We start from the raw sequence: 72,089 nt of genomic DNA on the forward strand, positions 1-72,089 counted from the left end.
TCCAAACTAGACATGTTTCAAGTGTCACTAGCCAGCTTGGTAAGTTCATGCTTTCCATGTTGCCACATGTGCAAAATGCAAGATAGAGATATTCAGGCAAGTATCCTAAGGTTCCTTAGGTCCCAAGCCAGCCAAAATTAAACCCTAATTCGGTTATTAAGCCTTGGTGACTCAAGAAACAAGTTAAAAAGCTAAAATATCACACTTGTGAGACACTTCTTGATTTAATCGATTATGTTATTGTTTTAATAGATTAAATTGAGGTTGTCACACTAAAATGGCCAAAATACACAACCCAAAAGAACAATATGCTTGGCCAAAATACAAGGCATAGAGAAATGACTTATTTACAATTTTACAAAGAAAAAAAATAACATTTGAGTTATTATTTTTTTAACTTAAACGCTTGGTTTATAGACTATGAGGCTAATGTTCATGTGTATGCTAATAAAAAATATTTTTATTTATAAAAGAAATAAAACAAAGAGTAGTTTGTTTTTAGTATAATAGGGTTGTTATTCCTAGACATGGTGTTTTTGTTGTTAAAGGATATATTTGTGATGATTTTGTTTAAGATAAAGTTTACGCTTTATCTTCAAATAAAATATTTAGTAGTTCTTTTTTGAATAATATAAACGTTGTTAGTTGTGATATATGATATGCTATTATACAATTGTTGAGAATTTTTGTTAGAGATCATTCAAATTATAAAATTTGAAGGTACCAAATTAATTAAAAAGTGAAGTAATGAATATATGTCTTCATAAATGAGTGTTTTTTGTGAAACTCAATGTATTATTCATTAAGTAACATCTTCATATAGTGTCAATCTAAAGGTGTAGTGAAAGGAATAATAAAATGCATTTGTTTGATATAGTAAATGTTATGTTACAAGTTCTAGCTTACCTAAAATTATGAGTTGAAACTTTATATTATGCTTTCCATATTCTAAATAGAATTTCTTATCAAGGTTTTGATAAAATTCCTTGAGTTATGAAAAAATCAAGGAGAACCACATTTAAAATATTTCAAAGTGAAGGTGTCTTGCAATTGTCAATATACCTCTGAATAAGAAAATAAAATTTCTTCGTTAAGTATTCTAATGTGAGTATAATTTCTTACAATAAAATTAAATTTTTTTGCCATACCTCTAGTACTGTTTCACCTTTTAGTGATAATATTATTTGTGATGCTTCTAGTTATGATGTTCATTACATTAAATTTCTTAAGATTATTGAAGGATATATTAAAACAAGTTGAATTTTGATTTTGGTGATGCAAAATCAATTATTGGTTGTGTTTTAACTTTGGGTGGGGTGAAATATCATGAAAATCTACTAAACCGAATGTTTTTTCATGGAAGCAAAGATTCTTATTGTAAATAGTATTGTTGTTGAAGTAAATTTTTATTATCTATTTGTTCTACCATTATTAAATAAACTTATACCTCTTATTTCAGTGCATTGTGACAGTCAAGTTTCTATATATAAAGTCTCTTGCAAAACTTTTAATGAAAAAAAAGGCATATATGGGTGAGACATAAATTTATTAGAAACTTATAATTACTCGTGGTATTAATTTTCTTCACTTTGTCAAGTTAGAAAAAAAATTACGGATTCAAATACCAAAGGTTGATGCATCAACAAATTTTTGAGTCTTCAAGGGAAATGAGACTCAAGCCCATAAATTAGTTGCAATAGTAGACACCCATCTATACATGAGTGGTGATCCCATGAAATGGAGTTTAATGTATAACAATGAAGTTGTTGTTGACTAAAGTACACCAACATATTTTAATAAATATTATGTCTCATTCCTTTGGCAAGGTGTATTATAAATTGTGGCAATAATGAGGTTGAGGTATATGCATTATTATGCTTATTTTTTAAAATACATATGAATAAACCCAATGAAAATTATTGTAGGGCTGTGAGTCACAAACAACCCTTTGAAGGTTTACCTACTAAGTGTGATGGTGGGGCCACCATTACGAGACACAGGCAAATCTTTAAGCGACACTCATGAAACAACGTAACGTGCAACCACTAATTAGAATCCAAAATGAACACCAATATCATATGTGTTATTTACTAAATCTCGGGTACCAGGGATGTAAGTAAAGACAATGAAGTCTCTACATTTTCTCGAGTGAAGTTTGTAACATCCCAGATGGATATTACTAGATAAAACTGATTTTTCACGAAATATACTTTAAGAAAATCAAACATTGCAATAAATTCCCAAACGCGGAAAATTTCAAACTTGTCTCGCTATAATCCATTCGTACTGTCTCATCTTTATTACAAGTTCATAATGGATAAAACATCATAATGTCTATTACAAAAGGTAGGAAAGCATAGCATAAAGAAAATCCCCCATCGGTAGCCCCGCTCTGTTGCTAAGCATCAGCATGATCACCTGAATTCACGTCTGCTCCCACGTAACAAGTCACGTGATCATCGCCAAACACAAACACACAAACAAGCAAGGGTGAGCTGAGAAAGAAAAATTATACAAATAATAAGATAATAAGAATTGACCCTCACCCAATCTAACTTAGTCAATTTTAGTTTATTGACCTTTTTATAACATTATACCCCAATCTCATAACCTATATGAGAAAGATCCATTCACAACCTTGGTCCTTAGGGATTATCATGCTCCCACGAACCTACCCGCTCGTGGTCCAACTCTACGGACCTCCCCGCCCGTAGTCCAACTCTACGAACCTGCCCGCTCGTAGTCCAACATGCGTGAACACCTACTATGAACCTCCCCGCTCATAGTAGCCTCAAGTGTGAGCACGGAACATACGAACCTCCCCGCTCGTATCCCCACACAAGAGTACAACAGATACAGACCTTCTCGCCCGCATCAATCACGCATCTCAAATCTCCGTTACGAACCTCCCCGCTCGTAACTAATCCAGCATATCCCTGACCAAGTCATCAAACCCATCCATGCAAATCTATCTGCAATGGATCCCTGCCCTGCACTATCGCCTGACACTTGCCTAAGCACTACCAGGCAAAATTGGATTACAAACCGCCTAGCCCACAATATCTAAATCACTTTATATTATTATATATTATCTTAAAATAATATAATAATTCAATATTTTATATTATATTATCTTTAATATAATAATCCTAGAATACGTAAACTATCAAAAGTTTACCAAAAGTCCATTCAAGTTGTTATCTAATATATATATAATATTGCTAACAAAAATATAATTAAAACTATACTCCAATTTCTCCTTTTGTTTTTGTAATTTTTTGTGTTTGTAAAAAAACCATAACTTGACCTTCCATTGCCATTTAGTAAAGAAGTTACTAACACACGCATTGGTTGTCAAACCAAAATAAAACTCCAACCTTTTATAGGTATAAAGGTGATGAAAGCTGCCATGATAAAACATCTATACCAAAATTCAGCCAAGCAAATGCCAAACAACCCTAACTTCATCTGATTAAACTTTTCCCTCACAAAAAAAACTAAATATATGTCAAGTAACTAAAAGACGCTACATGCACCGAAAATAATAATAATAATATACTCCACGTTTACCATATACCGAATTATAAAACAACGACTAGAAGTACGAAACCCCCAAAATTATCCTCATTATATAAATGAAGCAAATTAACCAGTATTAGTTCCAATGTATATAAAAAAAAAAGAACTCTGCATATAGTCATCCATGAAAAATGCATTTAGCCCAAGGCACCAATAACCACCAGACCTTAAATTCTTTAATTTACTTTCCCATCACCAAACACAACAATTCCAAACTGTAAAAGTTCCCAGAGCCTTACAAATTATAACTATAAATTTATTAAACTACCCAAACATAATAATTTAAAAAAATACCAAACCTCCAACTTCGATCACCAAAACCCTTTTTATCTTTATCTCAATGCACTAATTCCTAAATAAATAAAAAATATTGGACCTGTAACTAACAAGAACATCACGTAATGATTATTTCCACACCGCAAAACTCTTAATCTAACTTTTTATACCTTATAAAATTACCAACGCAATGAAAATGTCGTAATGCTTATAATGTATCTTAAACCTTATATAATATAAAAAAAATATTGTAGCCATATATACGTATAACAAGACCAAACAATCACCTTGGCAACTTTTTATGGAAACTATAAAGATATATAAACCCCTATTGCCATTTTTTTTTCTTAACATAATATACGAATCCATCACCAAAAATGATTGCCTTTAATAAAATAAAGAAACCCAAATATCAGTGAAATCAGTTTGAATTATAACAAATAAAAGGGACTTAGCTCCCAGTACACAAAAAACGTAATCCAAAATGGTATTTCACAATTTCACCATGGATTCATCCTTGAAGAACCTAGAGATCATATTAAAATCATCCATAAAACTCACTTTATCCTTCTATAATTCAACTTACAATTATTGTTCTGCACATAATCAAACAATACTAAGGAAAAGAAGAAAAAAAGGTTAGCTCTCTAGATTTTTCCATCACTTAGCAAAAATATAAAAATATAAGGTTAATTCACCCTTTAAGTTTTGAACCCACCACCTCTCAATCCATCAAACACATGCACACCAACAAATCATCCCATTATTCTTGTTAATTCACACATTCATATAAGGTTAAACCATGTTTCCACATTCATAATATTTTGGTAATATAAAACACAATTAAAATCACACTAATAGCACACACTAGACTTGAACCCAAGTCCTCTCAACATAACCAAGTACTCTAAACCCTTTAAGTTATCATTGTTTCTTGTCTAAGGTTTATCAAAGAACTCCCTTAACGTATTCTCAACCCCTCATTTCTTTATTCCATTACTTATTAATTTTCATAAATTTCTTGGATCTCACATTTTCTCGAGTAAAGACAATGAAGTCTCTACATTTTCTCGAGTGAAGTTGATAAGCACTAGGTGTCAAGCTCAAACCTAGAAGGTTCCTTACGCTGAAAAATAATATTTTTTTAAATGTGATATATTTTGTTTTAGTTTATTTTTTAAATTATGTGGGACACTATTAAAAATATTTAATATAATTTAAAAAATAAATAAAATAAAATCCTATTGTTATTGATGATATTATGCAATATTAATTTTAGAGGTAAATGTTATTTATAGATAAAGAATTTTTTACAATTATTTTATTGATTACAAATTATTTTATTTTAAAATTAGATTTATTACTATTGACTCTTAAGTTTCTGTCTTCTACCTATAAATACTACTTATTTGAAAGGGGGAAAATAACAACAAATACAACAAACATATTAACTCATAAAAAGTGTTATTAATATTCTGCTCTATATTGAATTTTAAGACATTAGTGTACATAAGGTTTAGAGATCCTTTGCTACACTCAATCTATCTGACGGGTTGTTGTAACTTGAGAGATGAACGCATATAATTTTTTTTTAACTAGTGCACTGGTGTTTTCTTTCTAAGGACAACATTTTACGTGTCTCAACACAGACTATTTCTATTATTTTCTTCAATTATAATTGTATCATATTTTTGTTATCATTTGTTTGACTTGATGAATCTTCTATTATCTATATTTTTTTCTTATTTGTATATAATTTTTATTATTTATTTTTATTATTTTCCTAACAAGAAGTAAATTAAAACATATGAAAATAATTAAAACCCATACAAATTTTTAATATTACATTAAATACAAAGAAGAATCCAACAACATACTCAAAGTTGACAAATAGTACATTCATCTAAAATAATTAACTCAATAATATGGCGCCTTAAGTAAGATTCACATAGATAAAATCAAATATGTTCTCTATCTAGAGGTTGCTTTCACCAATGTCTAATTTGAAAGTCCTCTTCTAGAATGAAGTGATAAGAAGCTCATGCTTGTAATAAGACATGATGTACAAAAATTATAATCATTTAACTTTAACAAATAATTTCAAATTGGAATTATGCATAAGCTTTCAGTAGTATAGATAAAAGAATATACACAGTAAAATAAATTCGAAGAACATTCGTATAAACTAATAATACAAGTGCGAATATAATTTTTTTATATGTTGTGGTGATGTTGATAAAAAATAATAATTTTAAAAAAATTATAAAAGCTAAAGAAGATTAAAAGGCTAAGACCAAAATAATATTCTCATATATAAACTTATAACATATCAAATATAAAATGTATATTTTTTTTATAAGATGAATTATAAGCATACCTATCCATGAATCATTTTTTGAAGTTGTCATCTTGATCAGTGTCTCTATTAGCTTCATGCAAAGATCTAGTCTCCATGCTTAAACATCTTGGGATATATACATTATGATAGTAATTTACCAAGCATTTCAAAGATTTGGATGGAAAGTGCTTCATGGCAAGTTTCCAAAATCTTCTGGCCTTTGAAGATGTATATGATTTCAGTAGAGATTCAAATTTCTTGTCCTCTTCTAATGTCCATGACTCTGAAACTTCTTCTCCCATTTCATCAAACCTGCAACTTGAAAATGTTGCACCAATCTCCAATTTCAAAACTTCTCTTGCTTCCCTAAGGTGTAGTTTAACACATTCAACTGATCCTGAATTTTTATAGTAGTATGAGTCAGGCCTACCTTCCCTAATACCTTCTGTGTTGTTTTCCCTAATATTAGGCATTGGCCAAACTTGAACACCTAGCCACTTTAAATCATCATTATTATGGCATTTTACATTTCTTGTGTCTTCCCATTTAGGAATTTGAGCTTGAAAACGAGGTCCAATGGGAATGACTGACCTTAGAATTTCATTATCCTCTGATAATGACTTATTTTGTGTTTGATTTAGCTCCATATCTTCGTTTTCTAAGTTTGAAGAATGTGAAGTCTCACTTGAATTGTCAAAATCCCTGTTCAGCAATGGTTTTACTACTTTTGAATATTTAAAAGTGCATTTCTCCTTCATTGATGTCTCGGTACTTGTGGTATACTTAGTAGTAGTCACAAAACATTTACGATAGTTTTTTGAAGATTGCTCTTTCACTGGGCTTGACCCTTCAATAAAGGCATTAAACTGAGGATAACATCGACTACAATTAGTGCATTGTTGTCCTTGGACAACACTTTTTTCACAATTCATATATTGGTCAAATTTCCTCTTCTGATAATACGAGAACAAAGTTTCAATAAGATGAAAAAAACTATAAGGGGATCACAACTTTTTAACAAATTAGTTGTATTTTACATTTCCAAATAAAAATTCAATATAAAAATTTATGAGAAAGAATTAATATCCCAAAACACTAATTTCTAATGAACTAAAACACCATACAATCGAATAAATAGTGAGACAATACATACCACACATTTTGTATTATGATTCAAAATTACGTCAATCTTGTCCATTAGATTTTGAAATCTTTGATAGAAGACTCACTTTCAAAGCAAATTCTTCCAACCCAAAATCTTATTTCTTATATCTACAATATGAAGGAAAACTTCACTCATGGGTAACTAAAAGAGAAAAACAATACAATAATAAGCAAACAAAATCAAAATAAAAATATTATTAAAGTATGTATATGAAAAACATTATTCTCATTACATTTGTATAGATATGAAAATCACTATATCACAACTAAATGTTACTATGATGAGAAATGCCATGACAAAAACTATTCGTATAGAAAAATAATTGTAACACCCCAATTTTTCACTTCCTAAAATCTATAACTAACACAAATTACATAATTAAAATGAAACTTTATTCATCTCTTATTTGAAATCTCAATAAAAAAGTTTGTTTAACAAACATAGACTTATTTAAAAGAAAAAACCTAAGACTAAAAGATTGTCCCAAATATCTCTTGACATTAACCACTCTCTGTAGTGTTATCATTTTCCTCAACACTTGTATGATCATATGCTACCGCACAAAACACAATCATCACGGGTGAAAACCACAACAACCAAAATAGAAGGGTGGGCTAGCATAGAAACATAAAAACATCATAACCAAAATACACATCAATAATGATATAACAACACATCCAAACCATACATAGTCTTGTGTCTCACATAACCATACAAAACATGTTATCACCGCAAATCATACAACCACTAGTGAACTCAACTTCATGAGTTGATTTGTACTCTCCAGCACAACTTGCCAATATTGGTGTCACCTCCCATTACTCTCCTTCGAAGCCCCAACGAAATATACATATGTCACTTCCCATTACTCTGCTCGAGAGTCCCGATGAAGTATATATGTGTCACTTCTCATTACTCTCCTTGAGAGTCTTGACAAAGTACACATCTGGTACAATTACACGGAGTTACCCTTCACAACCTTTCTTCGAGTCACCACACACAAGCATATATTTGTCTATCCATATAAGCACATATTGACATGTCATCACAATCATACTAAATAACATCTACGCCATAGTTTAGACTCATAAAATAATACATCACATATAAACAAGAAGGCAAGAAACAAAACAAGAAAACAAGAATGTAAGCTCTCACTACCTCTTAGTCTTCATTCTTTGACTTGTCATTATTCCTATTAAAATTCGCTCCCTAAACCTTGTCCTTCCTTATATTTATAAGCCTAATATCTCTAAAGAAAATACTATATTTTATTATTTTTATCTAACAATATATCTAGTATATAACAATATCTTCAGATATCTTTTAATTTGTAACAATATAATAATATCCAAGAATATCAAATAATATCTAACAATATTTTCTTCTAAATCAATAATTATTTGCCAAATCTTAATTCCTAGAATATCTTTTAAAATAAATTAAATCTTTAAATAATAACTAACTAATTGTGTTATCTTTTTCTTAAAATATTTAACCATATTTATATATTTTTCTAATTATCAAAATTTCTAAGATCTCACAATTATACTATTGCTAGTATAAGAAACTCTAAGAACACCTTTTTTATTATAATTGTATTCAAATCCTTTAATATTTTTTATTATTTTTCTTATTATAATGCAAATACCATTTTTTATAATGATTTTAGAGGTGGAAACCACAACCACCAAAATAGAACGATGAACTAGCATAGAAAAATCAAAACACCATAACCAAATACACATCAATAATTATAAAACAACACATCCAAACCATACATAGCCTCGTGTCTCACATAACCACACAAAACATGTTATCACCGCAAACCATACAACCACTAGTGAACTCAACTTCATGAGATGATTTGTAACTCTCCCACACAACTTGTCAATATTAGTGTCACCTCCCATTACTCTCCTCTAAAGCCCCAATGAAATATACATATGTCACTTCTCATTACTCTCCTCAAGAGCCTAGACGAAGTGTACATGTGTCACTTCTCATTACTCTACTTGAGAGTCCCAACAAAGTACACATCTGGTACAACTACGCGGAGTTACCCTTCACAGCCTTTTGTCGAGTCCCCACACACAAGCATATATTTATGTTTCCAAATAAGCACATATTAACATGCCATCACAATCATACTAAATAACATCATACACCACAATTTAGACTCATATAAAAAAATACATCACATACAAACAAGAAGGCAAGAAACAAAACAAGAAAACAAGAATGTAAGCTCCCCTTACCTCTTAGTCTTCGCTTCTTCTTTGACGTGTCATTGTTTCTATTAAAATTCTCTCACTAAACATTGTCCTTCCATATATTTATAAGCCTAATATCTCTAAAGAAAATTTTGTATTTTGTTATTTTTATCCAACAATATATCTAGCATATAACAATATCTCAAGCTATCTTTTAATTTGTAACAATACAATAATATCCAAGAATATCAACTAATATCTAACAATATCTAATAATATTTTCTTCTAAATCAATAATTATTCACCAAATCTTATTTCTTAGAATATCTTTTAAAATAAAAAAAAATCTTTAAATTATGACTAATAAATTGTGTTATCTTTTACTTAAAATGTTTATTCATATTTATATATTTTTCTAATTACTAAAATTTCTAAAATTGGACAATTACACTATTTCTAGTATACGAAACTCTAAGAACAACTTTTTTATTATAATTTTATCCATTAATATTTTTTATTATTTATTCTTATTATATTGCAGACAGAGGCGGACCAACGAAGGGATAGGGGGAGTCGTGCCCCCCAACTTTTTTTGAAATTTTTTTATTTATGTTATATGAAAATTGTTTTGTTTTTAATTTTTTAAATTATGTACAAGAAATTTAATTTTTTAGAATTTTTTAAATAATAAAAGTATATATTGGGAATTGATAAGAATTAAAATAGGTATCTTTTTATTTATTTTATAAAATATAACATTTAATACTAATAAATAATAAAGCATAAAATTAAATTTAATAAAAAATAAATAAATTTATTAAGATATTTTTTATTTTCTTTCTCTGTTTTTTGAGTTTTTCACATATTGTATCCACTTTAGATTTTTACTTGTTTTGTTTTCTTTTGTTTATGAAGAAAAAAAGAAAGTTGAACACAAATTCATCATTTTGTGCTCTCATTTTTGTATGCTTTCTTCTATTATTGAAGAAAAAAGTAATTCTTTTTTTCTCAATTAATAGTGAAATATTAGTTTAATAATTAATATTATTTTTTATCTCACGAGCATTTGGTATATTCATTTTTATAAATATAGAAGAAAAAGCAATGCACTAAGTGTTTTTTAATAACTGGTTTTTAATTGTGACTTGATTATCATATATTTTCCTTTTATTAATTACGTATCACAATTTTTATTTTGATTATGATAAATTATCTTTTAGTATTTTTTTTAAAACATAAGTATATTGATAAAAAAAATAAAAGAATAAATTAATTATTTAAAAGTGATAAAATGGAAGCTACTATGAGGAAGAAAATAGAAAAGATCAATCTTTGACAAAAATAGGAAGTCAATTACATCTACTTGATTAATTTTTTAATCTGTCTCGTCTTATTTTAACTCTTCTTGTTTTTTACAACTATATCAGAAAGATAATTTTCTACAAAGAAAATTATCAAAATAAGATTGCAAAATAAAACGGAAGATGAATTGTTTTGCTGACGATATGATTATTTACATTAAAAACAAAATATAACTAAAAATTTTAGTATTGATTCAATTATTATTGAGTTCAATAATCTTACGGATCCATAATTAAATATATAAATTTTAAGTGTATTTTGGCACCCCCAAATATCGAGCAAGATCCGCCACGGATTGCAGATAACATTTTGTTATAAAGTTTTTAGTTTAAATTTGAAATTTTTATTACAGTATTTTACTTAACTTTTATATTGATTTTTATATTTGAATAAGATTTTATATTTAATTATTTTTATTATAGAAAATTAAGATGAATTTAGTTAAGAAATAAGAAGATAAAGGAAGACTGATATGGAGATATTTTTCAAAGTTAAGAAAGATTTTTGGCGGTAGAAATGTTATAATTATAGTTTGTGAGATTTGTCTTTTAATGGATCTTATACTAAAGTAGGGGTCATTTTCCAAACTTTTATGGAGTTGGCAATAAAATTCTTCCAAATGTCACTTTGACATAGAAAATAGAAAATATAATTTGTTCAATGAATCAACATTGAAAATAGAAATTCAAAGAAAAACAAAGACTTTCTAGCACATGACGAAAAGAAATCAAATAAAAAATAGTTTATTACCTCAAAAAGTCAAAAGTTTTTTACAAGTTTCTTTCAATATTCAAGCTACATATACTTTTTTAATTCTTCAGGATTATCATTGTATTTTGCAAGAAGTCCTTATGTAGAAGAGCATTTTTTTTCCTTGTTCATTTAGTATTTCTAATCTTAGTAGATGTCTATCGTCAACATAAAATAAATTGAGATATCTTTTACTTTGAAAAGAAAGAAGTCATGGAAAAAGGGGGCATTATTTATGAGATTTTAATAAATTCAACTCATTGAAGTTGCTTTCTATTGCTCTGATAAGATTTGCATCAACCATAGTCATGCTTAAGAGGTTTAGAAGTTTGAAAAATTGAATCCAAGAGATGTTTATTAGTGATGAATGCTCTTAATTCAAAGAGGATAATGTTGATTGTGCTTAACTTGTGAAAGAAACTCTATTGGCTAATGGTTGGCGAATGAGAGTTGATTGTATACTTGCTTTTACTCCTCCTATTTATGATGTTCTTGAATAAATACACGAATACAAATAATCTTCACTTATTATATGAAATGAGGGATTCAATGATTGATGTCAACACCCAATTTTGTCCGGGTTATAATGTATTTTGTTTTTTCTTTTCATCTTATTTTACTTTTATTTTATTTTTTTATTATTATTATTATTTTTTATTATTTTATTATTATTATTATTTGTTTTATATTTTTATTTTATTTTGTTTTATATTTATATTTTATTTTATTTTGTTTTTTTATTTTATTTTATTTTATTTTTTATTAATTTTTTTTTCGTTTTAATCTTATTTTATTTATTTTTATTTTATTTACAGTTTTCTTTATTTTCCTTTTTTTACTTTTTATTATTTAAGAAAAAAAATGAAATGAAAAAAAAAAGAGAAGACCAAGAGGTTAACGTTAAGGTCTCTGATGGCTAGCTGGTCATGGTCATGATGACTGAAGAAGGAGGGAGCAGGAAGCAACATCTGCTTTCAGCCTTATCCCACGTCTCGAGGTGGGAAAGGAAGAGAGCAGAGGCACAACAAATATCACCAGAGTCCCTTCATTCATGGATTCGCCTTCTTCACTCAAGGGGGCTCTTTCTCATATGTTCTCTGCAAAACAAAAAACAACACCTTCATCCTCAAGATTCCAACAAAAACACCATAATCCATTGACGCCCCTTTGATTCACTCAACAGATTCTCCTCCTCCCATTCCCTCCATTTATCCCTGCCTTCTCCATCCCAATCTCGCAGCATTCCCATTCACCTCAACATCACAATACCATCTCAACCTGCAAACAAAATACACAAGCAAAAAATCAGAATCACAACTCCATCCCCGCAATACATCATCACATTGGGTCAGAATCCCATTCCTGCACAAAGCTCTCACGTTTCATCTTTCCCAATCGTTTACACCCAGCGCAGAACAGTGAAACAGAGGAAAGGATAAAGACTTTCGCCGGCGATTTGGGGTTTAGGACACGAACCTGTGCACGAATCGGGTTTATGTTTGAGTGACTGGCGTCTCTGGCAGCGTTCTCGGCAACCAGTGATGGCGTCGCTACGGTAGTCCTGATCGTGACTGTCTAGGTTGGCAAACGCGAACGCGAGGCTGGAGCGGTGACAGGAGCGGCGGCAACTCCGTCGACGATGGTCGTCGTCGTCGCTGGTGTTTAAAGTGGAGTATACGCGTGTCCCAGGGGCTAGAGCGACGTGGTGAGCGACAACGGGGCTCGGAGATTTGGCCTATCCCACGCGCGTTGGAGAAAAAGGGAGAAAGAGATGCGCCGCCGATTAAGCTCCTAGTGGTGGTCTACGTTGTCGCTAGGGCCCCTCGTCGGCCGAAACGGGTGCAGCGTAGGTGGGTTCATTTTGTTGGTGCTGTGAGGCAGTGACGTTGTCTGGCCGTGAGTGAGGGTTGGTGTGAAGGAGAAGAAACTCTCTTTAGGGTTTTGCTTTCTATGTTTAAGAGTTATTTTTGGGTTTCGGTTTAAATATGCTCCCATTAACTTCCTGCACCACCACTTTTAATATTCTCACCCTTCTGTGTATTGTTTCAGGTCTTACTATGTGCACCCCCTTTTCCTTTATTTTGCACCCATGTTTTAATTTTTGCTGCGAGTACCCCTAATATTTACTAACCTCGCACCCTTGCCACACTTGTTTCATACTTTACTCTGCGCACCCCCTTTTTCCTTTACCTCGCACCCCTGTTTTAATTTTATCTGCGAGTACCCCCTGATATTTACTAACCTCGCACCCCTGCCACCCTTGTTTCATGTTTTACTTCGTACACCACCATAATTGATAACCTTGCACTCTTGTTTATGTTTATCTGGTTTTGGGCCTATGTTTTATGTTTACTTCATGCACCTCACGTGTTACTCATGCACTCTATTATTATTATTATTATTGTTTTCTCACTTTTGTCCTTTTTGTAATTAAATTTTCTTTTATCCTTTTTTTGTTATTTATCTATTATTTTTTTTCCTTTAAAAAAAAGAGAAAACAAAAACGTTTCAAATTATAAAAATTACAAAAAAATAGAAAAAAATCTAAAAAATAAAAATATTCTCTTTTGTTTTATTGTGTCTGTCAGGTCGCCCGCACCGTGTGACATTCATTTTCAAAAAACCAAAAAATAGTTTTCTTTTTCTTTTAGTGTTTCTCCGGTCGCCCGCATTGTGTGACACTTATTTTCTAAAAAATACCAAAAATAATTTTCTTTCCCTTTTAGTGTCTGTCCGACCGCTCGCGTCGTGTGACACATATTTTCAAGTAATTCAAAAATACCAAAAAAAAAATACAAAATTTTCAAAATACAAAAATATCAACATTTTCAAGCAAAAAGTATTTTTTAGAACTACGTGATCCTTGATTCTCCACCGTGAGATACGTAGGAGCAAGGTCTATCCTTGTTAGGTTCACCTCCAAAAATATCAAATCATTTTCTCAATTGTTCTCCAAATATCTTTTAAAGAACTACGTAACCCTGATTTCTCACTTTAAATGAGAAATGTAGGACCAAGGTCAATCCTTGTCGGGCCCAAAAAATTAAAAAAAATATTTTGTTTCTTTTAGCATTTTTGTCTTATTATTTTTGGGGAAAATTAGTATTTTGAAAATCACATCAGCTTTGCATTTTTAATTAAAGGTACCGCCCTCGGGCGGGCGCGGTAGGGTGCTAACACCTTCCCTACGCGTAACCGACTCCCGGATCTAAAATCTGGTTTTTTGCAGACTTGTTTTATTTTTATGGTTTTCCATAGTTTTCCAGAATAACTATGTTGGCGACTCCAAATCTCTTTTTAAACCCATTTTTCTTTTTCGGTTTGCCTTCCCGTCGCGATTCTGGTTGCGACAATTGAAAATGTGAGAAAATACATATTCGAACATGAAAGAAAGATAGAAATTAAACATTCATCCTTTTTTGAGGTGGTAAACTCAATATTAATTGATCATAGGACTAAGAGTAGCATATGTTATCATTGTTTTGTTCATTCTTTAAACCTAAGGTATTGTATTGATGATTTATTTTATGATTATATTTTTTTTTGTAATATGATATTATGTTAATTTATGTTTAAACATTCTTAATGATATAGATACTTGAAAGATGGCATATCATGTTTTCATTTTCATTTATTTTGATATTTTATTGTTATTTTAGTTTTGAGCTTTTGGATATTTCAGGTTTTATTTTATAGAAGTTGAAAAGATAAATATTTAGGTTCTATTTTGCAAATAAGTGGAAATCTAAAATATTTAGGAAGATTTTCAACAGAATTAGTGGAATACTAAATATTCAAAGTTTATCAACAACATCAGTTATCCATAAAGTTGGTTACTCCATTTACAAGTAACAATATTTGAAGAATATTTCAAAGATATTGACTTTTAGAAGAATTAAAAGATATATATATATATATATATATATATATATATATATATATATATATGTATATATATATCCATGATATTCCCGTACAACATCAAGTACAAGTTGCAGGTACGAGTGTCAAAGTGAGTGTGGCCCGGCCTGCCAACTGGCCAAGAAAATGGTGGGCTGGTTTGGAATTTTCAACCCACTAGGCCATTTTGGCCTGGCCCGCCCAAACTGCCAAACTGGTGGGCCAAAGGCGGGCAAGCTCGCCCCTTGCCCGCTAGCCCGATTTTATTTTATTATTATTATTATTTTAATTTTAAAAATTAAAAATAAGTAAAAAAATAAATCATTGACACTTATGAATTAAGTTCCAATTATTAGTTATAATAGAGTAATTTACATGCAAATATAATAATTATTTTAATTTATCTAATTAAAGATATTAATTGATAAATTAATAGCTTAAAAAATACTTATATGATTAAATATGTCCTAAATACTTATTTATAAGTATATGTATAAAAAAAATTTATAAATAAAAATAAAAAAAATAAAATATTTAAAAATATTTAAAAAAACAGTGGTAGCCTGGCCGCCAACTCGTCGGCATGCCATATGGCGGGGTGGGTTGAAACTTCTAACCCGTTTATCAATTGCGGACCAAAGGTAGGGTGGCCCAAAACTAGCCAGGTTGGCCTGTTTTGCCACCCCTAGGTCTAGTCCCAATTTTGTTCGAGACACTTGCCTAGTAAATCATGTTTTACTCGCCCAACAAGTTAGTTTGCCGAGCAAGTCAATTCACCCAGCAAGTTGCGTATTGTAGAAAATATATAAGTAAAGGGCCTGACAGAGGTCAAAAAACACTCTTGGAGTGAAAGAAACTTGATCTATATACACTTGATGGTAGAAGTGCATTTTGAAGGCTGGAGGCATCATTATTCTATTATTTAGTATGTGTAGGAGTAACTTACTCCCTCATTCATGAGAGTTGGGTATAATGTATTTTTAATTATTTGTGGATTCGTCATTCAACATAATTATTTTCCATCATCTCTTGTGTTTATTCTTGTTTTATGTCGATAGTCTAGAAATTTTGCACATGCGGGAGTACTTACTGATCCAAAAGTTAGGAAACCTGATTATTATCTTCAATTGCATATTCTAGATATAGTGCATATGTGGGAGTACTGACTAATTTAAAAGAGTTTTGGAAACCTGATTAGGATAGAACAACTAATTGATTTCACATGTTAGACATAGATGTGGTCAGTGCTCATTCTAACATCAACATATTGTTCCAGTAATGCGAACTTAATATCAAAATCTAAAAATTGCTTTACATCAAAGTCTAAAAAGTCTATGTCTAGCAATTTTTATTATTCAAGTTCAAGCTTGTCTACGACAATATTGAGGCTTGTTACAAAAGGTTTGAATGTGAGATTAGAAAGTAAAAATATGTTTTTTTGTTGTTTTTACTTTGAGTGGAATCATGAAATCCAATCCCGATGATGCTTTTACCATATAATTTCTTAAGTTCATTGTTTCCACTACGTAAATTTTTGTTATTTCTTTATTTTTGATTTATATACATCAAAATGTTTTATTACTCTTACTCTTTATTAGTAAACAAATAATTATCTTAAATCACATTAGTTTAGGTGGGAAACGATATCTAGACTTGTCCACTATATTATTTGTGCAATCTGGTGCACTTGCCAATTCCGAAACAAGTTTTTGAAGTCGTTGTCGGAGACTAAAGTTTGGTTTAGTTTAATTGTGTTTGTTTACCGATTTAGGTTTGTTATCTTTAATTTGATATTTCAAAAAAGAGAATATATATATATATATATATATATATATATATCTTTATTATTTTACATTGTTTAACTTGTCCTTTCTAGTTTTTTTTTATTGTGCATGAGACACAAGATTTCGACTAATCAATTACTTTACAATCCGAAAATTGAAATAATATCTCAGAGGATCAACAATATAAGTAGAAAACATTTCAAGGAAACAGGTGAAGTTTCCTCCACTATAGCAGGAAGCACAACAAATTTCTTAGATTACTCATATATCCAACCATCATATCAGGAAGAAGAGGTGGATATGGCTGGAATAGGTGAAGGACTGCGACTTTTAGGGATTATTCAACTTTCACAAGGTCGTTGAATTTCAATAGCATGGCTAGGCCAACAATAACTACAACAAATATGAAGATAAATCCTGCTTTTATACATTTGGTGGAAAACAATCAATTTCATGGCTTATCTCATGAGAATCCATACAATCATGGAAATATGCAATATAGTGAAAATTATCTAGGTATTTGATGAAGTCATTCGGCTAAGTTTGTTCCCTTTTTCTTTAGTAGATAATGCAAATGCATGGTTGAATTCTTTTTTTGAGAATAGTTTGATTAGGTGGGATGATCTTGTTTAAATGTTTCTTCACAAATTTTCCCCAGACAAAAGTAAACCAGGGGAAGCAGGAAATTTAATCATTACAATAAGATTATGATGAATCACTGAGGCAGGCATGGGAACGATTTAAGGGGTTTGTTGAGAAAGACTCTTATGCATGGATTCAATGAGCTAACTCAAATCACCATATTTTTGGGAGACCTACAGCATAAACAAAGTTCATGGTAGATGCCTCAACTAGAGAAATGATCAAATTTAAAAAGACCAATTAAAGCCAAGGCACTGATAGAAAACATGGTTTCAAATGACTACAAAGTGCAGAATGGGTGGACTCAAATTCAGAAGAAGGGGGTATTAGAACTTCAAACTCACGATGCATTGTTAGCTCAAAATAAGCTAATGACACAACAAATGGAGGCACTCTTGAAAAAACTCTCTTCATTGTCGTAGGAGATCCAGAAGGCTTCTCAAATTCAACACCAACAAGTGCAAAGATTATATGTTGTATTGAGGAGGTCGTATCAATGGGCAATGTTTGTGCAAAGTCAATCACAAGAGGTTGCCAAGGCAACTATGTGAATTTCAATCAAGGATGGAAGTCTCATCCAAGCATGGAACAAACTAGACCATCAAATAGGCCACTACAACAACCTTCCGATGTATGAGAGGCCGTCAAAAGTTGAAGAGACATTTCAACAATTCAAGCAAACATCTATTTCCAACCATAAAAGAAGCCTTTATTCGCAATTTGGAAACCTAACTAGGTCAATTGGCAAAGAAAAGTAGAGGAGAAATTTGATAAGAACTTTACAACAAATATTGCAGTCAACCAAAAAGAACACTATAAAGCCATAACAACTTGGAGCAAAAAAGTGTATTAGGAAGGAGTGGAAAAAAGAGAGGAAGAGAAAGACATTGAATCAAGTGAGGATAGAGAGAATAAAAATGATAGAAAATGAAAAAAAAAATATGAAAAGAGAGCAAGAAAAAAGTACAGAGAAAATTCTTCTATATCCTCTAGTACCATACAAGAAAGATAAGGAGAAACAATTTACTTAATTTATGGAGATAAAAAATTGGAAATCAATATTTCTTTCTCTAAAGCAATACAACAAATGGCTACATACGTAAGATTCTTGAAAGAGTTGTTTACAAAGAAAAGAAAGTACACAGAGGATGAGACTATTGAAATCCAAGGTAATTGCAGTGCGATGATTCAAAAGTTGCGGCCTCTAAAACTCAAAGATCCTGATAGTTTCACTGTGCAAAAGTTGAAAAGTGAATAGTAAAAATGAATGAAAAAAACTTAAGTGATAAATGTGCTAACTTATAGTAGCTTCAACTCGGAATGGCATGCAGGTTTGTCATAATTTTCTTTATATACTGTACTAAGCTCTACAAAATTTATTCTGCACTTCTGTTAAATATAATAAAACCACAGACCATTGGCTCATGGGGCAAAGCACTTGATAAGTGAAGTGAAACTAGACCTGCAGAGTACAATTTACATGGATTTGGCAATTCCAACTAGTCAAAAACATCAGATAAACTGCTTCAAAAATTCTGTAGCAACAAGCCTCCCCCGTGTGTTCACCGACATTTTGAGCTCACTTATCTCTTTATCAATGTCCTGTAATTTGAAGGCCATTATTATACTAAATTTCAAACAATTAACCATAACTAAAGTAGAAGAAACATTTATTTAATATTGACAATATCCTATATAAAAGCACAAAAGATCGATGAAAGTAGTCACTTTAAATGTCGGGAAGGTAATAGAAAGCAAGCAAAAACATCATCTTGCAGTTTCAAATTATCACTAAATCTTTTTAAGTCCACTATACCAAATACGAATCTGCCAGGAAAAGTCTGTAAGCAAATCATTTATACCTCGTTCGAAAGTTGATGTATAAGGTCTAGTATCTAATATTCAATAAAGAATATAAAAATGTTATTCTATTTATTATTTTTATTTTATTTCTGCATGTTATACTGTTCTTAGCACCAATTACCCTGGAGAATAATGTTCCGTAGAACCTTTGCAATGTTTTCATGGGTCATACGGTATCCCTAATTTAGATAATTGTTACAAGTCTTGTAAAAGAAATGCAAATCTAAATTATAGGGTCAACAAAATTCTTGCCTCCATAAATTGCACTATAAAATCAATGAGTTTGTGCTTTTGCATATCCTCACAGTGGTAATTTGTTATAAGGAAGCTAATGTCATATCCCTGCCAAGAGAAACAACAAGATGCATCAATGATCACTTACAAGTTACCAAGAAAAACGGAAGTATGTTAAAAAGAAATTGCCTTCTACCTAGTGAAAGGAAAAAATATTTAGTTAGAATCACTACCAGCATGAACAGAGTAAGCTGCCCCAACAATGCTGTGATTCTCAGAAATAATTATTCATACGAGGATTAAAATTTCTTTGGAGGGTAAATAATCCACCATACAATTTAAAAATCACTAATAAATAGACACTATGTATGCGGTATTTTTCAATACATAAATCAGTGCCAAAATATGAGAAGAAAAATTAAATGCAAGGATAGTTTTGCAAGTCCCGTTTTATGTCTGTAGAGGATTTCTTTCACCCTTTAAACCAAGCACTACCTTCGAAATGAATAACAAGTAACAGAATGTGGTATGCCTATTGCTTATGTCAAACTTTAGTAATAATGACAAGTCATCAATCAAAGCACAACCTTAGCATCATGCTGTTAAAATGTAATGTTCTTTTATTATTATTTGTTCCGTATGTACCCAACTTTAGGGTTGGGGTGGTATGTGCCTTGCCTTATTTTGTAACTGCTCTGTGTATATATACATATCAATAAAAAAGCACAACAGTGTAGGTTGAACACACTGCTCTGCTCCATCTCATTTATTAAAGTCATGCAATACACTATCTAGGAAACAACCTCAACAAATACTTCATTTCAAACATTCAATGAAACTCCACGCAACTAGACACTACATTATTCAATACGAAAATTTATCACCAGACACCATTGTCACCATTGTCAATTTAAAAGAAAATGAAAAGGAAAAGAAAACTAGCTTAATGCTAGTAGATACAAACCTGAACAGGCTTTCTCCTGAGTACTTGGAAAGCCTCAGCTCTCATTGATAAAAATCTAAGAAATTTCTTGGTCAGTATGTTTTCAAGTTCATCCGCCTGCTTAACCTGCAAAGGATGAGAAAGAATAAACTAGAACATGGAATTGGGGACAAATGATAATGAACATTGGTATATCCATGCGAATTTGATGCGTGAAAGCAAAATCTCAATATTAATTAAGAGAATCCAAGAAAGTTCAGATAACTAGGAAGACTGCACTATCTCAATATTAATTAATATTATTCATATATCCAATAAAAAATTATCTTTAAGACTCTTATTAGAGAACAATTGACCCTATTATGTGAATTTATTTCAGTGCAAAAATTTAGTGATAGCCTTTAAAATTCCTATTATTCACACACGCACACAAGGACTTCTAAATTATATGGTAGATACAACTAACAATATGAGGAAACAAATCACACCCATAACCTATCAAATATTATCAAAGTAAAGATGACAAGTCTACTCAGAAAAATATGACTGTAAGTTATAAAATAAAGTGGTATAACTTTTCTCAAAACATACACAACTTGTTCTGGCAAAACCCTATAACACAAGTTTGCATTGCTCATCATATATGGACCTCACAAATTGATATTTCTAAGATAGGCAGTCCTGACTCTAGAAGTAAAGGTATTGTTTTGAAATTTATGACATTTTTGGACTGGTGACAGTACAATAAAGTTTACGGCACAATTGTGCCGCACATCAATTTGTGCCACCATATCAGTGGTCCATCCAACCTCAGTGAAACCATTTTTTCTGTTATTATTCTCAAATTCTACTTACCTTCTCTATTTCCCATTTTAGTTATACCAAATTTCCAACACACTAATTAGAACATGTTTCAATATTCATTAGAGATACAGATTAGACAGTACATGAGTCTGAAGTTTTACACATTGTTGATTTGTTACATCAACAGCTAACCATGATAAGGAAAGCTTTAAAGAAGGAAGAAGCATAAAGAAAAATCACTAAGTTAATGAAAGATGTTTTGAGCACGAATGGACAGTCCATGTCTTAAAGAAACATCACAAATTTAGCAGACTTCAGTAAGGTAACTAAGCATTACGTCATCATTTTTAGGAATACGAGGCACAAGTTTACTGCACGATCGTTTACAACACAAACAATCAACTGATAACAAAGATAATTGCAAACGAATAAGAAAGAAAGAAATGACAGCATGAAGGAGACAAAAGATTACACCCTAAAAGCAATTGAAGTGTTAATGAACTTTAGTTTACATCCACAACAGAATTCACTATGAACAAATAGATTACAACTTTAGGTTTCTCTCACAGTGAACTCTCACTTTTACTTAATTGTTGTAACAACTTTAACTAACTGAACGAACTCTTTCATAAGTGACAGTATAAGTTCTCTATTTATAAGCAAAGTCAACTGCAATAACATTGTACACGTAACTCAATTGAAGTGTTAATAAGCTTCAATTTACATCCACGACATAATTCATTATAAACACAAAAATTACAATTCTTGGTTTCTCTCTCAGTCAACTTGTTAGGACACATGGAGAAGAGAAATTAGTTAAGATAGTTAGAATCAGTTACTTGAGGTGTTAGTTAGATATAAATAGGAAAGAAGGAGAGGAGAGGGGAAGGAAGTGAATTTTGTACATTGAGCTTTAGCTCTTTGTGAAGGGGAAACCCTTGGAGGAGAGAGTGCTCTCCTATTTTTTGTTCTTTTCGGTCTTTCAATAAAAAACCTTTATTTTCTTTCTCTTTTCAATTCTTGGTTCCTAATAAATTGATCTGGTGGATACATTGAAGGTGAGTCATGTGATATAAATCGCATCATGGCCCAAATGAAGAAAGACTAATGCACTACTTTGCGGCATTTTTTTTTTCTTTTAACTTATTAGTTTGTTTAAATAATGGCTCAATTCTTTGTAAAATTGGCTGACCAAATTATGTTTTGGTTTAATCAATGAATGGGCTTTAGTTTTGCTTTATTTTCAAGTTGTAATAAGGGCCTATTTGCCAACTTAAAAAACAACCTTTGGGAGACCAAGAGGATGCATAGCTAAATGTTTTTGGGTAACTTTTGGGCTGCCAAATTTGTAGTTACAATGAATCATTCAGTAGTGGGATCATTAATAGCTAAAGTGGGATGTAATTGCAATTTATGGGTCTTTTTGTAATTCCAGTGGTTAAAGCTTCTATTGAACTATTTTATCAATGAACACAAGTTGAGTTTTATTCAAAAAAATTAGAGTTGATCTCTTTTATTTTAGTGAAAGTGATCCTCCTATGTTCTTAAGTGATTCAATAACCTTTGGCTGTCTCAAAGGACTTTCCCCTCCTTTGTGTGTTGCCTCCCTTGGAAAGTGTGATTCTTTCCTTCCACCTTCCATATTCACATCTTCTTCTTTCACCCGAAATCAAATACTCACTTCTGTCCAGATTTATCTTATAGTCATAACTCTCGTTCCAATCGTCCAAAATTAGTGTTTCTTAAACCAAAATTGTATTTCAAAACGGAACATTTTACCCCGTTTTGGAATCATGCCAATTGGAGTTCTACAACCCAAGATATTGACGTTTTTACAATACTGGTCAGATTGGAACTTCCACCTCTTTCTAATCCACCTTTTCACTAAGTTTCCAAGTTTCCATAAGGTTCTAAACCTAAAGATCCTAATGCAGCCCTTGTGCAAATGGGGAACACATCATCATGGAAAGCAGAATCAGTGCTTGGGAGAAATGGTACAACGATCAAGAAAAAGTGAATGCAGAAGTGAAGATGGATTTGGCTATTATAAAAGATAAGCTGCAAGACATAAAGGAGATTAAAGAACTGCAGCAAGAAATCAAGAAAAGCAGTAAACTCTATGAAGGAAGAAAATATCTACATACTAGTAGATCAGATGAGGAGGGAGAAGAATTGTTGAGGTCTTAGGTTAAAACAATGGGTTAAAACAGTGGAGTTGGTGTCACAAGCAAATCAAACACCAGAAGATCAACTGCAGGGATATTTCTTTGCAGGGCTGCAATCTAACATTCAAAATCGGATGCCACAACAGGATCCAAAGGACTTGATTAGAGATATGCAAATTGCTCTAGATGTGGAAGAAGGGTCAGCAATGAAGAATCACACCCTCTGGAGTGAAGAAAAAACCAAAACATAAGTGAGATTTGTAACACAAAAAAATATTATGATGGAGGAAGAAGGGGATGCAACAATATAGAGAGTTGAAGGTGGAGATGCAGCCAAGCAAGATTTTTTCCCAAAATCAGATTTACGTAATATGAATAAAAATTCATTGTTGAACTTAGACTTTATAATGATTGGAACATCAATGAAATTGAAATTTTGGAATTCCAACTTACTGGGTTCAGAGTCTGTTATACAAAAACCACTCTCTTCACCACCACTAAAGCCTCCAGACCAGAATTTCCAGGCATTAGCCAGTGGGTTCCCTTCCTATGATAAGACAGTATGACAATACTATCAGGAAGGGTAGATAACACCTTGATAAAGATGAGCCATGGCATGGGATTAAGCTGCCACTGTTCCAACCTTGAGGACAAGGTTGATTTATGGAGAAGTGTATTGTTAGGACAAATGGAGAAGAGAAATTAGTTAAGATAGTTAGAATCAGTTACTTGAGGTGTTAGTTAGATATAAATAGGAAAGGAGAGGAGAGGGGAAGGAAGTGAATTTTGTACATTGAGCTTTAGTTCTTTGTGAAGGGGAAACCATTGAGGAGGGAGTGCTCTCCTATTTTTTCTTCTTTTCAGTCTTTTAATAGAAAACCTTTTTTTCTTTCTCTTTCCAATTCTTGGTTCCTAACAACTCTCGCTCTTAGTTAACAATTGTAACAACTTTAACAAACTAAATGAACTCTTATATAAGTGGCATTACAAGGTCCCTAATTATGAGAAAAACCAACCAGCCTAACATTGTACACGTGGTATAACTGAAGAAATAGGACTCGTCGACAATATGACACATTTGTTCATAAGCACCACCGACATAAGAAGCTCCAGTCTCATAGACACTATAGTAGACTAGATGTGAAACTAAGACTAGACAATGTTAGACAGTCTGTAAACCTTTTCACAGATTTTACTGAATCAATCTTCACAATCATGGGACAAGATTGAATTTTAACCATTTTACCAAAACATTAGTCTCACAAACAAGAAAAAATATACCTTGAGACTTATCCGCAATGAATTGATAGATGTTTCTATTAAGCACTTTTCAGCCTCATTTCGACATATCAAAACCTGTTACAACAAATGCACATATTTTTCCAATGAAGCATTGAAGCAAGAGTGATTATATTATTTAGGAACATATACTAAAACAAAAACCACTGAGCAAAAATTATCATCTACAAGATTCAATTTCATCCAAGTGAAGTATAGAATAACTTAGAAAGATATGGTAAAAGAAAACACTAAGATTAAGGCACCATTATCACGATAAGAGTCCGCTTAATTCTAACAAAGACAACTTGAAGCCACTTCCTATTTGTGTTGCTGATGAACATAATAAGAAAAGCAAATAACAGAAGACTTTAGATTCCAGAAATCTTAATATTAGTCTAGAAGAAAACTTGTTTTCATGCCCTTCCTTTCCACCAAAAATAGCGAAATCCTATAGAAGCAATCCTTGGTAATTCTCTTGTCCCCACTAATAGAAACCTCCTGAAAATTGCTTTTACTACTCATCTGCACTCTCATTTTCTTTACCACAAATGTATTTCCCTTATCTAAGTTATTGTCTAAATACTCAGTACCCTTTCCTTTCTCATCCCTCATCTCACACACGTCAGACTTTTGGCCCACTTGTATTTTCCTTTTATTATTTTTCCACGGATTGTGTATCCATCCTATCATAAAGATATTTTTTTGGACTTAATCTTCAAGTCTATAGGAATTTGAATATCAAAACTAGCCAATGTATCTTCCTCTGTTACATTTAAGAACAAGAAAGATAATAAAAGCCTATTTGTAAATGTAGCAACCTTGTCACCATCAGATCTTATATTGTTTGCGCTCAAAGAATGTTTCCTCCAATTTTTTCCATTATCAATAAAACAATAATTTCACTGTATGTTGTAGATCTTGGTGGTGTATTGAATATTTTCTAAGGTAGAAGGTATGGTTATAGATGTCTAAGAAGAAGATAGTCTGGTTATAGATGCCACAATAAATTATTTTGTGTACTGAACTCTTCTCTAAGGTAGAACGTTCCATGAGTAGACGGTCTGATGATGGAGATATAGACTGTCTAGTGACCAACAACCATTGCATATGTTTTAGTTAGGTATGTAGGATTTTGATTGTAGTTCTAAATAATTTGTAACTATTTTGTGTCCCCTTTGTAAAGGTGGATTGTATGTATCTGCAAGTGATGCAAACTAAACACTTATCTTGCATAATACATGAGACAATTTATTATTTTTCTAGATTTGTGTTTGTTCTTCTTTTCATCTTCCTTTGGTGTGATTCGCTATTCACATTGCAAAGTTCTTTCATTGATCTTAGACTCAATCCAGCACTTGATGCAAAACATGTACAATAGAATGCTAGACAATATTTCTAAATTTTAACTAAACCATTTGAGCTATCTTAAATCTAGTATCTACATGATACATCTCAACAATTTGTTTTCATCACCAAAAAAAAAAAAATTAATTAACCCACTTTCCCTTGGTGTTTTCATCTCATTTTCTTTAAATATAAAAAGGATCTCTAGCCATGCCCAACACAGCACAGAAAAAATATAAACTATTATCCCACAATATAAAGTAAAACATTTATTTCTTTTTAGTATGATTTAATCTTTTCTTTCTAAAAATAATTCTTTCATCCCACATCCTCCCCACCAAACAACCTTCTTTATGTTCATCTCTCTCTGTCCTTTGACTGCAAGTATTCATTTATGTTGCAGTTCCTTTTCCTGATTTTAGACAAGTCTTGTTTCATGTTATTTCTCTTTTAGATTAAATGTGCTTCAGAAACAAATCATAATATCTTCGTAATCTATTATAAATTAAATTAAGCCTCCATCTCAAGGAAAATGTTGAAATAGCGTATGTCTTGAAGTCGAGCACTCCATTCAATAAAGAAACACTTGGGTTCAGAGAATATAAAGCATGGTGCGTACATACTCTAGCATTCCTTCTAATAGGAATCTTAAAACAGTTCATCACAACACCATGAACTCATGTGTTGAAGCACAAACACAATCCTTCCAACTTGAGCCGACCTATCTGCACCAAATTTCTCAAACTACTTACTACCTCTGCAGAAACAGATGGTTCAGCCTCTCCAACCTATTGGTGGATGTGAATAAGAAATAAAGAAAAGGCATTTATAAGATCTTCCAACTTGTAAAAATCTATTAGCAACAAGTAACAAACTGATTGTGAAAATCACAAGGACCTTATAATTGCAAGGAAAAATCATAAGAAATGAATAAATTCCATAAAACACGAGTAAGAGCAGCAATGTTATCAAACAAAAGTTGATTTATGAAGTATTTGAAATTCCTCAAAAGCTAGACCCAACAATCCTAGATACCGTCCAATTTGAACTTTGAAAAAGGAATAGATTTCAGGACACAGATATAGAATACCGGTCTCACTCTAAACCGAAAGACCCAACCATGCATGAATTACCACTAGCCTAAGACCAAACCTCCTATGAACCTAACTTCTCTTTTCATCAACTTATCTGCTACAACAAAAAAGAAAAAGAAAGGCCATATATCATTTCGGCAATTCAACAACATAGTTAAATACCTCAAATCACGCCAATTACAGAGGAAACAAAACTTAAAACAGAAATTACTGCAGAATGATACGAAACGAGATGGAAATTACGGGATTGAGGAGGAGTTCGGGACTGGTCCTGCAAGTAAAACAACAAAATTCACAATCTAATCGCTTTGATTTTTATTTTTATTTTTTTGTCTTCTATATAAACATCGTGAAATCGTCGTATTATATTTCGAAAACAAAAATTATAATCTCAATTACATAATTATTTGTTTCGTTCGTTTTCTCTTACCGCTATCAATTAGATCAAGAGAGAGAGAGAGAGAGAGAGAGAGAGAGAGAGAACGTACTTGAGTTCAACCTCGGGCTTGTTATGCCTTTCGACTTCTTGACAGGGAAAGTTCTAGAAGCGTAGCGAAGAAGAAGAAGAAGAGAAGAAAAAACGTGATTGAAAAGAAAATGGATATACACATATACAGAGGGAGAGAGAAAGTGGCATTGAAGAGTGAGAGAAGGTACCTGGAGGCACATTGCGGCCTCTAGCGTGTTCCGAATGCAGATCAAGTATAGCCGTAACGTGCTCGCCTGAAACGCAAAACGGTGTGTTTAATTGAACTGGTATGAATTATACGATGATTGAAGGATTGTAAGAAGAAAAAAGTACCATGAATTGGGGTTTGGGTCTGAATCTGAGTTTGGAAATGAGTGATTATGGAAGAGTTGTAGTGGTGCGTGGAGTGTAAGAGAGGATTAAGAAAGTGATTGAATTGAAAGAAAGAAAAAGTGGGTAAATCAAAGCAACAAATGATAGTCCCTGCAGTGGGATCCCAGGAATTTCACCAACCACGCTTTTTCCCTTTACCGGATTCGCTTCAGTATGGTTTGGTGCCTTTGACGGATTGTGATTGACCCCAATACTAATAGAACATAGATTCATTCTCCTGCTTCCTCTGTAGCATTTTTAATTCTTTTCTTCTTCTTTTAATTTATTTTCCTTTAATTTCCATCTCCATGTTTAGTATTATATACACTTTTCTTTTTTTTTTACTTTATCTTTATTTCTCTTTTCACGTCTAAAAATGTAAAAAGTGAAATTTATATTTACCCTTTTTTTTAAGTAAACAAGCCAACTTTCAATTAAATTAAATGTGTGTTTGGTTTCATGTCAGATGGATCAGAATTAAATTGACTTTAGTGTATATGAAATCATTAAAATCAAATTCATAATTCTTTTTTAAAATTAATTTGTAATTAAAAATTTACATTCAAAGATAAGTCCTTGTTCGTAATCAATTTATTCATGTCAATTAATATTGATTTTGCCACGCTTATCCGAACATTCTCTGATCCTAAGTTTATCTTGCAATAAAGTCATTATTTTTAAACGTTTTTCAGAATAATATTTTTAATTTATGCAAGTGTTGAAGTAAAGTTAAAATAAATTACTTTTTAATAAACATCTGTCTTACTCCTTGTCAATCATTAAAAGGATTATTTTTAAAAGAATTCAATTTAAAAAAAAAAAAAAAAACATCCCCTTAAAATGGAAAATAAATATTTTTGTAAAGAAACAAAACCAGACATAAATTAAAGAAAAAAAAAACTTATCAGCTATAATATTTATAAATGGAAAACAACAACTATTTTAAAATAGTTTTCTCACTTTTCAGTGAGTGTATGGACAGAGAGTGATGAGTCTACGTCAATAATTTTTACAATTTTTTTAATTTAAATTCAAAATTTTATAATGATTATTTAGATGTATTTTGGTTTAATTACTTAGATGATACCCACTTTAGTAGAGGTATGTCAATCTCAGTGGCGGATCTTGAGCTAAAATTTTGGGATGCCAAAATTTTGGTTGAATTATTCTTTTGGATTATTTTTTTGTCCAAAAATATGATATTGATCCTCTAGATTTTTTAACCTCAAATTGGTCCTAAATTTTTAAAAATTGATACAATTTGTTCATTTTTGTTAAATTTTTTGAAGCGAAGTAAAGAGTTTTCATCAAAATTGACAATGAGATTGTGTTAGTCACATTAACAAAGAAAACAATCATTATTTATAACTTCAATTTTGATGAAAAAATCTTGATCCAATTCAAGAAATTTAACAAAAATAAGACCAAATTGCATTATTTTTTAAAAAATTGGAACCAAATTGAAACTAAAAAAACTAGATGATAAACTTGATATTTTTGAACTGAAATAAAAACCAAAAGAATAATCTCAAATCTTTTATATAAACTAGTAAAATATTGATTTATTTATTTATATGGCCCCCTATGTCATAACATAGGTTCGCTAACGGTTAAAAAAGTGTCAATTGCATCCCAACTTTTAACTTTTAAAAAAGTGTTTCAATTAGATCCCTTTCAGACGAAGTTGACTAATGCTGGTAATGACGTGCCACGTGTCAGTGTCAGGTCTCTATGTGTGACATGTGGCATTGTTCGTGTCGCGTGGCATTGCAATGCCTCGTGTCAGTGTCACTATTAGATGACATTGTGTTAATTTCGATTTAGTCCTCATATATGTCTTTTTGTTTTAATTTAGTATCTACTTATGTATATCTGATTCAATTTTGTCCCAATTTTTTTTAATAATTAAAATATTTTTATAATCCATTTTTTATAAGATTAAAACTAAATAAGTATACATATATTTACAAAATTAAGTACTAATATTTATATTGTTTCTCTCAATTTCATTCCAAATTTATTATTTGTATAAATGTTATAGTAATATTTTTTACTAAAAATAATTTTTTAACATATTACTTTATTAATTATTTTTTTATTAAATACTCATATTTTGTTAATTTTTTTTCTAAAATAGAACAATATTGTCTCTTCCTAATTTTAAACCAAAATTTCTACTTTAATAAATGTTATATATAGTTGTGATTATAACCATTTTAGAAATTTTGTATAAAAAAACTTATTTGGTGGGCTATTGAGTGATTGAATTATTGAGTATTAGATTTATATTATATTATATTATATTATATTATATTATATATATATATATATATATATATATATATATATATATATATTAAAACGGTTGTGTTTATTGTATATCTTTTTGAAATTTGAAACTTTAGTTTTGGAAGAGAAATTATCTTAGTTCTTAAATAAACTTTTAGTTCTTACATTTTGAATTTAGATCTGAAGTAATAATTTTTTATCGATTTTTTAATCTGATGAACTATTTCTACTCGTTAATAATAAATAATCACCATTTTTGTTTTTTTAATCTTTTCTAATTTCTTAATCTATTAGTAGAAAATTATCAACATGCATCTTACTAAAGTTAGATTTTTATCATTTTGTTATAATTTAAATTTGAAACTTTTATAATAAATAATTATATATATATATATTGCGATAATAAAATGTAAAAATTACCAATATAATAATGATAAAAGTAAAATATTATTAAATTATAAAAAGTAATTATGAAAATAAATATAAATAAATTTGCCAAAATTGTAGGTTTTTTTTTTTATTGTAAGTACTTATTTTAATATAAGAAAACAAATACATGAATCACCATGAATTCACTTTTGGTGCATTAGTTTGTCAAGTGATAGAAAATCACTAAATTATGAATTTGAGAATTGAATCACTGACATGAGTTCATTATTATCACTCGGATATTTACTCCAAAACTATGTAGACAAGTGCTTATGGATTCTCAAGATGTAGTTTAGATCTAATTTAGATATAATAAAATCAATTCAATTTATAATTTAGATCTATTTTAACTAGATCAATTAAATTTGATTTTTTTTTCAATTTAATGTAATGAGAGAATGGTCATCGAGGGATGTGAAAGGAGAAGTTGATAGTATTGTTATAATTTAGATTTTACAATATATTGTTATAAAAAATTGGATCTTCTGACTTATAAAGAAAATACTAAGAAAGTGTTAGAAAAATTCAAGATGTTGTTTGGAGAATATGCAAAGAACTTGTCTATCTCTTGTGGTTCTCTTTCCCGATCTCTTAAGGAATTCATCCTCATGTCTCAATCCAATATTGAAGAGAGTAAGACCAAAAGATAAAGGATTATTTTGATTTAGATTTTACAATGTATTGTTATAAAAAAATTGGATCTTCTAACTTATAAAGAAAATACTAAGAAAGTGTTAGAAAAGTTCAAGATGTTGTTTGGAGAATATGCAAAGAACTTGTCTTTCTCCTGTGGTTCTCTTTCCCGGTCTCTTAAGGAATTCATCTTCATGTCTTAATCCAATATTGAAGAAAGTAAGACCAAAAGATAAAGGATTATTTTGATTTAGATTTTACAATGTATTGTTATAAAAAATTGGATCTTCTAGCTTATAAAGAAAATACTAAGAAAGTGTTAGAAAAGTTCAAGATGTTGTTTGGAGAATATGCAAAGAACTTGTCTATCTCTTATGGTTCTCTTTCCTGATCTCTTAAGGAATTCATCTTCATGTCTCAATCCAATATTGAAGAGAGTAAGACCAAAAGATAAAGGATTATTTCAGTAAGTATTCATTATTTTCATTTTATCTTGTTTTGTTTTGATAATTAATATGTAATACATTGTAGGATTTTAAAATGTATCAAAATGAATCAAAATCTATAATTGGCAAGAGCCGTGTAGATGTTTACCTAGATGAACCAACAATAGATGATGAAGAAAGTGAATATTTTTATGTACTCAAATATTGGAAGACTAATGAGAAAAACTTCCTTTTGTTGTCTATAATGGCTTGAGATGTGCTTAGTATTCCCATTACTATTTTGCCATCAGAGTAAGTTTTTAGTAAAGGTGGACGTGTGCTTTCCAAATATAGAAGCTCTATTCTTTCTGATCATGTGCAAATGTTGATTTGTCCCCATTTAAAGTTTTTATACATGGATAAGAGGTTGTAAAAAGTTCATTTGACTTTCTATTCTTTCACTGAATAAATGTTTTTTGTTTTGTCCCTAGAAAATGAGATGTGGAAGCTAATTGAGTGAAAGAAGGGGAAAGGGAAAAAATATTTTGTTGGATTGGTGAGTATAAAATTGTAGCATGATTTTGCGTGGACAAAATTTCTAATATTTTTGTTGTGTTTTTTTGGTATAAGCTTTGTAACTTCAACTTTTAGGTAAGGGTCCAACCAATTCATTTACATTGTGGATGCCAATGATTAAACTTTAGACTGCTTGTAGCAATATCTAAACTTGATTCAAGCACTATAAGAAATATGTAGATTAGTGAAGGAGTCATCCCTAGCTAATCCATCACTGATCCCATGCAAACCCATTTAACGAAGGACTAGCGAGGAAATAACAAGGATACTTAAGTGTAGCTAAATTATAGGTAGCTAAGTAGTTAGGGAACTACTTTGTAGCTAATCCCTATCAAACTAGTTGTAACAAATCCCTAACTAATCCCTAGCAAAATGTTTGTAGCAAATCCCTAATTAATCCCTAACAAACTAGTTGTAGCAAATCCCTTGCTAATCCCTAGCAAAATTTTTGTAGCAAATCCCTAACAAAGTTTTTCTAGCAAATCCCTAGCAAAATGTTTGTAGCAAATCCTTAGCAAACTACTTGTAGCAAAACCCTAACTTATCCCTAACAAATTAGTTGTAGCAAATCCCTCACTAATCCCTGGCAAAATGTTTGTAGAAAATCCCTAGCTAAACCCTCGTTAATCCCTCACCAATTATAATACAAGCCAAAATATTTCACGCTCTTATTATTTTTGTACCTTATAAAATGAATTTAATTATCAATATTACGTAAAAGTATAATAAATCTTGTCAACTAATTTATATGATACATGTCAAATTTTACCACATTTAAAATAGTGAAAGTCAAGAACATAATGAAAGTTTTTAAGCATCACAAATAGAACAATTGCTAACATACATGATTAAAATTAAAACAAAACAAAAAATCATCTTCATATTTTGTTCTCCTCGTGTTTCTTAACTGATGGTGGTGATGATATCTTTAATGCAGGAAATATTTTTCTTGAAAAACTCTATATGTATTTCCATTTGTGTATGCATTTGTTGTTGTAAAAGTGTTTGCATTTTCACTTGTGATAGCATTGTGCCTACATTTGTGCTTGGAATTGAGCTTGAAATTGTGCATGCATATCTGCTTGTGCTTTTAGTTGAGCTTGCATATGTTGTGCATGTGCCTGTATTTGTGCTTGTGATGTGATCCCATTAAGGCTCATAGCCTGGGTCATTGGCTAGGCCCATTCTTTTTAATTTCTTTTATTTTCTTTATTTTTAATTAAATAAAACTTGTTCTAATTGGGTTTGTTTGCTAAATGCAGCCTTTTGTTTCGAAGTTGCCCATTGATATCGGGCCTGCGGCCCAATTCAACACACCAACGCGAACAACATTTTTCTTGAAAGTGGCATCTTGAAGCCACGCTGCGTTGGGCCACTCCAGAATTGCAGCCAACATCTTTCTTTCCAAATTGAAGCCACGCGTGCATCTTTGTTTCCGCTGAAGCACGATCTCGGCCTACGCCTCCACATCACTCACAAATGCTGCTATCCTACCAGCACGTATTGGGCTTCCAGCCCAATTCCTTCAGCAATTCCTTCAACGTCTGCAGCGAAGCCCATAACATTTCACGCGTGGAGAGCTGTTGCTAGGGTTTCTTCGCACACCTCCAATGATTCCGCATGACCAACAACACCAACACGCGTAACCCATTCTTTCTTCAAGCTTTCCGCTAGGGTTCTCCCACTCTTTGCCTCAAGCCTTGATCACGTCGCTGTTAGGGTTAGGCTCACGCAAACTCTTCCTTCACGCGAGTTCGCTCGCTTCATGCATCCACCTTAGGGTTAGTGCGGGTTCATGTTTTCCCATTTTCTGGCCGTTAGGATATGTGTTAGACGACATCCATTTTGCTTCTCTTCCATTTTCTTTCTGGTTGCCATTCGTTCTATAAAATGGCAAGCCATCTTAATGTAAAAGCTAGCTTTGATGAATGATATTTTCAGTAGAGATCACTCCCCCATTCATCAGCTCACCCTAAACCCTAGGTTAGGTCCTTACCTACTCGGGTTGCCCCAAACTAGTGAGAAACCAGAGCGAACCGAGCGTAATCTTCATCTTCTAGTATTTCCACTGTGTTTCCCTTGCCTTCCGCGAGGTTCAATCGGTAGAACACCGATTGGAAGAGGTTTTCCGGCAAGTACCGCGACAGAGGAGCCTCACCAGCTTGTAACTCTATTTGTAGTTGCTTTTGAGATTATGTCTATAGATGTAACTATTGCTGCATTTGAGACATTTGTGTAGCTATTGTAGTGATTTTTTCTGTTGGAGGTGCATGATTTGAGTTTGTGGAAGGACCTACAACTGATGAAGATTAATCATTCACATTAAAGAGGGCAAGATCCAAGTTATGACCAATACCGTGAATTCTACCTTTCTTATTTTCACCTCCCACCTTCACCCATACTTTAGAATCAACTTTAGGATGCTTTCATACATCTTCTCCATACTTTTCTACCATAGCACTTTCATATGATTCCTATATAATAAATTAATCACTTTGTAAGATAAGATTAAATAACTAAATAAATATTATCTTTAAAACATGTATTCTTACAATGAAATTTGTTGCTTTATTGGAGACATATTGACCATTTTTTCTTTTATGAACTTTTGTACAGTTCACCATAAGAAACAGAATCATTGTGCTTCGTCTCTTGTAAAATAATATATAATTCTATAGAATCAATGCTATCAAAATCCAAATGTATATCAAAATTTACAATAAGTATGTTAATGTATATGATTAATGCACTAATGATATCCACCAAGTATTATTATAGAGTTATAAATATTACTAAAAAATGAGAAAATGAATACCATCTTTTTCAAGTGTTGTCCAAAGTTTATTGACCATCTAGTGTGCACCATAACTTCTGGTTTTGCTGCCCTATTGTTTTTACTAGAGATGCCAAAATGAGTTTCAACCCGTGAGCCAACCCAGCTCACCACGGGTTCGAGCCGGGTTGGGTTGAGAAAAATTCAACTTTTTCAAAAGTGGGTTGAACTCAACCCGGCTCACTTAACCCACGGGTTAAACGGGTTCGAGCCGGTTGAAGGTGGGTTGGCCCACTTAACCCACCAACAATTTTTTACGATTTTTTTTAATTTTTTTAAATTTTCTTTTAATTTTTTTTAATAATTATTTACTATTCCTATTATATTTGTTCACAATTTCATATTTTTAAATGCTAGAATGTTGCTTAATTATATTTGAATAGTTTAAATGTTTAATTAATTTGATTGTCAAGTTATATATATGTTGATACTTTAATCTTTAACTATAATCTTTATAGTAAATTACTCAAGTAACCGTCTTATAAACATTTTTTTCTAAATTAGCATGAAAAAAATATATAGATTTTTTATTTATATTTTGTTGAATAGCATGACAGAAAATTTGTAATATTAGCCATGCTTCCTCAGACTAATGGATACTTTCTTGGAAATAATTCTTCATATATTGGTGGTGAGCATGATCAAAATATTGGTTCTTGATTTTATTATGATTGTCATTTCATGGGTTACTTAAAAATTTATTTAAATATTTGAATACTAAAAAAAATAAATAAATAATTTTTTTAGGTGGGTTGGTGAGCCAACCCACTTAACCCACCAACCCGTGGTGGGTTGAGCCGGGTTACAGAATTTCTGGCTCACCAGAAAGTGAGCCGGGTTGGATTCACTCATTTTCAACCCGGCTCGTGGTGAGCCAACCCATGTGAGCTTGGTTGGCCCACTTTGACATGTCTAGTTTTTACTAATAGTAGATTTCTTTTCCCACTATCTTGTCTTCCATATGTCAATTAAAGCGTCCCACATCTCAATCCTTATTGAGGTGACCCCAACAAGCCCAAGCTCAAGTGCATCAACAAGCCCAAGCCCATATCAAGGCCCAATCACTAGAAGCATGATGAGAAAGATTCACATGGGTCTTTCACAAGATGATCAAGTCAATTATGGACTTTTTACATTATTCACATGGGCTAAAGAAATCTCTAAAATATGAGTTGATACATGAAGGAAGTAGTTTAGATTTAAATTAGGCCATTGTTTAGGCTTTGCTTTCAATAAAAAGCTAGAACACTGTTGGATCAATTAGGCCGAGCCCAATTTACTATCTTTGGCCGAGAATGGATTTCTCTACACTTGGAGGCAAGCAAGCTAAGCATGAGCAAAGCAAGGAGAATGTGATGGTAGCATAGAGCGTGTGACTTTGGCAAGGAGAGTGTGACATGCCACTTGGCATCATCAAGGCTCATCTCCTACATCACATGGTCTCCAATCAAGCTTCTCCTCCAAGCTACATTTGCATTACATCTTTGTTGTATTTTCTTCTCATTTAGTCGGCTATGTTGCCTATAAATAGAGCCATTCAACTATTGTAATGGTTACTCTTGAATTACTAATAGATGTTAGTGTTGAGATCACTCCACACTTCTATTAATTTGAGAGCATACATGATTATCCTTCTCCTTTATCTCCTCTAGCCACCTTCCATACCATCGCACCACTTCTACTCTTCATCTTCACCAAAAACCTCCATTGCCGAGAGTACTCATAGTTTTATTGTCATTTTTGCTGCACTTAATCTTCTTCTTGCTGTCTTCCATGGATTTCCTTTCACTTCTCCATCAAGGACGTCCATCACTTATTCCATGTAAGCTATTGGCACATTTAATTTTTTTAAATAAATAATCAAACTAAAAGTATTAATAAAAAACATAACATTAAAGAATAGTTTAAAATTTAGTTTAACATATTTATATTTTTATTTAAACTTTTAAAATTAAATTAAAATTTAAAAAAGTAAGTTTTCAAAGTAGGCAATGGTAATGACTAATAAATGAAGAAGACGAGGAATGCATAATTATTAATAAAATACATGTAAAATATAAGATATTAAAGAGAATAGGAGCATATAACTTAATTTAATTTAATTTTCACAATGCGAAGTATAGAAGAAGTGAGAATGTTCCTTGTAATACTACATGGCCATTTTCCGCGTCGCAAAAGAGATATTTATAGAGATAACCACTTTGGCTTTGGCGCCTATCTTTTTCTCTTCTAAGAAATAACACTTAAACCACCTCTTTCTCTCTTTAGGTTACTCTCATACTTTTTCACCAATCACACACATGAACTATTTTAAATTATAAGATGATATCATAGTCTATTGTATGTTTAGGTTACGTTATTTTGGTAGTACCTTGGTTTTAGGTTTTTATCTTCATCAATTTGAATGGCTCACATTTGATAACAATGCCATTTTTATTATAAATAAGCTTCAGTTCCTATAATAATGTAGGTTGTAGAATCTAATGTGAGAAGAAACTAAAGGTGCTTAAAGATGAGGTTCATGCAGTTGAGTTAGAGCTGAAGAGGTTGTGATTTTACTTGTATGGTTTCTCAAATTTGTGTTTTACTTGAGATTTGGGGTTCTAGTTCTTAAGTATCCTCTGTCATTTCAGATTGAAAAAATAATATGCTTCTTTAATGGAGAGCATACGTAGGCTAAATGATGAAATCCAAAAGATTGTGTTTCTTTTAGATTATCTTTTATGGTTGTTGGTTGATCTTGTTTGTAGTCATTCTGATTATTTTTAGTTATTATTAATTTTGTAAATATGTTTTTCCTCTCATAAAAATGAATGGCCAGATTACTTGATGTTTCTTACATTTTAGTTTTTAGTTGCATTTCATAGTTTTGGCTGAAGCTATTGTTTTCTTAGTCCCTCCATTCATATTGTTGTGGTATCTTCTAGTTGTGTATATGTGGAAACTCTAGCATAAATATGTATTTGTATGAAGACAATATTGTGTCTAATGATTCTCTAATGCCTATGTTTGATGGCTATCTAACTTAAAGAATGTGCAGGTCTTCATAACAAAGATCAAGTTTTATTGAAAGTTGTGCTGGTAATCAACTTGGAGGTAAAAGATAACTATAAAGAAGCAACTATGGGAGCTAAGCATACTTTGGATCTTTGTCAGGAGGTTTGTATCTCATGCAACCCATCCACATTCTCTATTGATGGCAAAATTCAAGTTTTGTATATGAATTTATATGTTTTAAAATGGAGATGACTTTTTCTTGTTCAGTTTCTTTTCAATGTTTCATTGCTTACTGTGTACGTATTTTGTGCAAAGATTGAAAAAGCTTAATCATGGAAGGAATCAATTGATGAAATTATTACTATTTTTGAGGATAAGCATCAGAGGAAGCTTTTGTACAGTGTCTCCTTCTACTAGAATATTGTAGGCTCCCTAGAAAAAGAAGTGTTACTCATTGATTTCAGAATACCACTAGTGCAAAACCTCATGAAAATAATGAATCATGCTAAGAACATTAACTTCTCTATTTCTCAGAATCAAGTATAGGAACCAATCTCTTTGTTTTTCAATCATGTTACTCTCATTGTGATATATAAATCAAAATATGGTAAGAGTAATTTGAAAACAACAAACATAAAAAACACAATTAAGAAGACCAAGTCACATTTTAGGCAAATTCTATATTTGCATATTGATAAAATAAGTAGTATTTTGTTTTGTCTGCAACAAATAATAATCTCATGGTTTAAAATGAATAATTTTCTTTTATATCTTAGTATTTGACCAAGTTGCTAAATGACATTTAGATGTTTAAAAATCCACTATTATTAGAGATAAATTTTTCGTAACATGAGATATAAAGCTAATCAAAACAAAAATCTATTTTCAACATTGAACATTTAGTTAGACTCTAACCTCTAACAAGTGATGAAAAGATGAGTTGGCAGAGCAACTAATTGATCAATCAATCACTCCAAACAATCGTTTCGATAAAACTAAACTTGAACTCGATGATGTCGCTGCAACCTCCCCAACCCGGTTCTCTTCAAAATAGTTAATACATTAGGAAACTTCATTCTCCAAACCAACTTTGAAGAAGGTGAACTAGAAATAACAAAGACCGAGGTAATCAACCTGGTTTAGGAACTAAACTTGACGTCGTTGCAACCTCTCCATGCTTATGCGCTTCTCAACACTATCTCCACACTGAAATCAAAACCTTAATGTTCGCACTTCCTCATTATACGAACTCCGACAAGCTTTGGTGTCTTCAGTGCGAGCTTCTAGTGCCTGCGAGTCTCCGAAAGTTCAGCCAAAGGAGGTGGGGTGATCTTCAAAGGCTTTGTTCGAACTCAGAAGGGTTTCGAACAATAACATAAATGTCTGAAACAATTCAATTAATTTTAAGGTTTCATAAGATTAAAGTTTACGTTTTATGTTTTTTATTTGTTGATTTTTTAGATTACATTAAAATCATTCTCTTTTATTTGCTTTGCATTATTTATGTGTGTACATATAAAATAATTATATATTAATATCAATAATTATTTTTTAACAAATTAATTCTTATAATATAAATATTTAAATTTTAAATGAATTTTAATTATATAATTAAATTAAGTTAAATATTCATATTTTATAAATAAAATACATACATACAATTTCTTTTTATTTATGTATCATAAATAATTTATTTCATATTTAAAATGTTTTAAAAAGATAAGCATATAAAACAAATTATACCATAAATATAATAATATATATAATAATATGTAACAATATAAATTAATTAATAATCCTTAACTAATTAGCTGCAACTTAGCTATCATTATGTTGTGTTTATTCGCTAACTAATTAGTTACAACTTAGCTACCATATTATGTTCTGTCTAATCTCTCATTGATTAACTACAACTTAGTTACAATATTAGTTTGTCGCTAATTCTTCACTAATTAGCGACAAATCAGTGAGCAATATTTTACCTCGCAAATCAGCAAATTTCTTGTAGTGAAAAATTCATTTAAGACATTCAAATATTTTATCAAGGAGACAAGATGATTTGTGATTTTGTTTTCATATATTTTACCAAATTGATAACTCTACAAATTATTGAAATTAATCCATCTATACAAATCAAAACAAACAGGTTAGGCGTATTTCTTCCGCAAGCTTCGTCATAGCCTAAAACAACATTGAAGTCCCCTAGTTAGATCCATAAACACCAACAACATTAAGAACAATACCAAACACAAAAATATTTATTGAAATATATTGTGAAATATTTTTAAGATTACTATAGTTAGGATTCTTACTAGTAAGACACCATAACCTAAAAATATTATTAGAATTAGTAGAAGCATAAGAGACAACTTGCAATTTAAAATTAATTTTTTCAAAATTAAATTTTTTGAAATGAGTTATTGAAAACTTTAAATATATATTCACCATTGATTTATATAACTTTGTATTCGGTGTAGCATTAAATAATAATTCTATAAAAGCATGTTTGACATATTTTGTTTTCGGTTGTGTTAAATAACATATTATGAAATTCACGTCTTATATCCAAGAACCGACCCTTTTACAACTAAACGGTTGAGTGAACCGATTCACTATTTGAAGGTTTAATTATTTGATTTTGATTCAAACGGTATGACTAAAATTGTTATAACAATTTAACAATATTAACAATATGGCAAGATCATAATTCTATTACGTTAAAAACTAAAATAAAATGTAATTGTATAAGATTTTAGTATTTAAAATATATAAAAAATTAAAATAAGCACATGTAAATATGGTAATGATATTTTGCTCACTTTTAACTCACTACTCTAATCATTCTTAGATCATCACGTTACTTCACTAAAAGAAAATCAAGATACATAATTCAAAGGTAATCAGAGTGGTTGTTAGATTAAAATATCATTACCATATTACCAAACTATGATAAGCTAACGAAAGATAAAATCCTATTCAAAGGCCTTGAGTGAGTGATTCTCCAGTACTTTACATCCTTACTTTTCTTCTTACACCTCCATAATTATGAAGATTCCAACTTTATCCTTTCTGGATTACACAGTTAGGAAGTAAAAATTATCTTCCAAGAAACTTCTAGATAATAAAATGCGAAAGTCAAAGTAAATTCTGAATTTTATATTCCGGAAGCCATGTGAAACATGTTCTCTGTACGTCCTCCTCGTTGTCGGAGTTCCTCATGGCCACACTTTGTGGCTTGTCTGGTTTGTAGCATTAGCCCCCACTTTGCAAGTACTACAAAAAGAAAAATACTCATCAATCACACACACACACACACAAACACACACACACACACACAAACACACACACACACATACACACACATATGCATTCACCAATCAAAGCCATACTAACATTTAAGCATCCAATATTAATCATACTCTTAGGGAAATCAAACCAACAAGCATGAGTAACACATATCTCTAGCTACAGACCTTCAATTCAAATCTCCACCATTTAAAGTAAAGAACTATATGTTATGGATCACCTATCAAAATTTTAGCTAAATCAAACGGTTAACAAACCAGAAAACGTAGTTTTATGAAAACTATGCAAAATAGAAAATTGTAGTCGCCCAAAGACTAGATCATGCCTCCTAGTGAAACAAAACTAGAGAATTGGTTCCTGGCAATAGGAAACCACCGCTTAGAGGTTCCTACTGCGCGTAAAATACGAAAAACAACATATTTCCACCTACTTTGATCAATTTAAAGGCACTCAAACATGTAGAATTTAACAAAGGTTCATCTATCTTACATAAAACTACCCAAAACAAAATGTGTACGTTCAAATAGAAACCACAAAGTCGCAGAAAATGAACCAATCCAGTTCATATCGCCTGGCGGGCCTTCATTTCCGCTAGGCAGTTTTTTGGCAGAACCTAGAAACTTAGTTCAAACAGCATGTGTTACCTGGCGTACCTTCATTGCTGTCAAGTGGTTTCTGGGCAGAAACCCAAAAATGTAAAAACAACGTAAGTGGAAGAAGGACAAAGGCACTCATGCATATATTCATCACGCAATTACATATATATACATTAAAGCCAAAATTTCAGCTCCCCTAATCTGGTACTCCTTGCTCCAATTGAAATTTCTAGAGTCTTTCTTGCCCCACACTTACTCTAGCCTTGGTCTCCTCTCAAAATTTGCTCCTAATCCTCAATACTTCCTCTAATTGGTGTCTGGAATGCCCTCTCAACAACCCTCACAATATGGTAGTCTCAAAAACCCACTATCCTCCCATAAAATTGATCTTAACTACACTTTAATTAGGTTTAATGACTAGAAAACGGGATTGCATTAAAAATGGTTCTAATTGTTATTCAAAACCATTACTAGATGGTTTTTCCAACCCTTCCATCTGTCCTTCTAGGATCATGACCAAACATATTATCAAAATAATAAACAATTAAAATAACACACAATTGACATACACAAGACTCGAACACAAGTCCCCTCATAATAACCAAGTACTCTCAACCATGTGAGCTAGTACTATTACACGTCATAAAAACCAGCATTAAATGTCATAAAGGCTCTCACTACCCGTATTTGTCAAATAATTATTTATTTAATTACTTAAATTTCTTAGGTCTTACATTTTGTGTCTTGAAATCAACATGAAGCGATGTTTGACGTCACATGAGTTAGTAGAAAACCATTATATCATATTAGCATTTCACCAGCCCCATTATGTAAGTTAAAATGCATTGAAATTAAAACATGCATACACATCTGATGAAGCAGAAGTTCATAAATAAAAATACATACTTTAAAGAAGAAAATATAAACCTCAATCTACGTTGAGGAACATGTTGAAGTTATTAGAAAAATAAAAATAAACTTCGTCATGGGTTGCGTTTCGATGCCTTGATGTAAAAAGGCCATTATCTCAACTGGAAGATGGCATTCTTTTGTCGTTCCCTAATAAAAAATGGACTCAACGTCGTCATCTCCACACATCATACAAGATCGGTAATGTGTAATGTCTCCAGATATGAAGATTGATAACTTGTAACATAAGTCTACTTCGTATTCGTGTAACATTGAACCGTTGAAGTGGTTGAGGATTGCCTGCTTAAGTTGGGACATAGTCATAGTAATTGTTATGGTCACCCATGCTGTGTTGGAGCTAATATATTTATCAGAATAGTAATCTTCAACATAGATATGCTGCCATTGAAGTACACTAACACAATGAATGTTGTAGATGTCATTTGGGGTAGGAGTCATATGGCACTAACTTGATTAGATTAATGAAGAAATTGATGAAGCACATTATTTATAGCCCTCAGCGTGGGATACATTAATGACAATTTTTGTTTGTTTAGGTTAAAGGTTGAGATTCAAAGTAGAATAATTTAACGCACAAGATTTAGATCCACTTTGCAGAAGAATCCATACTTTTTTCAAAGTAGTATGTGCTTTAGTCATTATCATTATGTCAGCTTTAATTATGTGGCATGTGATATGTCATGTTAAAATTAAAGGCACCACTACTTATGAGTAGCAGACGTTGTCATTGTCATCACGTGACACCAACTTTAATTGTTTCGTTCAAAATAAAGTTGTAGTTGTATACAGCCACAATTGATATACACACTACACGATGAATGCCAATTAGGCTTTATTTTACTTTACCACATGCACTCACTATAATGTAGGGGTAAAGAATTTGTGTTTCGACTATGGAGAAACCAAGCCGCTTTTAAATTATTATTTTGTTTCAATTCATAACCATCAGTGGCTATTAGCAAAACAAGGATGGTGATCCATCACGAAAATAACATTCACAATAATTTTCCTTTTGCTGTTAACTACAAAGGTCACATAAATTGGGCTTTTTATGTGTCGACTACTATGAATTTTACAAATGTTGAAGGAAGAAATTGCAAGCTATCGTTGCTACAATCAAGGAATAAGGATAAAAGATGTATGGTTTCACAAGCTTGTGTTTGGATGCTGATATAAGTTTTGAAATGGTTGAAATGCCCAAAAGAGGGGGGAGGGGGTTGAATTGACTAGTTAAAAATAGGATGTCTTTTGAAGGTTTAAAATTGTTTTAAATTGAATCAATTTGATCACTAAGTTTGGATGCAAACACCTCTAGACAATACACTTTCAACCAATCAAAAACAGAGTTAGTCGATTAATTATACTAAACAAACTCTATACTGGTATAATCAATCGATTGAATCAGAAAAACAGTCGACTGAAATACTAGGAAAAATACAAAAATGTAGATTTGTGATTCAAAGAAACAACAATGTAAAATATCAATCATGACAAGTTTCAATGAGTTATACAAACATGCTCAATGTTGTAGATGCCACCAAAACACTCAAGAATATCAAAAGATGGTTTAAATCCAAATTCTTTAAACTTTAAATGACAACGTAAGAGAGAAGGGTTAGAGAAAAGATTGATGCACAAGACTTTTATACTAGTTCATTAAAACCTGAGCTATATCCAGTTTGTCAAGGTAACCTGAGCCTGACTTTGCACTATATCAAAAGATTTACAAAGTTTTCACCTTTACACTTCCAAAATAAGACAAAATCACACACAAAAGACTCTTGAATCACACAAGAATCACCAGGCACATACACACAAAGCTTGAGAAAGATCAAACCTCATTGGTAGCACAACCCTGCCTACCACGAACACCTTCTCCAAGCTTCAAAACAAAGCAAAATGCTCTAAAAATTTATCCAAGATCAACCTTCACTAGCTGTAATATGTATGATCACGAAAGATAGAGAATTACCAGGTTTGCAAAACAGATTGATTTTTAAATCAATCGGTTGATTTCACTTAATTTAAGTGAAATCAGTAGATTAAAAAATAAATCAACTGATTGAATAAGTCATAGTTTAAGACTATTGTAGCTAACCTTTTAATCTGTTAAAGATCCATTCAACAAATTAAAAGACACGTTTTAACCTGTTGAAAAATATTTCACTAGATTAAAAGACATAATAAAGACCCTATACATCTAATAAATGCTAAATGGTCTACAAATTGAATTACAATCTTCAAGCTTGTTTTGCTAATGATTGATCCATATGGAAGGCATGCATATAAAGCTTGATCAACTCAAGCAGCATCAAATCTCCATAATGTAACACCCTAGATGGATATTACTAGATAAAACATATATCATAAAATTTCTTTTGGAATTAAGACATTATATAAAGTTCCCAAGCGCGGGAAAATTTAAAACTTATCTCGCTGTAGTTCAATCACACTACTCCATCTTTATGACATGTTCATAATAGAGAAAAAGCATGATAAAATTTATTACAAAATGCATGAAAATAAAACATAGAGAAAAATCCCCCATCATCTGCCCCGCTCTGTCACTATGCATCGACGTTCTCACCTGGATTCACATATGCTCCCACGTGACAAGTCACGTGATCATCGCCAAACACAAACACACAAACATAAAGGGTGAGCTGAGAAAGAAAAATAATACAAACAATAAAATAATAAACATTAAGCCTCACCCAATCTATCTTAGCCAATTTTTAGTTTATTGACTTCTTTATAACATTACACCCCAATCTCATAACCTATATGAGAAAGATCCATTCACAACCTTGGTCCTTAGGGATTATCATGCTTCCACGAACCTACCCGCTCGTGGTCCAACTCTACGGACCTCCCCGCCCGTAGTCCAACTCTACGAACCTACCCGCTCGTAGTCCAACATGCGTGAACACCTACTATGAACCTCCATGCTCGTATCCCCACACAAGAGTAAAACAGATACGGACCTCCCCGCCCGCATCAATCACGCATCTCAAATCTCCGTTACGAACCTCCCCGCTCGTAACTAATCCAGCATGTCCCTGACCAAGCCATCAAGCCCATCCATGCAAATCCATTTACAACGGACCCCCTACCCCTACACTATCGCCTGCAACTGCTTAGCCCACAATACCGTAATCACCTAATATTATTATATTATCTTAAAATAATACAATAATTTAAAATTATATATTATATTGTCTATATTTAAATACCCAATTAAAGTAAAAATGCATGTAATAAATTAATTTACAATTGCAACCACTAAAATAATAAATTAACCTTTTAACCTTTATATTCATATAATATTTTATCAACATTATACAATTATAAAATAATATATAAAAAAAACATTTACTGCACCTTGGAAGAAGAATCCACTACCCGTAAACCAAAACTTAAGACACCCAAAAATATTTTTACTCTACTAGATCATCCAACTTTTAACTCTTGTACACTATGATATATTTAACTTTATACAAATTATATTACACGTAAACTTTAATATAACTTTAATTTTGTTTTACTTATCCAATCTAACTATATTACTGTCACGATTTCAAAAATTACTCATCACTGATTTCATATTAATTAAAGGACTCAAACACCTTAAATATCAAAATAACCAAAAAAATAATAATTAACTAACATCAACACTTTGAAAGCATTTTTTTCTACTATCTCATATCAAAATAATGCAGCGAAAACAAAACAAGGAACTTCCTTTTCAAGCTGCAATTCATCTAAGCAAAATCAATTCTTCCAATGGTCATAAAATAAAAATAATAATTTAGTACCATGCAGTAAACCAAACAACAACCAAAATAAATCTATTTTGTCCACACAGAAAACTACTCTCCTGCACTCAATCATTTACCACTCAATCATATTATTCTTATAATAATAATACTTATAATATACCATTTTTAATCAAAGTGAACCATGACTTCCATTTTGAAATCACGTAATCCATCCATCACGTAAACAATATGTACCATTGTATATGCATTGTAAAAGGTATAAACCACACACATATCAAGGACAATATAATACTACTTTAATGCATCTTAAACACTAATGGGACCCACGACCAGAATAAAAGAAAGAACTTGGATTCATGGTCACAAAAGGAACCCATACTTACTGACAATTTCAATGACAAAATTCGTTGACCCCAATTTGGTGTACTAAAGTGGTTTTGCTTGGTTACTTTATTTGAAACCAAAAGGCTTGCAAGTCATAAGTCACCACACGTAAAATTGGAGAGAGTACTAAGGGTTAGGTGAAAATGTCCCATCAAAATAACCATTGTCTTAAACCTACTAAAGAAAAGAATCTACTTATTTAATTCTAGCCTTGTAGTGCCACCAACGAAAATTTAAGAACATACAAAATGAAATAGTTAAGAACATACAAAATGAAATAGATCACAAATACTTCTTTTTTAGCACCGCCTCAATTTATGCGGAAAGAACCAGGCTGCACCACTAATTCAACCCAATCCCCCAATTGCACATAAAGACCCCAATCATGCTTTCAGATTTCATTCAGTTTAATCACGCGAACCCGATAACACACAGTTATACGTGAACCTCATGATTTTCACATCAAAAACGAAAGCAAAAAAGGCTCATGCATTCAACATACAACCAAAACATGCATTATTCACGCATTAATCAATTAGGTGCAGCTCCCCTTACCTGGTGTTTTAGCTTCAAACAATTCCAAATGAATTCTTCCTTGTTTCCCAAAGCTCCCTTCCTTGCCTCCACTCTAATTCCCTCTCTGGATTGCAATTTCTCAGAGCTCACTTGCCACACATTATGACTCTTTGTTTTTTCACTCACTCCTCTCCCTCTCACCAATTCAGCCCAAAATAAATAAAAAAATTATAAAAAACGAAATTAATTTAAATTTAGAGTTTAATAGCCATTACTACACCTAAACTGCTACCTTTCTGATTTCCAGAGAATTTCTACAGTTTCTAGATCATTTAACCACTTGGCAAAATAGTAAAACATAAAGATAATATTCATTCTAGCCAAGATTCAAACCCACATCCTTCCTACCCATCAAACACATGCACACCAACAAACTATCACATGATTCATGTTAATTCACACATACATACAAGCTTAAACCATGCTTCTGCACTCATAATATATTGGTAAAATAAAACACAATTAAAATATCACACTAATGGCACATCAAGACTCGAACCCAAGTCCTCTCAACAAAACTAAGTACTCTCAACCACTTGAGTTAGAACTATTTCTTATATAAGACTTTTCAAGAAATTCTCTTAGGTTATTCTCAACCCACAATTACTTGTACTTTATTAGTTATTATTTATATGAGTATGCTGGGTCTTACACATAACTTCATCAATGTAGGAATGATTCCAAAGCAATGACTTCAAGTTACTTCAACAAAGCTTCATCAAATCTTCAAGAAACACACCATCCAGGCTTCGAATGTCAACATTCTCCCCTTTATTTGATAAAGCCAACCTCTATCTTCCATTGCAAAGTGCTTCCATTGGTTGGATACCATGGAGTTCATAAAGTGTCACCTAAGCTTGAACTTGTGAACTTGAAAATCGTGTTCAAGAGCAATACACACAAGAAAACAAGCACACACAGATGCACATGCTGCCCCTATTACTAATATGGGTTCAATTTTAAATTTGTTTATTAATTCCACTTTTAATGCTTCCAATTTTGTCCAATTTGATTAATTTCAATTTTTCTCCTCCTTTGGATTCATCAAATAGAAGTAATGCACTAAGAGAACAAACAAAGAACAACATTTCATTAATAATGGAACACGATACAACCAACAGGAACTGAAAATAGAGAAAACACGCATAAAGTTGATACATTCAACCGATTGAAATAAAAACAACTGACTAAAATAGACAGAACTCAAATTGAAAAATCATAATCACATGGATGCAATGCATGATCCTAAAAGGCAACACACTCAGTCATCTTGAGAATCATTTCTGGTCTGGAATGAAGTCAGCAGATCATGGATATCATGGATTTGGTAATCCAATGCATTGAATATGTCATTGTAATAGTTGTGAAGTGCATGTTGAAACACATTGAGTTCATGCAATTGATTCAACACCATCCTCTCAAATTGTGGGTACACAGGTCCTCTGTCCTCTAGAGGGTTGTAGGGAATTATGTCCTTGGGTCCAACAGTAGGTTCTTCCTCGTGATTTGCTCCACTTGGGCTAGCTTCATGATCATGTGCACCCCAACTGCAGCACCAACATTTGTCCACCCATTTCCCACCTTGCGAAAGTCCATTTTGTGCAGATTTTGGTTGGAGGTTTGGTTCAATAGTCCAATTGACTCTTTTATCACATCCTCTACATCAATTCCAATGTACTATATGAATTTGGACATCAAAACCACATATGGCAGCTTGAAATCTGTGAGTCTCTTGGCTTTGAGTATGTGATCACGAATCAGATAGATCCGATCCACTTGGACATTATATTGAGTACAATACATGAGGATCAAATCTCCCTCATTCAATGTAGAGAGGACATCCCCAATTTCACCTTTCCTCACTTGCACACCCCTTGATTTGAGTCCAACCACATCTTTCCAAGCTTTCTTGTTGATCTCCATGCGGACACCCTTGATATTTGACAGCAGCACATCATTTTTGAACTCCAAGTTGGTGAAAAACACCTTCACCAAGTCATGATATATTTTCGCTGAAAGTTCAAGGAATGTCTTCAACCTTTGATGCTTAAGTTGTTAGAATAAGCTCTCAAAGCCTTCAGTCCTCAGCCACGAAAACCTCAACACCTTAGGAATGTTGATTTGCTTCCTGGTCATCTCAATGAGGAACACTTGGAGGTTGTCCTCATGATCTTCGAACCATGCCTCAATTGTCCCATGATGTTCTTGATTTAGAGACCTTGGAGTAAGAGGAGTGAAATGTTCTTCATTAGATTGGGTGACTCTTTGTTGACAACGAGGAATAATGAGTGTGGATGTGGTCATTTCTAAGATATGTATGATGCAAATACTAGAATTCAAGTGCAGTATTTATAATTGAACAAGTCGATTTTTAGAAACAGTCGATTAAAGGGTGTAGATTTAATCATTAATTTATTTTAGGTTACCCAAGCCAGATTAATGCAGCTGATTAAAGTATCTCACATATTCATGATGTTTCCAATGAGTTTTTATGAGTGAATCAATCAAATCAAATCATGTGAACTGCATGCACATTGGAATTACATACTACACATGCTTTTTGGTCAAATAAATCAGAAAAAGTAACACATGGTTGATGAAATAACTATTAGGGGCAAATAGTACCTAACAAAAGATGCTTTCTTTGATTGGGTCAGCTTTGCAATTAAATTCGTTAGAAAATTTGCAGTTTAAGTAATATCAACAAGTTGATTTTATAATTCAGTCGACTAAACAACACCAGTTCATAGAAGATTGAACAAAATTTGGTTAAGCGAAATCAACAAACTAATTTTTGAAATCAATCGATTGAAAATCGTAAAATTTAACTTTATACTTCCATATTCAATTTTTATGAAATTAATACATGAAATTGTGAAAACAATGGATTGAAATTCATAACAGATCATATTTTTAGCATACAGTGGCAACTTAAGTGAAATCAACACACAAATTTATAGAATCAACAAACTTAAAGATATGACAAACCAACATTTTGCAAACAGAGGCAGATTTAAGTGAAATCAATTGACTAAAATGAAAAATCAACAGACTAAATATGACAATTTTCAGTTTATACACACATTAACTGATTTTAATGAAATCAATGCATGAATACATAAATTAACATGCCAAAAACACATTAGACCACATTCTTCATTTCTAATATGCCTAGTTCAGTTCTTAACTTGTTAAACCTATTTTTAGCCAATGGTTTTGTAAACAAATTAGCCAATGGTTTTGTAAACAAATTAGCCAATTGATTTTCAGTTTTAACAAATTAAATTTCACAATCTCCCTTTTGAACATGATGTTGAATAAAATGATGTCTAATCACTATATGCTTGGTTTAGAATGTTGTATTGGATTCTTGGTTAAGTTGATGGCACTAGTATTATCACAATACAAGGGTACCTTACTTAGCTTTACACTATAGTCCAAAAGTTTATGCTTCAACCATATGACTTATGCATAACCATGTCCAACAACTATATATTCTACTTCAGTAGCGGAGAGTGCCACACAAGCTTGCTTTTTGCTATTCCATGAGATTAAACTTGAGCCAAGTAAATGGCAAATGCCACTTGTGTTTTTCCTATCCAATTGCACCCTGCATAGTCAGAATCTAAAAAACCACTAAGAGTTATGTTACAATCACATGGATACCATGAACCAACATTGGTTGTTCCTTTTAGGTACTTTAGAATCCTTTTTGCAACTTTTAGGTGCGACTCCTTTGGATTTGCATGGAACCTAGCACATACGCATACACCAAACTGTATATCTGGCCTACTTGTTGTAAGATAGAGCAAAGACCTAATCAACCCTCTATATTTGGTTGAATCCACTGGTTGACCAACATCATCTGCATCCATAAGGCAATTTGTAGCAATTGGAGTGACAACTTCCTTACAATCCTCCATTTTGAACTTTTTCAACAAGTTAAATCATTATTTTGATGGGCTGAAAAATGCTCTATGCTTGAGTTGCTTGACTTGCAGCCCTAGAAAGTAGGTAAGTTCACCCATCATGGACATGTCAAATTCTCCTTGCATAGCTGCAACAAATTCTTCAAACAAGATGTTGTTATTTGAACCAAAGATGATATCATCAACATACATTTGAACAAGTATAACATCACTTTCATGTGTTCTAATGAAGAGTGTTTTATCTACTACACCTCTAGCATAACCTTTTGATAAAAGAAAGTTACTTAGCCTTTCATATCACTATCGCGGTGCTTGTCTCAAACCATACAAGGCCTTTTTCAATTTGAAAACATGGTTAGGATAGAGATGATCCTCAAAGCCATGAGGTTGTGATACAAACACTTCTTCATTGAGAAAACCATTCAAGAATGCACTTTTCACATCCACTTGAGGCAATTGAAAGTTACACATGCAAGCATATGCTAAGAGTAATCTCACAACTTCTAGCCTAGCTACAAGTGCATATGTTTCATCAAAATCAATGCCTTCTTCTTGATTATACCCTTTAGCAACTAGTCTAGCTTTGTTTCTTACTATATTACCATCTTCCTCCATTTTGTTTCTAAAAACCCATTTAGTTCTAATTATATTCATATCATCAGTTTTAGGAACTAGAAACCATACATCATTTCTTGTGAATTGATTGAGTTCATTTTGCATAGCAACAATCCAATTACTATCATTCACATTTTTAGGTTCAATTTGAGATACAAAAGCAACATGTTCACAAAATAGAAGTCTGCGTCTAGTGGATACTCCCTATTTGATATCACCTATAATGTTGTCCTTTGATAATCCTCTAGGTTTAATCCAATCCTTAGATAAGTTGTTGTCTGCAGCTTTTTCAGTCGGTTGTTTTTCCTTTTCAACCGATTGATTTCCTACAGTAGAGGACTTTTTTGCAGCAAAAATATATTCCTGTAGTAGATCTTCTTCATCTGCATTCTTTTACACTTGATCTTGCAATTTTGGGTTAGTTTCATCAAATACAACATGCATGGACTCTTCAACAGTCGTTAGTATCTTGTTATAAACTCTACATGCATGACTTTGTAAAGCATAACCTAGAAAAACACTTCTTTTGTAAGCAAACAATGTATTCTATATGATGCATGATGCAGATCAAGCAAGTATATTGTTGACTCTTTTTCCTATCAATACAATACTACCATATGCATCATAGATAAGGCAATGGTTTGGTTCAAACACAACTTTAAAACCTTTATCACTAAGTAGGTCAAGGTACCACAAGTCTTTCTTTTCACTTTTGATAACCTGCAAAACAAATATACATTACATGGTACCCTTTGATAGGTTGGATCCAACATGGTAAAGCCTTTCTTGATCCTTTTAAGATCCATTTCATAAAGCCTTTAGGTACATCATATTGTCTAGCTTTGCAACTTTTAGAAATATTCCTATTTCTCATACAATAATTGCATGTTGTTAAAGAAATATCACTTTATGCATTCTTGGAAAATAAATTAGCAAACTTCTTGACTTTCTTTTCATTAAAAAAGTTATAAATTATTCCAGCCTTTCCAAAAACAAAATTTTGAGAGCCAAGAATAGCTTCCAAGTTTGTTTTTTCCTCTTATGAACCTTGCACATGTTTTTATAAGATATTTGACTTTGTTATCCAAAAGGGTGCAGTTTTCACAAGGTTTTGCAATCAACTGGTGTTTGCAACAGGTTGAATTATTATAAATCATGTCAAGATGTTGAAAATCAACTTTTAAATCAACTATTTCTGTACCGTACCTAGCCAAACTCAGCCAAGTAAACAAATATACACATCAAAACCGCCTAGCATCTAGTGCCCGGACACCACCAGCACAAGACATCTAGGCAAGTGGCCGGTCAAGGCCGACTACTTACCTAGAAAGCTAGCTAACATCGATGCTCCTCCTTCAATAGGTCCCCAGGGCCAGTTTTGGGGCCCAGGCCCACTCATGGCCCAAGCTAGGGCCCAGGTCAAAACCCAGCCCATGCAATGGTCAAACGTCATTAATGTTCTATAAATACACGTGGACCCCATCATTTAAAGGTACGCATTCATTAATTGCTGATTTGACTCTTTGAGAGCTTTGACTTACTTGAGCTTCGGAGATTCTTCTGCAGGTAACCCCTCCTGGGTTCAAGCCGACATGTATTGAATGGGAAGAGGCCAACTAAGGAGATAACAGACTACATGGTAAGGTGACACTCATGCCTAACTTATCTTATTTGTCCCTCTGCAGGAACAATTTCTATTTCCAATTGATTAACTCTATTTTTCAGCCAACTATTTAATCCTTTCAATCGATTGTTTATGACGGAAATTTTTTTTGCTTCACCATGCAACTCTTCAAAGTTATGCAACAATTGATTATAGTCATTCTTTTCTATAGAGCCTACTTGACTTGATGAGGATGACTCATATCCAGCCATGATGCACAAGTTGGCTTCCTCACTTCCTTCTTATGATGAGCTACTTGTTGAATAATCATTATCTCCCCAAGCAATGTAAGCACGTCTTTCCTTGGGCTTGCTTTCCTTTCTCTTATGTGCACTTATATCCTTGTTAAGGTTTGGATATTCAATTTTGATATGTCCTTGTTTTTCATAATTGTAACAAGTAAAACTAGAAGTATTATTTAAATCAACTTGTTTAGAATTGTACCTCCTTTGGTTACCTTTGTTACCTCTTCTTTTGAGAAACTTACCAAACCTTTTGAAAAGAAGATTCAAGTTCTCACTATCACTTAATTCAACCACCTCATCCTCGGGTTCATCATTCTTCTTGGTGGTAGTCTTCAAGGCTATGTTCCTTACCTTTTTCTCACTTGACTCTAACTTGTCAATATGGATAGGTCTCTTATTTCTGAAATAGTTGTGACCTTTGGTTGCCAAGATCTATCAAGACACTTCAACACCTTGATGTTTAACTCCTTTTTGTCAAATTCCTTACCCAAACCTATGAGGTGGTTGACTATGTGAGTGAATATCTTTTTGTACATCCGTTATAGACTCTCATTGTTGCATCTTGAATAACTCATACTCTTGAATCAAGGCATGCTTCTTTGCTCTCTTCACGTCATTGGTTCCTTCATGAGTCACTTCAAGAACTTCCCACATTTCCTTAGCACTCTTGCATTGGGAAACCCAAAAAAACTCATCCATGTTTAGAGATGACGTGAGAATATTCTTAGCCTTGCAATCATATTGAGCTCTTCTCCTCTCTTCCTCTGTCCATTGAGTCCAAGGCTTATCAACCTGCACATTTCCAACAGTATACTTAGGAGTATATGGTCCATTTATGATTGCATCCCATATCCCTTGATCTATTGATTTAATAAAGATTTTCATCCTAATTTTCCAAAATTGGTAAGTAATGCCACTAAACATAGGGCGTCTATGAATGGAGGCACCTTCAGCAAAGGGGAGCTTGTTTTCAGCCATTTTAAATAGTTCAAAAATAGGTTTAGGATCTTACTTGAGAAAATTTCAAGTACCTAGCTCTAATACCAATTGTAAGTTTTGAAATGCCAAGAGGGGGATGAATTGGCTAGTTAAAAAATAAGATGTCTTTTGAAGGTTTAAAACTGTTTTACATTGAATCAATTTGATCACCAAGTTTGGATGCAAACACCTCTAGACAATACACTTTCAATCGATCAAAAACAGAGTTAGTCGATTGATTTTACTAAACAGATTCGGTATTTGTATAATCAATCGATTGAATCAGAAAAACAATCGACTGAAATACTGGGAAAAATACAGAAATGCAGATTTGTGATTTAAAGCAAGAACAATGTAAAAGATCAATCAAGAAAGGTTCCAATGAGTTATACAAGCATGCTCAATGGTACCAATGACAAACTTAAGAATATCAAAAAAATGGTTTAAATAAAAATTCTTTAAACTTTAAATGACAATGCAAGAGAGAAGGGTTAGAGAAAATATTGATGCACAAAATTTTTATACTGGATCACTCAAACCTGAGCTACATCCAATTTGTCAAGGAAACTTGAGCCTGACTTTGCACTATTTCAAAAGATTTACAAAGTTTCCACCTTTACACTTCCAAAATAAGAAAAAATCACACACAAAAGACTCTTGAATTACACAAGAATCAGAACAGCACAACAAAACACCTCTTGTAGACCTAAAAAACCACCAGGCACACACACAAAGCTTAAGAAAGATCAAAACTCAGTGGTAGCACAACCTTGCTTACCACGAACACCTTCTCCAAGCTTTAAAACAAAGCAAAATGCTCCAAGAATTTATCCAAGATCAACCTTCACCAGCTGCAATCTGTATGATCACGAAAGAGAGAGAATTACTAGGTTTTCAAAACAATTTCACGCTAAAAAATGGTCTTCTTACCTCTCTTTCGAAAAATACAGCTCTTATAGTCAAACTGTTATGAAATTCAACAAGTTGATTTTCAAATCAATCGATTGATTTCACTTAACTTAAGTGAAATTAGTTGATTAAAAAATAAATCAAATGATTGAATAAGTCACAACTTACTACTGCAGCTAACCTTTTAATTTCTTAAAAATCTATTCAACAAATTAAAAGACATTTTTTAACCTGTTGAAAAATATTTCAACAGATTAAAAGACACAATAGAGACCTTATACATCTAATAAATGTTAAATGGTCTACATAAATGGTCTACAAAGTGAATTACAATCTTCAAGCTTGTTTTCCTAATGATTGATCCATATGGAGGGCATGCATATAAGGCTTGATTAACTCGAGCAACATCAAATCTCCATAACTTCATCAATGTAGGAATGATTCCAAAGTAATGGCTTCAAGTTACTTGAACAAAGCTTCATCAAATCTTCAAGAAACACACCATCAAGGCTTCCCATGTCAATAGTTGGGACTAATATGAAACAATTAAGCTCGTTACGGATGGCGATGTTCGTGACATGGTTGCCTTCTTCCTTCCACTTCCACATGATCTTGCAATGAAGCTTTCAATAACCCTACATCCTCTTAAAGGTGACATATTTGGATGCAACAAACTCAGTTGCAACCAATAATGTCGATGACTAATGGTTAGTTGTTTATGTGTTTAGGGAAGTTTCAATCAGTTGTTTACTAATTTTTATGATTAGTAGTCAATTTCTATGAATGAGTTCAGTGTGTGCAATGTAACAAAGTATTTGTGTTAAATTGAACTTTTCTTTATGTACTAAGTACCTATTTTTTGGTCACGTTATCTACACAGTAATGTTTTTTTAGTCTCCGAAACTTATGACATTGTTTTTATTACATGAAATACTATAGAATTAAGTTTAAGTATTATTTTTATCACATCATTAAGACGACAAATAAAATCCATAAACTCATGATCTTGACTTTATTTTTCAACATTTTTTACTAGTGAGTACTTCTTTTCTGGTCAATTTATCTACACATGAATAGTTTTATTTTTGTATTCGAAACTTATGTCATTAGTTTAATTGCATGAATACTATAAAATTAAGTTGAAATGATATTTTTATCACATCATTAAGACCAAAAATAAAATCCATAAAGTCATGATCTTGACTTTAGTTTTCAGCCTTTTTTACTACGAAGTACTTGTTTTCTGGTCAATTTATCTACAAATGAACAATTTTTTTTTGTATCTGAAACTTATGTCATTGGTTTAATTGCTTGAAATATTACAGAATTAAGTTGAAATAATATTTTTATCACATCATTAAGACCACATATAAAATCTATAAAGTCATGATCTTGACTTCATTTTTCAGCCTTTTTTACTAATAAGTACCTATTTTCTGGTCAATTTATCTACACATGAATTTTTTTTTTGTATCTGAAACTTATGTCATTGGTTTAATTGCATGAAATACTACAATATTGAGTTGAAATAATATTTTTATCACATCATTAAGACCACAGATAAAATTCATAAAGTCATGATCTTGACTTCATTTTTTTAGTTTTTTTTACTACTAAGTACCTGTTTTCTGGTCAATCTATGTACATGTGAATAACTTTTTTGTATACGAAACTTATGCCATAGGTTTTTTTGCATGAAATTGAGTTTAATGTATACAATAAATATTTGTTGTTTGGGTTTGACTTCTGAAAAGGTGTCTGCATGGTTTAGTCACCATTATACAAGATTTCGTCACCATCATGTTGTGCAAATAATTTTATTTATTATTACATGTAAGATGAAGTTTGTAAACGTGTTTGCACATGAATTACTACCCAAATTGCAGGTTGTGAAATTCACATTAATCACCCATAACATGACAATGCACCAACCTCAATCTAAGGGATGACATTTGTTTTAGTAATCCAACATTTTCCTGGTTAAGTCTTGCATTGTCTATAAAGGTGTAATGTTGTTGTTTTCAATTGTTGCAACGGACACAAAGCTTGAAAGAGTTAAACAAAATGTTCCAATGGAGACAACAAGACCACAAGGCTGCATACATTGCTTCTCGGGTATGTGAACTTTATTTATTGTTAACGCACCTAAGTTTTTATATAATGACATATGTTACTTGGTTGTTTAGGAAGCGGAAGGGAGTATTGTGTCATCTTACTGTCACTCCATGCCTGAACCACATCCAATTATTGTTCTTGTAATACAGGATGCAGGGTTTGGCGGTATCACTAAATTGAGACATCTAAAGGTTGATCATGGTTTAGTGACTACCTTGGTAGAAAGGTGGAGGCCTGAAACAAACACATTTCATTTGTCGACTAGAGAATGCACCATAACTATGCAAATAGTATACACACATTTCATTTCATTTCTTACTTTCACTTACTTTTTTTACTTTAAATATTCAATAAACATGAAAAAATGAATAGTATAACACCAACTCATACATTATACATTAATTATTTTTACTTTGTTACCTCTATTATAATTCAGAAATTATTTTTCCAAAATTATTATTATAAAAAAATAATACTCAACAAATTCAAAAAAAAGATATACTTTTATATTTCCAAATTATACCTAAAATAACTTAATACACAACACTATATCTATTTTTAAGTCAACAGATTCAAAAAGAAAATAAAATTACATTTATTTTTTTATTCTTCCAAATAACATCTAAAATAAAACTGAATACACAATACTCAATCTATTTTTAATTTTTTTAATCTCTAATTCAACCATTTTTTGAAAAAAAAAAATAACACCTAAATCTTTTTTTTTTAAATTTCAAAAATCCTAATTCATCTATTTTCTAAAAAACAAAAAACAAAAAAAATATTACTCAGTTCAAAATTCAGTTCCCTAGAAATCGAATTCCAACTAAGATTAAAAAGAAAAAAAATTGTTTTGCCACACAAAATTCGGATCCTTGACGACCGAATTCTCACCTTAAACAAATTATGCTATCAGTGTAATTTTTATGCATAGAATGGTGGTAATAAAAAAAAAAAACAAAGTGTGCTATATATGTAGAAAAAATCGCAATCTTACTTATTGAAAATGGATTCAAATCCTGCATGCTCCCATGTCTAAACGTTCAGAAGAAATTTTAATCTATCTTTTGTGGGACCTTGTTAGTAAGTATGATAGTATAAATTTTCAAAGGACTCCATATAACTGGGTTTGATACCTAAGTGCAACAACATGTTTCACGACAACCACGACAACCATCGATGGATGAAGAGGTCACATCGATTTCGATTTCACATTCAGAAATATTTTCAGATTGTGTATTTCGAAACATAAAATAAAATAGGGTAAAATTAGAAGTTTAAAACATATGGAGGTGAAGAAAAAGAATCACCTGGTGCAGTAAGAAGGAACCTTATTAAATATTTCTAAATAAGCGTTTCACCTATGCAGCAACTCACAAGTAGACTGTTCACTCTTAGGCCTAATCAAAACTAGTAGACTTTTCAACATGGGTGCTTCTCCTTACACCTCCAAACATTTCTCCTGTAACCCAAAAATTTATATAATTCCATCTTTGACAATAGTAAAGAGTGAAAAAGTAATTCTCTCTGCATTTATCACCACCAGACCCCTGCACACCAAAAAAAAACAGGACGAGTAAAGGATCTGATGAGGAAACAGGACGACCTTCCGATTTGCAGAGAATCGGATTTGATTATGGATCAACTTGTGGAACTGACGAGTAAAGTATACGGATGCCTCCCTGTGATCGATGACCGGTACCGTCTGATCGGAACCTTCGCCGACGGTGATCTTCGTCGCACTCTCCGAGCCAGTGGGGAAGCCATTTTCAAACTCACTATGGGGAAGATGTACAACAGGTAATTTTTAATGGTATTTTCATAGTATTTTTTAATTTTTTCTATCCCTCTTCCAATTCAATTTCTCTATAAAATGAAACAAGCCCAAGCACATTCTTCATTCACATTGACCGTACTGCATCCTACCAATTAATAGCGATACCATAATTCATTAATATCATCTTTTTGACATTGTAAAATGATGTTGCGGTTTTGCATGTAGATCGGAGATACAACCACTACTGCGAGCAAATGCACATGGTGTTGAACTCTTTTAACATGGTGATAGGTTTTGGTGTTGTTGTGCCATACACAACACTTGCGTAGAAAGCAATGTCTCGTCACTTTAGGTGTCTAAAGGATGCCATAACATGGGGAGGTCGCCCTGGGAGTGGTCGGGCATCATGGGGAGGTCGCCGGAGGGAGGCGGCGCCGCGACGGATACTTCGAGGCCTGTTTGGGCGAAGGCGGCAAGGACCGGACAGCAGCGGCTGTGGTCAAGGGTGGTGCCGCAGGCGTGGTTGCAGAACTTGACTATATATGCACCTGTGTAACACTCACACACACCTCACTTGCACCCCTCATCTCATTCACATCACTAAACCTCACACACCAGCACTGCAAAACACTCACTCACTCTCACACTGACCTTTCACACTAAACTACATGCACACATGTTCACTCCTCACACGTACACACCCTCACTCTCAAGCACAAAACAAATTTCATTCCCACACAATTAACCTAACACACTCTTGTCTCACAAACCTCACGCAATCACCCATTCCCCTAACCTACACTCACTCACAGACACTAGAACACATTACACTAACTCACGAGACTCACTCACTCATGCACATTATACCAACTCATTCCCCTAACCCACCCACACTCACCAACACATTGCCACACACGCCCAGCGGCGGATCTTAACCACAAGTTTTGGAGGGGCCAAATAGTATAATTCTTTCATCATTAAAATCATTAGTATAATGTTTTAAAAATTGGTTCCTCTAACTGAATAATTTGATCTTTAGTTTAATGTTGTGAAAAATATAATATATCTTGTTTTCATCTTCACGAATAATTTCACTTTTATCATTTTTGAATAATGAATATATTCTTTCATTCTTCATCAATATACCTATTTTTAAAATAATATCAAAAATAATTTATCATACCTTACTAAAAAAATTGAGAAGTGTAAATATTAAAGAAAAAATATAGTATAGTTAAGTAACAATTAAAATTCACTTATGAAAAACACATAATACATTGTTTTTTCTTTTATATTCATAAAAAATGAATATACCAAAGGCTCATGAGATAAAAAAAACAATGTTAGCTATTAAATTAATATTTCATTATCAAGTAAAATAAAAGAGAATTACTTTTCTTTTCTTCGAAAAAGAAATAAGACAAATGAGAAATGAGAGAAAAAATAATTACTTTTTTCTTAAAAAATAAAATATGAGAGTGAGAGATAAATACAATTTTTGTAAAACTAACAAGACAACAAGAAATGACATAAAACATATCTTAATAAATATTTGGTTTAATTATTATTATTATTTTTTTTAGGTCAAATATTTTAAGTTGGTCCTCCAATTTTGTTTAGTTTCAATTTGGTTCTGAATTTTGAAAAAAGGGTGAAATTTGGTTATTTTCATTAAATTTCTTGAAACAAATCAATGTTTTTTCATTAAACTTAAAGTTGCAAATAAAGATAGTTTGTTTTGTTGGTATAATTAACATACTCTCACTATCAATCTTGATGAAATCCTTGTTCCGCTTTAACAAATTTAATGAGAATAACCAAATTGCATCAATTTTTCAAAAGTCATAACCAAATTGAGACTAGAAAAAACTTGAGAACCAACTTGATATTTTTAGATAAAAATAGTGACGAAAAGATTAATTAAACCTAAATATTTTTATTCTTTATATATTAAATTTTATGTTTTATTATCTATTAACATTAATTGATTGTATTTTATAAAAGAAATAAAAAGTTTTCATCCATTTATAAAATATACTACTTATAATTTTTAAATTTTTTAAAATTTTTTAAAATATATATATTTAAAAAAAATTCAAAAATCTTTGGGGGGGCCATGGCCCCTCCAACTCCTTCTATGCTCCGCCATTGCACACGCCCAACGGAAACCCAACTAACTAACTAACTCATTACACACTAACCAACTCTAATAATGCTAAAATAAGTACCACAAAACTCACGCACGCACGCTAACATTGTTATATATACACATTCATAAGGTTTTAAGGGGAGTTTTTTGGTGTCTGAAAGAAAAAAAGAGAAAAGGAACGGAATTGAAAGAGAGTAAGAGAGTAAGAGAGCGAAATCCAAGAGCAAGAAGACAGCATATTAAACAAAGAAGGATATAAAAAGAGAATTAAAATTGATTGAGTTGGTGGTGACTGAAATGTTGTGTGCACCGTTACGGATGTCGACATCTGTTTAAAGAGATTGAACTGCGGATGTCGACATTCGTTTCCTTCTTGCCGTGGTTAACTTTAAGTATGCAAATTTGTTTTAGGAGCTGCCTTTTGCTGACACATTGAAGAGGAGAAAACGGGAAACCCCGTGCAAGGGAAGCAATTCCATTCAAGCATTGTGACAACGTCTCCTCCATTTTTCAGCGAGGTCATGCTTGGACCACTGTGATGATGGTTGGAAGAATGGAGAAAGAAAATCATGATTGGTGTTGGTTCTGGAATGGTCTGTGATGGCTGAACCCTAAGTGTTGGTTATGGAATGGCGTGACGATGATGCAAGAAAGACGTTGTTGTGTTGTTGTCGGCGAAGTCATTAGTGATAAATTGACATCCGCAATGCATGAGATTCATAAATTTTAATGAAACGGATGTCGACATCCATTTCACAATTTTCTTAAATGGATCTCGACATCCGTTGCGTAAAAAAAGAAAAAAATAATGAAACGGGTGTCGAGATCCGTTTCAGAAAAATGTGAAACAGATGTTGACATTTGTTTCATTAAAAAACAAAAAAAAAAATCATGAAACGGATGTCGACATCCGTTTCACATTTTTCTGAAACGGATTTCGACATCCGTTTCGCAAAAAAAGAAAAAAAAATTAACGAAACGAATGTCGAGATTCGTTTCAAAAAATGTGAAACGGATGTCGACATCCATTTCATTAAAAAACAAAAAAAAATAATGAAACGAATGTCGATATCCTTTCACTTTTTTTGAAACGGATCTTGACATCTGTAATACAGAAAAAAACAAAAGGAAATATGAAATAGATGTTGACATCTGTTTCACATTTTCCTGAAACGGATCTCGACATCCATAATACAAAAAACAAAACAAAAACAACATGAAACGAATGTCAACGTTCGTTTCACATGTTCTTGAAATGGATCTCGATATTCGTAATGATCACAAAATAAAATATCAACTAATAGACAACATTCCAATAATAACAACATGATTAAAGTGGAAAGTGGAAAGAATACTAATGATCACAAAAAAAGAAAAGCTTTCAGAAGCTTCAACCATTATGGAATGAGCTTGGAGCAATGACCTTCAGAGGGGGGAAGCAGGGACCACCTTTGCGTTTTGCAATGGGGGAGGCCAGCGACAACGCTACCGGAAGGAGGCCGGCACAGCGGCGACTGGGAGTGGTGAGGCAACGGTAGTGGCAGCAGCAGCGGGCCACAATAGGGGCGGGAATAGGGGCGACGATTTCAGCGGTGTTGCGTTTGGAGAAGAAGTAGCGAGTTTCGCGATGGGGGGAAAGGGTTCAATAGGATCGATCCGTCGGTCACCCGTCGGTAATTGTCTCGTCACCTTACCGACGGATAAATTCCTTGCCAAATCTCCCTTGTGGTATTACCGACGGATATGTCCATCGTCGGATGTTTGTTGTGTTATTATCGACAAATATTTTCGTTGGTATTTTCTCGCTCTAAATTCGTCGCTAAATCCGTCGATAAATCATAGTTACCGACGACTATTTATCTGTCGGTATTAGTCCGTCGGTAATTAGCAGATTTTTTGTAGTGTGAAGGAGATGGAAACTATGGGGACCACTGGAGACAGCACAATAAGAAATTGAGAGAAGAAGAAGAAGCAAAGAAAAAGAAGAGAACAAAAGCAGAAGAAAATAATAGAACATAAATATTGAGGGTGTAGCACTGCAGTAATAAAAGCAAATCAGTCGCGTAAATTTTGTTTTAATTCTTCAACCACCGAGGCAGGTAAAATATTTATTAGGATCAAAACGGTAATTTTGGAGGGTAAAGAAGAATGTTTTGAGGTACAGGAAGAAGCCCCTTTCAACATTGTATACTAATATGGTTTCACTAAAAGCCCTCAACTTATATTAATATCCACTTCTTATATTATTGAATCCACTTGTGATGTATGAATAGAGATGATCTAAAATAGTTTTAATGAACAGAGACTATCTAAAATAGTTTTAGGTAAATAAATGTTTATAAAATAGAGTAGCATTTAAATTTCTTTTTTGTAAATTTTAAAAATTAAAACTTTACTTTCATTGTTTTAAATAGGTAGAATTAGCAAATTTTGATTATTGGGCCAATTAAGCCCAATAATCTAAGGGGTGTGGATAGGAGGAAATAAAGAACTTGAAGTCCATCAACCTCATTTTAGTTCTTTTACTTGAATTTTGAAATTCAAAATTTTCTTCCCACAACTTGTAAATTTTATCCAACCACTTAGGACATATTAGGTTAGATTTACATTTTATTTTAGAAACATTTGAATTTCATTTACGTTTCACTTGGGTAGCACCCTTGGCTATAAATCACTAACTTTCCTTGTATAATAACTTTTTCATAATATAGAAAAAGAGTTGAATTCTAAAGCACCGTCTTTTAAAAAAGACAGGTTTCTCTTTTGCTTGGATCTTATTTTGATTTACAGTAGTGACTCAATTCAACACTTAAAATATCTTCAAGTGGTGTGACCTCCTACTTGAATCAAAAGTTATTATCCATATTTTCCATTTTTAGCTTTCCATTTTTACATTGAATTTGTTTCCTTGTTCAAATTTCATTCATTATCTATTACCATGTATATGTTCATGTTTTTTCATTCTTAGAAGCAACTTTTCACACTTGTATAAAACCTATGAATGAAACTTGTGTGCAATGGAAAATTTGTAAGAATTTGTATCGTATTTTGTTCTTTGTGTTCTTGTTTGTGTTAGTGTTTTTGTTCTACTCTTAGATGCTAAATTTTACACTTAAATAATTTTTAGAGATTAATTTTGTTCAATGGTGAGCATCAAGATTCATGTCTGTTTGATCTAAAATTCTAAAAGGTTAAGATAAATAGTTTCAATATTAATTAGACACTTATCATTTGGTCCCATAACAATGTTATAAACTATAATATAATGATAAGTTGAATTTGAGAGAGAGAACAATAGCAATTTTTTTTTTAAATTCTTCGCTAAGTTTAATTTTCGATAATATTTCATGTGGTAGTAGTTTTTTTTTTTTTCAATTTTCATGGCTATTAGTATTTTCAGTTGTTAATTGCATGAGTAATTCATTACTAACTCGATTTTGTATTTTTGTTCATAAATTATTGGTTAATTTTTTATTCGTGGATGATGTTGTTTCCTATAATTATGTGTGTTGTATAATAAATATCTTTCATTGATTATATTTATCTCTAATATATCTTTAATTTTTTATGTCATATGCTTCCTTTAAAGTTTTCATTTCTTCTACTCTAATTGTTCAGACAATTGGTAAGAAGCATAATTTTCTATAACAAATTTTTAGTTAATGTGTGAGTTTATTATTACTTTTAGTTTGCCTTGATCATTAGATTTTAAATTTAGGTTAAAATACCTTTTTGTCCCAATTTTCGTCAAATTTTTTCAAATAAGTCCTAATTTTGATTTTGTGTTAAAATAAGTCCTAATTTTCGTCAATTTTGTTCAATTGAGTTCTTTTTTGCTAACATCGTTTAAATCATTAACGGCCATGAACAATGACTGCCACGTGTCACTTCGCGATTTTTTAAAATTTTTTTATATATTTTTTGAATTTTTTTTTATTTTTTTAAAGTTTTTTTATTCTTTTTAAATGTGCACTTGTCAACCCACTAGCATGCCACGTGCCACTTCGTGGTTTTTTTAAATTTATTTTATTTTATTTTATTTTAAAAAAAAAAATTAAATGTCCACGTGTCAACCTAGTAGCGTGCCACATGTCAGAGTCAATGCTCTATATTGAATTTGGTTCTTATATTTGTTATTTTTGTTCAATTTAGTCCTAATTTTTGTTAACATTAACCAATTTGGTCCCTATCGAAGATGTGATCAAATTGAATTTTTATATCAAAGTTATAATGATGTGAATTTTAATATATTATATAAAAATATTTAATAAAAAATGTGAATTTTAATATAAAAATTAAATCTGGTTTCAATTTGGAAAGGGACCAAATTGGTTAATGTTAACAAAAATATGGACTAAATTGAACAAAAATAACAAATATAGGGACCAAATTGAATATAGAACATTGACTTTGACATGTGGCACGCTACTAGGTTGACACATGAACATTTAAAAAAATTCAAAAAAAAGTTCAAAAAAAATTCAAAAAATCACGAAGTGACACGTGGCACGCTACTAGGTTGACACGTGTACATTTAAAAAAAATTTAAAAATTTAAAAAACAATTTAAAAAAATAAAAATAAAAATAATTGAAAAAAACCACGAAATGACACGTGGCAGTCACTGTTTATGGTCGTTAATGATTTAAACAGTGTTAGCAAAAAAGGACCCAATTGAACAAAATTGACGAAAATTGGAACCTATTTGAACACAAAACCAAAATTAAGACTTATTTGAAAAAACTTGATGAAAATTAGGACTAAAAATGTATTTTAACCTTAAATTTAAAAGTCAAGTGTTCATATCATAGAATCATATAGTAATATTGACTTAAAGTTTAGAACTCCAAAAATACATAAAAAATCCAATGAAAAGAACTTGAAAAAAGAAACTATAACCAAGAGAAGTACAAGTAATAACAAGACAAATCATTTTAAATTGAAAACGAATTAAGTACTCATCCAAATTATTTTAAACTTGGAAACAATATTATTTGTTAATTCATTTAGATTTGGCAAATTGATTATGTTTTGTCCTAATCTTCTTATTTTGGGTGATATTGAATTTAGATATTAATTAGATTGTTTGAATAGCTTCTAATAGTACGTATAATACAAGCTTAAATTCATGAGTGTTCCTGTAGAGAACAAATAAGATCAGTTAGGCACAAGTATCACCTTACCCATATCCGCTATCTCCTCGGTTGGCTTCTCCCCCTTTTGGCATATATCGGCTTGGACCTGGGAGGGGTTACCTGCAGAAGGGACTCCGAAGCTTAAGTCAGCCAAAGCTCTCAAAAGTCAAATAAGGTGATTAATGGAGTAATGAATGCGTACCTTTAATTCGTGGGGTCCATGTGTATTTATAAATTATTAATTATGTTTGACCATTTCATGGGCCGGACCTTGGCTTGGGTCATAGGTGGGTCTAGGCCTTAGCCCAGGCCCTTAGTCTAATTATTATGGGCTTGCTAAATCTTGGGAGTGCCTTGATTCCACTAAGCGTACCAAGGTGGTCGGCGTAGGCCAATTACCTCCTCAGCGGCTCGTGTCGCTATCGCTTGATGCATGGTCTTGGGCTGGTACTTAGTGCCCTAGGGTACCGGTTTAGGCCAGTTAGGATTAGGTCAGCCTGGGCCGATTTCCTGAATAACTTCGCGTGTAGGTATGGTGGACATTTGTTATTATTATTTGGTCGAACTGGCTAGGTGTGGTACATTAGTCTCCCAGCCTTTACCGATACACGTATGTCGGTGAAGGATGATATGTGCAGATATGCCAGCGAGGCTGGTTAGGTGTGGTACACTAGTCCTCTAGCCTTTAAGTGTGATGAACAATGTTAAGACTGAAGATAGGAAAAAGTAGGTAGTAGGTGAAGGGGTGTCAGAGGTCAAATCAAAGAAGGGTTTTTACGCCGTCGTTTCTGATACTCATGGCCTTTGAGATGGTTGTGTCAATTGGTATGGGTTGTGATTTTGGCGGGAAGAGGTTTTATCGTTTGGGATTCACACCTATAAATGTGGATTTTACGATGAGTGCATGCTTGTTGGTTCATTTGCGAGAATTTCACAATCAGAGATCTTGCGTGCGTTATACCTGTCCGACTAGTTCCTAGTTCCTGCCGTCAACTTTTCAGAAAAAAGGTATGTCTAGTAGTGATAGTGTGTCGTCTTTGTCCAGTAGTGAGAGTATGGAGTCCAGGAGGAGTATAGGTAGACATGTTGAGGAGGAGAGTACTAGTTCTGCGGGTATGGTAGGCAGAATTCCGATGGAAATGGTGACTGAGGAGCAAGAAGACCCTCCAGAAGAACTAGCTGAGAGTAATTGGCCGGCCAAGGGTGGCTATGGGTGGGTGGCTGCTGACATTCGTAATCAATCGTCTTTGTTTCGGTGGTCTCGTCTGTTGAATTCTTGGTTAAATTGTACCCATGTTATTGCGAAAGGTGTAAACAGAGGTATCGTTTCCTTGGAGCGGGTGAGCGCCATTGACCGCATATGCCACGGGCAAGAGGGGGTGACCGAGAAGTTTTTTTATATGTACATGTGCCATTTCTCCCAGCTGCATGTGAGGTTACCGCTGGATGACTTTACCATGGGGGTACTGCGTGCGCTGAACGTTGCACCTACACAACTGCATCCAAACAGTTGGGCCTATATGCAAGCCTTCCATGTTTTGTGTCAATCACTATATCTACAACCTTCTCCTCATGCATTTTGTACTTTTATGACACCAGGCCCCGCCAGCCGACTACTTGGTTATCTTTGGTGAGCCGCCCTGGCATCAGCAGATTGGACGCGTTCTCTCAATCCTTCAAGCATTTCAAATATGGATACTTTAAAGTTGTGGTGAAAGAGGAGGGCAGGTCCCATTTCCAACCGATGAGTTGTCGGCGGTGGATAAGGAGGTGGTGGAGGTCTTGATGAAGTTTTCTGATAAGTTGCCTACTAAGGGTCTAATTAGAGTTTATAATTCGGTTCACCCAATTATTGATATTGAAGGTATCTGTTTATTACTTAAACTGTATTAATGCTTCTAAGTTGACTTAACCGGGTCTTGATGCATTGTTGTAGGGCACATAGCTCAATCCGGAAAGAAGAACTTGGCACTTTTCCAAGCATTGAGGAAGGAGATGGCCGCGAAGGCCAAAACAGCCGGGAACATTGATGTTCCCAACTTGCAGGAGTCGCTGGTTGAGGTGCACGTGCACGGTGGCACTAAGAGAAAGGCCGAATTGCCGGCTCGACCCGACAAGGGTATAGATGTAAAGAAGGTCAAGGCGGCATTGCTTGGGGCGGGGTCATCCAGTGGGACGAAAGGGCCAAAGTCCGGTTTGATTGAGTTGTCGAAAACGTCTGTTAGGAAAGATATTGCTATCAATCTTCCAGAGATAATCATCAACTCTATTGACGGTATGGAGGCGGATCATCTCGTAAGGACTATGGTTGAATTTGGAAGCAAGGCATTGATACTGAGTCGCCGGGTTGGGTCTTTGTACCGGCGAGAAGTGAAGGAGGGAGGTCGGGAAAAGGTGGAGGAATTGCAAGGAAAGGTTGACAAGTTTAAGGAGGAGAGGGCCGCTTGGAAGAAAGAGAGGGAGAGTTGGGAGGAGAAGAGGAAAAGGTTGGGAACCTAGAAAGTTCGTTGCTTGGATTCGGACGGAAAACTCAATAAGAGGATAGCGGATCTGGAGGCGGACTATGACGAGCTGAAGGAGAAGTATGATGGTGCTGAGGGGGAGCTTGACGACTTGAAGGGTTGTATCATCCAAGAGCTTATTAACGGTTTCTAGAAGGGATTGCGGCATGCATCCTTCTTTCACCAGGATGTTGATGCAACCGATTCAAGATTTGATGTTAATAAGGATGTGATTGATGGGCAACATATCAACCAGGACGAGAGTAGTCCAGATGGGGAGGCAGAGAAGGGAGCGGTTGAGGAAGAGAAGGAGATAGAGGTTGCCGTGGAGGGGGGCAACGACACAACGAAATAGGAATTTTATTTTTTATGATTTGAAATCGTTATTGAGCATATGTCTGTAATAATTGGTACATCATGTCTGTGGCACTCTGTACATTTCTTTGCTTTTATTTTAATATGATTAATGCTTTAAGTATGCTATCTTGTTTGCCAAATGTCAATAGTATTGATGTTATGTTTGGCAAATTTAGTTGTTTGTTAAGAGTGTTCAACCCAGGCCGCTTACTTGTGGTAATAGTGGGGAACTTAAACGAATTAACTAACAAGTTAAGGGTGTTCGACCCAGGCCGCTTACTTGTGGTAAGGGTGGGGAACTTAAACGAATTAACAAACAAGTTAAGGGTGTTCGACCCAGGCCGCTTACTTGTGGTAAGGGTGGGGAACTTAAACGAATTAACAAACAAGTTAAGGGTGTTCGACCTAGGCTGCTTACTTGTGGTAAGGGTGGGGAACTTAAACGAATTAACAAACAAGTTAAGGGTGTTCGACCCAGGCCGCTTACTTGTGGTAAGGATGGGGAACTTAAACGAATTAACAAACAAGTTAAGGGTGTTCGACCCAGGCCGCTTACTTGTGGTAAGGGTGGGGAACTTAAATGAATTAACAAACAAGTTAAGGGTGTTCGACCCAGGCCGCTTACTTGTGGTAAGGGTGGGGAACTTAAATGAATTAACAAATGAGTTAAGGGTGTTCGACCCATGCCGCTTACTTGTGGTAAGGGTGGGGAACTTAAACGAATATGAGAAGTGAAGTAAAGAATGGTCACAAAGTTGGGAACCCTTTGTATTATTCATTGAATTTGGGGTGCCTCGTTAAAACCTCCCCAACCAAAACCCTCCTTAGGGAAAAAAGACCAGGTGAGGAAAAAGAGTACACCTAGGGTTACAAGTGTTTGGTGCGATACAATACATGTTTTTAACTAAAGTAGAACTTGAGATGGGACACATTCCATGTATTGGGTATTTCTTCCTCAGATAACTGCTCTAGGCGATATACTCCTCCTCCAGCGTCTTCGCGTATTCGGTATGAGCCATCCCAATTGGCGGAGAACTTGCCATCCTTCTTTCTTGCACTGCTGGCCATTCTCCAAACTAAGTCTCCTCTTATGAACGATCTTGGGCATAGGTTGGCTTATACTTTCTGGCAGCTCTTTGTTTGGTAGCTAAGTTGCGTATCTAAGCTTTTTCTCTGAGCTCGGGTAGGAGGTCGAGGTGAGTGGCCATGTTTTGATGATTGTGGGTTGGGTCATATAGTTCTCGACGCAGGGATGGTTTACCAATTTCGACAGGTATCATGGCATCTACACCATATACTAGGCTGAATGGGGACTCGTTTATTGCTGACTGAGGGGTGCACCTGTAAGTCCATAGTACTTCTACCAGTTCTTCGGGCCATCGACCT

General features: G+C 32.7%; 2 protein-coding genes across 3 annotated transcripts; both read right to left on the minus strand.

Annotated features, from left to right (window-relative positions):
- Positions 1 to 6,243: 6,243 nt before the first annotated feature.
- LOC114165428 (AT-rich interactive domain-containing protein 2-like) lies at positions 6,244 to 6,951 on the minus strand. The gene has a single exon (XM_028050056.1). It carries the CDS (start codon positions 6,949 to 6,951, stop codon positions 6,244 to 6,246), a length of 708 nt encoding a protein of 235 aa, XP_027905857.1.
- Positions 6,952 to 19,204: 12,253 nt separating this feature from the next.
- On the minus strand, positions 19,205 to 28,840 carry LOC114166847 (actin-related protein 2/3 complex subunit 4). Of its 2 annotated transcripts, XM_028051710.1 has the most exons (8): positions 28,540 to 28,837; positions 28,395 to 28,460; positions 28,226 to 28,278; positions 27,981 to 28,008; positions 25,300 to 25,374; positions 21,071 to 21,175; positions 20,125 to 20,214; positions 19,205 to 19,611 (listed from the first exon to the last, which is right to left on the minus strand). In XM_028051710.1, the coding sequence occupies exons 1-8, from the start codon at positions 28,540 to 28,542 to the stop codon at positions 19,522 to 19,524; spliced, it is 510 nt and encodes a 169-aa protein (XP_027907511.1). In that variant the 5' UTR covers positions 28,543 to 28,837; the 3' UTR covers positions 19,205 to 19,521. The 2 variants fall into 2 exon arrangements, with proteins under 2 accessions (XP_027907511.1, XP_027907512.1); XM_028051711.1 differs by lacking the exon at positions 25,300 to 25,374 and having other exon boundaries at positions 28,540 to 28,840.
- Positions 28,841 to 72,089: the final 43,249 nt, after the last annotated feature.

This window comes from Vigna unguiculata, chromosome 10 (assembly GCF_004118075.2).
Source record: "Vigna unguiculata cultivar IT97K-499-35 chromosome 10, ASM411807v1, whole genome shotgun sequence".
Lineage (NCBI taxonomy): Eukaryota > Viridiplantae > Streptophyta > Magnoliopsida > Fabales > Fabaceae > Vigna > Vigna unguiculata.

Bases quoted from the DNA above. Each gene is read 5' to 3' on its own strand.
- LOC114165428 (XM_028050056.1), bottom strand. From the start codon at position 6,951: ATGAAGGAGAAATGCACTTTTAAATATTCAAAAGTAGTAAAACCATTG.
- LOC114166847 (XM_028051710.1), bottom strand. The intron at 25,375-27,980 runs GTAATTTCCATC...TTGTTGTAACAG, and splicing joins CCGAACTCCTCCTCAATCCC to GTTTTGATATGTCGAAATGA. The intron at 20,215-21,070 runs GTTTGTATCTAC...TTCTCTTGGCAG, and splicing joins TCAGGAGAAAGCCTGTTCAG to GGATATGACATTAGCTTCCT.